The sequence below is a fragment of the Triticum dicoccoides genome, chromosome 4A (genome assembly GCF_002162155.2).
Source record: "Triticum dicoccoides isolate Atlit2015 ecotype Zavitan chromosome 4A, WEW_v2.0, whole genome shotgun sequence".
NCBI classification, from domain to species: Eukaryota; Viridiplantae; Streptophyta; class Magnoliopsida; order Poales; family Poaceae; genus Triticum; species Triticum dicoccoides.
Window position 1 is genome coordinate 120,229,189 of NC_041386.1, and position 71,250 is coordinate 120,300,438.

At 44.4% G+C, this 71,250-nt stretch overlaps 4 protein-coding genes across 10 annotated transcripts; 2 read left to right on the forward strand and 2 right to left on the reverse strand.

Annotated features, from left to right (window-relative positions):
• Window positions 1-7,283: 7,283 nt before the first annotated feature.
• On the forward strand, window positions 7,284-17,029 carry LOC119285346 (ecotropic viral integration site 5 protein homolog). Of its 4 annotated transcripts, none has more exons than XM_037564595.1 (18): window positions 7,284-7,622; window positions 8,316-8,385; window positions 8,474-9,493; window positions 9,580-9,759; window positions 9,857-9,970; window positions 10,822-10,880; window positions 10,998-11,064; window positions 11,147-11,198; window positions 11,409-11,501; window positions 11,761-11,844; window positions 11,959-12,368; window positions 13,896-13,957; window positions 14,566-14,635; window positions 15,272-15,352; window positions 15,459-15,560; window positions 15,681-15,811; window positions 16,119-16,227; window positions 16,447-17,029. In XM_037564595.1, exons 1-18 carry the CDS (start codon window positions 7,582-7,584, stop codon window positions 16,480-16,482), a joined length of 2,781 nt encoding a protein of 926 aa, XP_037420492.1. In that variant the 5' UTR covers window positions 7,284-7,581; the 3' UTR covers window positions 16,483-17,029. The 4 variants fall into 4 exon arrangements, 3 of the variants coding, with proteins under 3 accessions (XP_037420492.1, XP_037420493.1, XP_037420491.1); XM_037564596.1 differs by lacking the exon at window positions 7,284-7,622 and adding an exon at window positions 7,689-8,150; XM_037564594.1 differs by lacking the exon at window positions 7,284-7,622 and having other exon boundaries at window positions 8,254-8,385.
• A 244-nt stretch (window positions 17,030-17,273) lies between these two features.
• Window positions 17,274-21,459, reverse strand: LOC119288762 (serine/threonine-protein kinase PBL27-like). 2 transcript variants are annotated; one of them, XM_037568313.1, is made up of 6 exons: window positions 21,206-21,459; window positions 19,277-19,467; window positions 18,809-18,995; window positions 18,321-18,712; window positions 18,210-18,284; window positions 17,274-17,880 (listed from the first exon to the last, which is right to left on the reverse strand). In XM_037568313.1, the coding sequence occupies exons 1-6, from the start codon at window positions 21,330-21,332 to the stop codon at window positions 17,629-17,631; spliced, it is 1,224 nt and encodes a 407-aa protein (XP_037424210.1). In that variant the 5' UTR covers window positions 21,333-21,459; the 3' UTR covers window positions 17,274-17,628. The 2 variants fall into 2 exon arrangements, with proteins under 2 accessions (XP_037424210.1, XP_037424209.1); XM_037568312.1 differs by lacking the exon at window positions 18,210-18,284.
• Window positions 21,460-21,732: 273 nt separating this feature from the next.
• LOC119285347 (elongator complex protein 6-like) lies at window positions 21,733-23,939 on the forward strand. The gene is made up of 5 exons (XM_037564597.1): window positions 21,733-22,027; window positions 22,698-22,764; window positions 22,847-23,055; window positions 23,141-23,287; window positions 23,459-23,939. Exons 1-5 carry the CDS (start codon window positions 21,818-21,820, stop codon window positions 23,582-23,584), a joined length of 759 nt encoding a protein of 252 aa, XP_037420494.1. The 5' UTR covers window positions 21,733-21,817; the 3' UTR covers window positions 23,585-23,939.
• Window positions 23,940-24,218: 279 nt separating this feature from the next.
• LOC119285348 (two-component response regulator-like PRR73) lies at window positions 24,219-30,493 on the reverse strand. 3 transcript variants are annotated; one of them, XM_037564599.1, is made up of 10 exons: window positions 30,311-30,493; window positions 29,446-29,784; window positions 29,061-29,139; window positions 27,555-27,707; window positions 27,302-27,435; window positions 26,983-27,165; window positions 26,425-26,605; window positions 25,935-26,343; window positions 25,073-25,853; window positions 24,219-24,656 (listed from the first exon to the last, which is right to left on the reverse strand). In XM_037564599.1, the coding sequence occupies exons 2-10, from the start codon at window positions 29,680-29,682 to the stop codon at window positions 24,546-24,548; spliced, it is 2,268 nt and encodes a 755-aa protein (XP_037420496.1). In that variant the 5' UTR covers window positions 29,683-29,784; window positions 30,311-30,493; the 3' UTR covers window positions 24,219-24,545. The 3 variants fall into 3 exon arrangements, with proteins under 3 accessions (XP_037420496.1, XP_037420495.1, XP_037420497.1); XM_037564598.1 differs by having other exon boundaries at window positions 29,061-29,134; window positions 29,441-29,784; XM_037564600.1 differs by lacking the exon at window positions 30,311-30,493 and adding an exon at window positions 28,445-28,862 and having other exon boundaries at window positions 29,061-29,578.
• Window positions 30,494-71,250: the final 40,757 nt, after the last annotated feature.

Here is a 71,250-nt window from a genome sequence, read left to right on the forward strand (position 1 = left end):
TCAACACCTTGAACTTGTCGAAAACCTTTTTGCGACAATTCTAGCTTTGTAGATGGTAACACTACTATTAGCGTCCGTCTTCTCTTGAAGATCCATTTAATCTCAATGGCTCGCCTATCATTGGGCAAGTCAATCAAAGTCCATACTTTGTTCTCATACATGGATCCCATCTCAGATTTCATGGCCTCAAGCCATTTCGCGGAATCTGGGCTCATCATCGCTTCCTCATAATTCGTAGGTTCATCATGGTCAAGTAACATGACCTCCAGAACAGGATTACCGTACCACTCTGGTGCGGATCTCACTCTGGTTTACCTACGAGGTTCAGTAGTAACTTGATCTGAAGTTACATGATCATCATCATTAGCTTCCTCACTAATTGTTGTAGTAGTCATAGGAACATATTTCTGTGATGAACTACTTTTCAATAAGGGAGCAGGTATAGTTACCTCATCAAGTTCTACTTTCCTCCCACTCACTTCTTTCGAGAGAAACTCCTTCTCTAGAAAGGATCCATTCTCAGCAATGAATATCTTGCCTTCAGATATGTGATAGAAGGTGTACCCAACATTTTCTTTTGGGTATCCTATGAAGACACACTTCTCTGATTTGGGTTTGAGCTTATCAGGTTGAAAGTTTTTCACATAAGCATTGCAACCTCAAACTTTAAGAAATGACAACTTAGGTTTCTTGCCAAACCATAGTTCATACGGCATCGTCTCAATGGGTTTAGATGGTGCCCTATTTAACGTGAATGCAGCTGTCTCTAATGCATAACCCCAAAACGATAGTGGTAAATTTGTAAGAGACATCATAGATCGCACCATATCTAATAAAGTACGGTTACGACGTTCGGACACACCATTACACTGTGGTGTTCCAGGTGGCGTGAGTAGTGAAACTATTTCACGTTGTTTTAACTGAAGACCAAACTCGTAACTCAAATATTCTCCTCCACAATCAGATCATAGAAACTTTATTTTCTTGTTACGATGATTTCAACTTCACTCTGAAATTCTTTGAACTTTTCAAATGTTTCAGACTTATGCTTCATTAAGTAGATATACTCATATCTGCTAAAATCATCTGTGAAGATCAGAAAATAATGATACCTACCACGAGCCTCAATATTCATCGGACCACATACATCAGTATGTATGATTTTCAACAAATTTGTTGCTCGCTCCATTGTTTCGGAGAATGGAGTCTTAGTCATCTTGACCAAGAGGCATGGTTCGCAAGCATCAAGTGATTCGTAATCAAGTGATTCAAAAAGCCCATCGGCATGGAGTTTCATGCGCTTTACACCAATATGACCTAAACGGCAGTGCCATAAATAAGTTGCACTATCATTATTAACTTTGCATCTTTTGGCTTCAGTGTTGTGAATATGTGTATCACTACGATCAAGATCCAATGAACCATTTTCATTGGGTGTGTAACCATATAAGGTTTCATTCATGTAAACAAAACAACAATTATTCTCTAACTTAAATGAATAACCGTATTGCAATAAACATGATCAAATCATATTCATGCTCAACGCAAACACCAAATAACACTTATTTAGGTTCAACACTAATCCCGAAAGTATAGGGAGTGTGCGATGATGATCATATCAATCTTGGAACTGCTTCCAACACACATCGTCACATCGCCCTTTACTAGTTTATGATTATTCTGCAACTCCCGTTTTGAGTTACTACTCTTAGCAACTGAACCAGTATCAAATGCCGAGGGGTTGCTATGAACACTAGTAAAGTACACATCAATAACATGTATATCTAATATACCTTTGTTCACTTTGCCATCCTTCTTATCCGCCAAATACTTGGGGCAGTTCCGCTTCCAGTGACTAGTCCCTTTGCAGTAGAAGCACTTAGTTTCAGGCTTAGGACCAGACTTGGGCTTCTTCACTTGAGCAGCAACTTGCTTGCCGTTCTTCTTGAAGTTCCCCTTCTTCCCTTTGCCCTTTTTCTTGAAACTAGTGGTCTTGTCAACCATCAACACTTGATGTTTTTCTTGATTTCTACCTTCGTCGATTTTAGCATCACGAAGAGCTTGGGAATAGTTTCCGTTATCCCTTGCATATTATAGTTCATCACGAAGTTCTACTAACTTGGTGATGGTGACTAGAGAATTTAGTCAATCACTATTTTATCTGGAAGATTAACTCCCACTTGATTCAAGCGATTGTAGTACCCAGACAATATGAGCACATGCTCACTGCTTGAGCTATTCTCTTCCATCTTTTAGCAATAGAACTTGTTGCAGACTTCATATCTCTCAACTCGGGTATTTTCTTGAAATATTAACTTCAACTCCTAGAACATCTCATATGGTCCATGACGTTCAAAACGTCTTTGAAGTCCCGATTCTAAGCCGTTTAAGCATGGTGCACTAAACTATCAAGTAGTCATCATATTGAGCTAGCCAAACGTTCATAACATCTGCATCCGCTCCTGCAATAGGTTTGTCACCTAGCGGTGCATCAAGGACATAATTCTTCTGTGCAGCAATGAGGATAAACCTCAGATCACGGATCCAATCCGCATCATTGCTACTAACATCTTTCAACTTAGTTTTCTCTAGGAACATATCAAAAATAAAACAGGGGAGCTAAACGCGAGCTATTGATCTACAACATAGATATGCTAATACTACGAGGACTAAGTTCATGATAAATTTAAGTTCAATTAATCATATTACTTAAGAACTCACACTTAGATAGACATCCCTCTAATCATCTAAGTGATCACGTGATCCATATCAACTAAACCATAAACGATCATCACGTGAAATGGAGTAGTTTTCAATGGTGAACATCATTATGTTGATCATATCTACTATATGATTCACGCTCGACCTTTCGGTCTCCAGTGTTTCGAGGCCATATCTGCATATGCTAGGCTCGTCAAGTTTAACCTAAGTATTCTGCGTGTGCAAAACTGGCTTGCACTCGTTGTAGATGGACGTAGAGCTTCTCACACCCGATCATCACGTGGTGTCTGGGCACGACGAACTTTGGCAATGGTGCATACTCATGGAGAACACTTTTATCTTGAAATTTAGTGAGAGATCATCTTATAATGCTACCGTCAATCAAAGCAAGATAAGATGCATAAAGATAAACATCACATGCAATCAATATAAGTGATATGATATGGCCATCATCATCTTGTGCTTGTGATCTCCATCTTCGAAGCACCGTCATGATCACTATCGTCACCGGTGTGACACCTTGATCTCCATCGTAGCATCATTGTCGTCTCGCCAATCTTATGCTTCCACGACTATCGCTACCGCTTAGTGATAAAGTAAAGCATTACAGGGCGATTGCATTGCATACAATAAAGCGACAACCATATGGCTCCTGCCAGTTGCCGATAACTCGGTTACAAAACATGATCATCTCATACAATAAAATTTAGCATCATGTCTTGACCATATCACATCACAACATGCCCTGCAAAAACAAGTTAGACGTCCTCTACTTTGTTGTTGCAAGTTTTACGTGGCTGCTACGGGCTTAGCAAGAACCGTTCTTACCTACGCATCAAAACCACAACGATAGTTTGTCAAGTTGGTGTTGTTTTAACCTTCACAGGGACCGGGCGTAGAGCACCTTCGGAGACACCTGTAGAGCACCTTTATAATCACCCAGTTATGTTGTGACGTTTGGTAGCACACAAAGTGTTCCTCCGGTAAACGGGAGTTGCATAATCTCATAGTCATAGGAACATGTATAAGTCATGAAGAAAGCAATAGCAACAAACTAAACGATCAAGTGCTATGCTAACGGAATGGGACAAGGCAATCACATCATTCTATAATGACGTGACCCCGTTAATCAAATGACAACTCATGTCTATGGCTAGGAAACTTAACCATCTTTGATTCAACGAGCTAGTCAAGTAGAGGCATACTAGTGACATACTGTTTGTCTATGTATTCACACATGTATTATGTTTCCGGTTAATACAATTCTAGCATGAATAATAAACATTTATCATGATATAAGGAAATAAATTATATCTTTATTATTGCCTCTAGGGCATATTTCCTTCAGTCGTTGCGCGAAAGGAACAGTGGTAAGGATAGTCCACGGGATCCCAACTCATCTTTGCTCTTAAGAGCTTGTTTCGTCAACTCTTGGGATTGAGAGGTTGACGAGTATACGGGAGTACCTACACAAAACAAAGACAAAGGGAAAATTGTGTGTGAGTGGTAGATGTACACATCATCCATCATGATGCGCACGTGCTTGTGGTGGTTAGCACAAAATATCCAATGCTCGAATAAATGAGATGCGTGATATAGAAACATGTCATCCATCATGATAGATTTGTTGTTATGTATAGCATAATGGAGACTCAACTTGTGTAATGCATCACAAGAAATATGTAGAGCATTGTTATTCATGGAATGCATACGGTGCAAGCAATCATGGCAAACATGCAAAGTTTGGAATGCATCAAAATCTCCTAATATGTATGAGGAAACTATGGGGGTCTCCTCATGATCATTAGTAGAAACATCACATGGAGAATATTGACAACATCCAAAACAATGCATATTTGGAACATTGTGATCATGGCATGGCATAGTAGATGAATTGCGCAAATCATGTAAAGGAATCATAGCAATATCATCACATGAAAAACAAAAGCCAATGACCGTCATCTCGTCATCTATGGCATAAGTGCAAAAGGGATTTATTTTAATGGGGCAAGCATAGTTACTATGTTGAGATTGAAATGATGCAATATGGGAGATCTCACTCATAGCATATGACAAGTTTAATGGATTGTCAAACACGAAGTGACCAATAGAATTTTCACATGATATCCTATGGAGCATAGCATCACAACTAGGCAAATCAACATGCTCATCATCATATTTATCATAAATAGGTAAGTCATGACATGAAGAAGTCGCACTAGCATGAAGCATGGGAATAGGTGTGTCAACATCATGCAAGCAATCATTCATAAAATAGTCCACTAGTGGGACAAGAGAAGCACCATCACCTATGTTACCTTTAGAGCATCGCTCAAGTGTTGTAGGTGAGGTGTCGAATACCAAGTCGTGGTCATCTTCATCTTGATGGAACCATGTGGGGGGGTGCATCTTCTTCCACCATGACCATCATTGTCTCCATTGGAGGTATGGACTCGTCGAGGATAGGCATGTCGTCATGTCGTCCGGTGGGTCGGGGTCAACGCGAGATTAGAGATCCGGGGCGGAAAATGATGATTTTGGGGTCAAAATTGATGAGATTTCGTGGATAGAAAGTGGGGAAATGCTAGATCCACTCGAAACCAAGCAAATCCATGGATCAAAATCAACAAAACTTCCTCAAACCAACAAATCACAAAAAAAATTGGGGCTATTTTTGGTGGGGATTTTCGAGATTGGGGAAGAACACAACAAAATTAGGCTAGAAAACAACGAGGGGAGGCTCCGAAATCGTGATCAACGTGGCTCTAGATACCAAGATGATGTAGGGTAGGAACCCTATAGTCCGATCTTTCACGAAAGGAGCGGATCTCGCGATGAACACGAAGAACACGAGGAGGGAAACGAGGGGGAAACCACAAAGGGGAACACAAGAGAACACTCAAACCAACAAGTATGATCACACATGCGCTAGATCCATGAACAGAAAGGAAGATACAAGATCCAAAGTCAACAACAGACGATACAAGAGGTAACCGATCTTCTCCGTGAGGAGGTCTTGATGTTCTTCTCCGTGAGGAGGTCTTGAATCCAACATGGATCTTCTCCGTAGAGGGGCCGCGGTCTCTCTCGTGGAGTAGATCCGATGTGGATGAGCCATGCTCTATCTCTAATATGAGCTAAACCAATGCTAACCCTAACTAGGAGGTGGTGGAGGAGTATATATAGTTTAGAGACACGAAGGGGTAAGTGAGGGGTACATGGGCTTCGGCCTGCAACACTGGACACAGCCAGGGGCCGGTCGTCCGACAGGTACCAGACGTCCGGTGGCTCGCGAGGGTCCGGTCGTCCGGTACTTGTCGGACGTCCGACGTTTTGGCTCGGATGAGGTGGTGCCGGATTTCCGGGGCGGTCGGACGTTCGGACGCTGGAGTGTGTCGGACGTCCGGGACTTGTCGGACGTCCGCTCATTTTGGCTCGGGTGCGGGATCGCCGGTCGTCCGGTCCGGGCCGGTCGTCCGGTGGGTCTTCAGGCGTCGGACGTCTGGTCCCGACCAGTCGTCCGGTGGCTGGAGCTTCTTTCGCGGCCCTTCTTCTTGTTCCTCGTGCTTGGTGTCCTCGCCTTCTTGTCCATGGGCTTCCTCTTGGTTCCTGGTCATGCATAGCACACATGTTTGAGGTAGTAGCCATGTCTCACGTATGGAAAGTGAAAGTTCGGAGAGGAGCGAGTTCACCTTGTATCCAATGGTGTATAGTCGAGGTCTCATCTTATGTATCCTTGGGGCTTGGAGAGTAGTCGGAGTGTACATGGGGATGAACGTGGGATGCTCCGCATCACTTCTCCTCCTCCAACTCCAACTCCTCCTCCGGATCCACTGCATCTGAAGGTAGCCCTGCGGCGGTGCGGGCTTCGCGCCTTGCCCGGATATACTCAAGGAGTTGCAGCCGGCGCTCCGGCGTTAGAAATGGGTTGCTCCTCACCTGGCGGCATGGGGCATGGCTACTAGTGGTGGCAGACGAGAAGTGAAAAGTGGCGGCGGCGGCGGACGGGAGCAGGAAAATGTGGAGGGGAGGGTTTCGGTGCTGGCCGTCGGCTTAAATAGCCGAGCTAGGTAGTACACGGCCCACAGGAGCGGCGACATCGGTCCGATGGAGGAGACGAGCTTCGGACCGCCGGAGTTTAGACTGTTTTAAGGTGGGACCCAGCAACGGTCCGACATGGCGGATGTGTCCGGCCGCTCCATATTTGAGCTGAATATGAAAAGTGTCGGTTAGTTCAAGCATTTGAAACATGTTTGAGACGTTCGTCTAGATCAAAAATCATAATCGGTGAGTGACCGAACGTACCGCCCGGGCATTTTGAGGCCGGTTTGACAGGCTCAGTTGTACTCCTAGATGCTTTGAGATGATCCGATTCCCCTCGCTGCCTGCTGCCTGGGACCACGTCCGGTCCTCTCTTCACCGAACCGGCAAACGGACGAGGTCAAACTTGGCCTGCCATGGCACGAGGGGAGCACAGAGAGGGCGACACCACCACATAATTAAGTGCGCACTACGCGATCCTCCCCTTTTAATTTAGTTTCAATCAAAGATACATACACAGTCCAGTGCACAACACCAACCAATGAACCACGCACCCTGAATGATGGCGCGATTGATCAGCGGAGAAGCTTGTGTTGGACTACAGAAAAAGCCTCTCCTTTTCTCGTTCACGAAATCTCCATCATTCAAAATCCGGGTCAAACCCAGCCGGATTTAATCATCCTGATCCCCTCCTCGTCCTCCCTCGCGGCGCGGGAGCTGCTTAGTACGAGTCAAACTGAGACCACGACGACGGACAGCTGCGCCCCGACGACCGGCCACGGCCACGGCGCGCGCCGCCGCCGGGCCGCCCGCGCCACCATGGGCGCCACGCCCTTCGACTTCGATTTCGACCACAAGAGGTGAGTCAGTGCCGCCAGCAGCAAATCAACCAAGCAACGGAGCCATGCACCGTCCACCAACCAGAGGGAACCGATGGCGCTCGCCCGCCCGCCCGCTCCGCCGACATCGTCGTGCCGCGCGCCACGTGCTCCGGAGCTCCCGCCTCCACGCAAAACGAGTTTTTTTCCCCCTTCCATTCCCACGATCTGCGGTGAATCCATCTTCTTCTATTTTCCCCTCCCTCTCTGCCTCGCGTCCGGGCATCGGGGGGCGTGGAGGGGGTGCAATTAACGGGCGGGCTCGCGCGCGGCTCCCCTCCCATCTCACCGCGATCCCGCCGCCGTTCGTGATTCTTCGCCCCCCACCCCGCCCACGACCTCCTCACCTCAATTTGATTTTTTTCCCTCGCATTGCTTCCCATGTGCGCGGATCTCGGGGCGCGGCCGGCCTAGGGTTTATGGCTTTGGTCAATCCATGGCGTGCGCTGCCCAGGTCGCCCTGTCGCTTCTTCTTTAATGCGCGTTGATCCCCATGGACGCCGAGTACCGGTAAAGCCCATAAATGCCAGCCCTCATTTCCATTTCTTTGCCTCTTCCCTCTCCTCGTCGTCTTTTCTAGATTTGGTCCGGGTCAGGATTGGTGTTGGGGGTAATGCGGTGGCCGGGGTTGTCGTCTCTGGGCATTGTGGCTGATGTTGTTGAGGTTTGGCGCAGGGACGCTTATGGATTCGCGGTGCGGCCGCAGCATCTGCAGCGTTTCCGCGAGTATGCCAAGATTTACAAGGTAATTTGTCAGACTGCAAATGTTCTCTTCCTTTCTCTTGTTTATTTACTGATGGAAACTTCTCATCTTTCTGTGGGTTGGTCGCTAGGAAGAGGAAGATGAGAGAACACATCGATGGAAGGACTTCTTGGACAGATTGGCTGAATCTGCGGATTTGCCCAGCACACCCAGCATTCATGCCGCTGCTGCGGGGGATGCTGAAAGTGCAGAAAAGAGCGTCAAAGAAGAGCACCATGAAGCCGAAAATACAGATACTGACAAAAATTTGGAATATTTGAAGGAAGCTGACGGCAACGAGGAACTCAGAGAAGTAAATGGTGAGCCAGGAGATATTAAGGGTGTCACTAGCAACTTGGAAACCCCAAAAGAGGACAGCAGTAGCAGAGGGGCGGATTGTGATGATGAAGAAGAAGAAGGTGAAGCCGAAGAGAGGAACATCAAAATAGAATGCGTAGATGAAGTTGGTGAGAATGATGAATCCATAGAAGCTAAAGGCAAGCCAGAGGATTTCGAAGATGTCACCGGCAACTCAGAAAAACTGAAAGAGGAGAGTACTGCAGACTGTGTAACGCTGAACAAAGCCTCGGAAAAATTGAAGGAAATAAATGAAGGCTCTGAAGAAATAAAAGTTATAAATGGGGGCTCTCAAGAATTTAAAGATCAAAATGGAGGGTTGAAAGAACTGGGAGAAGTGAAAAATGACAACTTCAAAAGGTTTGAAGAGATCCCCTTTGATAAGGGGTTGTTGGATGAATTGGAGCCTATAAAAGTCGAGTCCTGGCGGCGGGTGAGGGCATCACTCAGCATCATTGAGAAAATGATGAGCTCTCGGGTCATCAAAAGAAATGATACTGCAAATGCCATATCTGGAAAGGTTGCAACACAGCTTGCGTCAATTGAAGAAGACAGGGCAGTAGAAGAAACTCATGAAGGGAATTCAGCAGAGGAGTCACATGATGCAGAGAAGGCAGATCGGTCACAGGACGGGGCACCTGGTGATCCAACGAGTGTTACATTGGAGGGAGACAATGGAGGGTCTTATTTTCCTTGGAGGGAGGAACTGGAGAGCTTGGTTCGTGGAGGTGTGCCAATCGCTCTTAGAGGAGAGGTGCAGCTGCAACCAGAATTGCACCTTGCTTTTCTGTCGTCTATGAGATATACCTTTACAATTACATTTGGTTTGTTTCCTTGCAGATGTGGCAAGCATTTGTGGGTGTTGGCGCTCGGAAAATCACTGGGTATTACAACAAATTGCTAGATGAAAGGACAGATGTATTGGATGAAAAGGACCTTAAGGACCAAGTGGTGAATGAACAGAAAAGTTCACCAAAAAAGGATTCCAAGCCTGAGAAGTGGAAAGGGCAGATAGAGAAGGTTGTTCACTAACAGTTCAAACTAAGTGGAAGTGTGCCCTTGGTTAACAAGTTCTAGTGTTTCTAAACACTTGATTTTTTTTCTGTTATCATTACAGGATTTGCCTCGAACATTTCCAGGACACCCTGCATTAGATGAGGACGGGAGAAATGCCTTGAGGCGGTTATTAACAGCATACGCAAGGCACAATCCATCTGTTGGATACTGCCAGGTGATTTGCTCATTGAAGATTTTTGGATTTTGACCTTCCTTTTTGTAACCTATAACTGTAAATATTTTTTGTAACCCTTTTTAAGTGAACTATGAAAGAACGCCATTTTTCAAAGGTTAGTTCTAGCTAAGAATTTGTTGCCATCTTATAGTCGATGACATTTCAAAAATAAAAATAAAAATAGAAGAGATTTATAATCTATCATCCACTGTCTACTTTGAAATTATGAACTTTACAATCAGTTCTGATGAACAAATTTTGATCTTCTCAACTGTAATAAGTAATATACATGGTTGAGATCAATGAGGCCTATCCTTAATTTCATATATGCAATTTCATCATTTTCTAGCTTTACGAGGTCAGGAAAGTTTTCACATGTTCAATTCACTACTTAGGCTACATTTATCTTGCTTTCCACATACCCTGCATCGGTTTTAGAAACATCTGTACTTTATATATTTAAGGGGAAAGTCTAATAGTATGAATCTAGCCCATTTGCAACCATCCATGAGTTTGTACGCCTAGACATCTTAAAAAATCTAAAAAACAATCATGGTAGTGTAGAAAAATACTATCATGTGTGTAGTGCAAGGAAACAAAAGATATGAACATCGCTTTGTTATATAACTTATTATCTCTTGCTTTGTTTGTACAGTATGCATAACATTATACTTTGTCATGATTTTTCTACATGTGCCTAAATTAGTGTTATGATTTTATTTATTTATTTGCATCGTGTGCAGACCTGTGAAGGGGTTTGTATGAGCCTATGTTCCTAAAATCTGCTTTGTACTTTTAATTTGAGATAACGATGGTAGTATTTTATCTTACATCTTTGTTTTTTCTTGTAGGCCATGAACTTTTTTGCCGGGCTATTTTTATTGTTCATGCCTGAAGAGAATGCATTCTGGTAGGACTGTGCCTTTTCTTTTGAAAGCTACATCTGATGAATGATAATTTTATGGTTCAAGATCGTAAGCTAGCTCCAGTTCTACAATTTCTTTTTCTTTTTTTTTTTGTATTTTAGGGCTCTGGTGGGGGTCGTTGATGAGTACTTTGAGGGTTACTACACTGAGGAAATGATTGAATCACAGGTACTTCTGATTTTTTGACGATTTATTCATGCATGTTTTGTATGCCGCGAACAGTTGTATAATGTTGCCGCTTCATTCACAGGTTGACCAACTTGTTCTTGAGGACGTTGTACGAGAAAGGTTCCCAAAATTGGGTCTGTATTCCAGTGATATTACTGATACCTATGTATTTTTACATTCACAGTATTACTAAAAAAATGACGCATGTGGATATGACTCACATTCAGTTGAAATCAGGAGCTGACATAGCTTAGATTTGTCTGAAGGCACAATGATTTATTTCCTTGAGAGCGTTTGATGGTGGTTATCACTTTGCACTCACATTGGTTGCAACTCTCTTTCAGCCAAACATACAGATATCTTGGGAGTTCAGGTGACATGGGTGACTGGACCATGGTTTCTTTCAATTTTCATCAACATGCTTCCATGGGAAAGTGGTCAGGTTTTATACAATATCTTTGTGCTTTCATGAAGATATGACAATATACAATTACGAACATTTTTCTCTAGCTTGCTCCTGTAATATTTGATTATTTAGAGCCCCTTAAATTACTTAGCATCTCAAGAAAATTTGTTAGGATATTGAAAAAAACCACACTAGTTTTTTTATGTGTTACATAATCCTTATATTTGTATATATGTTCGAACAGATTAATGATTTAACTATACCTGATTGGAACTTTTCCTGTCTTTTAGTTCTTCGTGTTTGGGATGTGATCCTTTTTGAAGGAAATCGTACAATGTTGTTCCGGACAACCCTTGCTTTGCTGGACTTATATGGTACTAGTTATCTGTTTTTGGATTAATCTGAAAATGTTACTATGTCCTATTGTTTGTTCATTTGACTAAACTTTGATGTCTACCCAACACTATATCTTTTATGTTAACTTTTAGGGCCTGCCTTGGTGACCACAAAGGATGCTGGAGATGCAATTACGTTACTGCAGTCTCTTGCTGGCTCTACCTTTGACAGCAGCCAACTTGTATTGACAGCTTGTATGGGTTTTCAGTCAGTCAAAGAAATGGGATTGCAAGAGCTAAGAGAAAAGCACAGGCCAGAGATTATAGCGGCTATGGAGGAAAGATCAAAAGACCGTAAATCCTGGAAAGATAAGAAGGGGTTAGCAACTAAATTATATAGCTTTAAACATGACCCCTCATCTGTGTGCCCACAAGTTGATTCCAAGGAAGGGGCAGATGGTTTGCAAGTGAATGGGGACTCTGGGTCAACAAACCTGGGGAGCTACCTTACTGGTTCAGCATTAGAAAATGAGTTGGATGAGGGCATTGATCTTCAAGATCAGGTAAAAAAGATCCTCTTCTACTGATTTCCATTTTTTCCTGTATGAGATGGTTGTTTCCCTAAAAGAATGTAATGAAGATGCGTGTATTATATGCATCCAAGTTTATTTGTCACTTTGATGGTTAAATTTTGGTGATTCGTAACAGTTCTCTGTGATGATCTTTTTGTATAATTTAATGGTTCTTTTTTCAACAACAACAACAAAGCCTTTAGTCCCAAACAAGTTGGGGTAGGTAGGTTAGAGCTGAAACCCATAAGGTCTAGAAACCAACTCATGGTTCTGGCACGTGGATAGCTAACTTGCACGCACCCCTGTCCATGGCTAGTTCTTTAGTGATATTCCAGTCCTTCAGATCTCTCTTTACGGACTCCTCCCATGTCAAGTTTGGTCTACCCCGACCTCTCTTGACATTATCAGCACGCTTTAGCCGTCCGCTATGCACTGGAGCTTCTGGAGGCTGCGCTGAATATGCCCAAACCATCTCAGACGATGTTGGACAAGTTTCTCTTCAATCGGGGCTACCCCAACTCTATCCCGTATATCATCATTTCAGACCTGATCCTTCCTTGTGTGGACACACATCCATCTCAACATGCACATCTCGGTTACACCTAACTGCTGAACATATCGTCTTTTAGCTGGCTAACACTCAGCGTCATACAACATTGTGGGTCGAATCGCCGGCCTATAGAACCTGCCTTTTAGCTTTTGTAGCACTCTCTTGTCAGTTGTCACAGTGAACGCCAAAAGCTTCGCGCCACTTATCCATCTGGTTTTGATTCGATGGCTCACATCTTCATCGATATCACCATCCTTCTGCAGCATTGACCCCAAATATTGAAAGGTATCCTTCTGAGGTACCACCTGCCCATCAAGGCTAACCTCCTCCTCGTGCTTAGTAGTACTGAAACCGCACCTCATGTACTCAGCTTTAGTTCTATTAAGCCTAAAACCTTTTGATTTCAAGGTTTGTCTCGATAGCTCTAACTTCCTATTAGCCCCCGTCCGACTATCATCGACTAGCACCACATCATCCGCAAAGAGCATACACCATGGTATATCTCCTTATATCCCTTGTGACCTCATCCATCACCAAAGCAAAAAGATAAGGGCTCAAAGCTGACCCTGCAGTCATATTTTAATCGGGAAGTAATCAGTGTCGCCATCACTTGTTCAAACATTTGTCACAACATTATCATACATGTCCTTGCTGAGGGTAATGTACTTTGTTGGGACTTTGTGTTTGTCCAAGGCCCACCACATGACATTCTGCGGTATCTTATCATAAACCTTCTCCAAGCCAATGGACACTATACGCAATTCTATCCTTTGCTCCCTGTATCTCTCCATAAGTTGTCGTACCAAGAAAATGGCTTCCTGGTCGACCTCCCAGGCATGAAACCAAACTGATTTTTGGCCACGCTTGATGGTTCTTTTTCTGTATAATTTAGCTTTCGTTGAGCTTAATAATCTGATTTCTTTTGCCAATCTGGAATTTTGAATACACGTTGCATTGCTTTCACACAGGTAACATGGCTAAAGGTTGAGCTGTGCAAACTGCTTGAGGAGAAAAGATCAGCTGAACTCAGGTTCATGTTACTTCTGTTCTGGTTCTGATTTCATTTGTTCCCTTAAGACTTGTAATATGTGCTCACTTTAAGGCAGCATCAGTATAAATTTCATTTTCCTGTTATGCTACGATGCTGGTATAAGTTCTTCAGTTAAATATAAGGAAAAATGCATGTCCTTTCAATGTTCTGAGTGATAGTTAAAACAAAAGTACCTTTTGGTATTCAACATATATTAAAAATAGCAAACAAAAAGAACTTTTTGGTTTGAATAACAAATTGTCTACTGGCTCTGTTCATACATCCGAGTTTAGCTACAGTATTCAGGGGAAAAGGTATTATTCAAAGGGACACTGTGCTCCCTATCTCCTTCACGTCTTCATGATAAGTCAGAAGATATTTACTTTGTGTGACCAAATTTCTTGAAACCTGTTCGTCGGTTTCACTATAAAAGTCTTATCTAAATCTGCATCTGGAATTGGTATTAATCCTTAAATTCGTGTATATTCTCATCTTGTTTGTGATTGTAAGTTGGGCCATATGGCTTAATTTTGTACTGTAACATTTTGCTTACTTGGCCTCTCAACACATGTCCATAAAGCTTGGCTTATATTTCTTGATAATCACAGGGCCGAGGAGTTAGAAACTGCTTTAATGGAGATGGTCACGCAAGACAATAGACGTACGCTGAGTGCTACGGTAATGATGTTATCTGACTAACTTCTTTCCATAGGACAGCACAAATTTATGGCAGTTCAAACTCCCCGTCCTTTTTTGGGTTAAAAAGATCCCTTGCATATTTATGTTAGGATTTTTTCCTAAACATGCATCAAAATTCATGTCTTCCGTATTAGAAGAGGCACTGAGATAGTGAGATGGTGTGGGTCTTACAGCCAAAGCAACAAAAAATGTGAAGAGCAATAAACTGAAAGGCTAAGGGCTAAAGCCAGAACAAAACAAGGCAAAAACACACCAAAAAGGGAAAGAGCTGTACAGCTGATCAAACGTCAGGCCGCCGTGTGTGCAGTGGCAGCTGACGCAGCTCTTTCCCTCCAGTGAGCATCTATAGCTTGGCTTCGACGATGATTTCCTCAACCAGCATGGCAACATTAGGATTAGTAGAGTCAAAGACACTGTCATTTTGCAATTCCTGAGTTGCCACATGGTCAGCAAAATCAGAGAGCACGCGCCTTGTACTTTATGTCTGTATTTGTTTCTAAATAAAGAGTCACTTTAAGATTATCACAGTAATGATGTACTTTAAGTCCTTTGGTCCCTTTTCCCTTCTTTCTTAAATTTTGATCTATATGTTCTTGACTTAGAGAAGATTCTCAGGTTGAGAACTTGGAGGCAGAGGTATCTGAATTCCGAAGAACTTTCGAAGATAAGCAAGAACAAGAAAAGGCAATGCTTGAGGTGCTGTTTTAGTGCCTTGGCTTTAGATTGCATAACACTCTCAACTTTGAAGTATTTTGTTCTGTCTTCTTGCTTAAAAAGTACACACATTTACTTGCCCATGCAGATTTTGTTAAGAATGGAGCAGGAGCAGAAAGTGACAGAAGATGCCCGCATAGCTGCTGAGCGAGATGCTGCTGAACAAAAATATGCTGCTCATTTGATCCAGGTTAACCTTGGAGCCGCTTTTTAAAGCTGTTTTCTGGAAGTGCTGTTTTTCCTTCTACTTGTACAACTTATACTGTCGGGGAAGGTGAGATGCATAAGGTTTCATACCTTGTATATGCAGGAGAAGTATGAAGCAGTTTTGATAGCGCTTTCACAAATGGAGAAGAGAGCTGTGATGGCAGAAACTATGTTGGAAGCTACAAAGCAGTACCAGGCCGGGCAGGTTAAAGCCATCCAAACGTTCGCCCCAAAGTATGTTTTGGTTACTTAGCTGAAATCTTTCACCCTCCTAGTATTACCTAGTATTATTGCTGTGCTCTTTTCGAAATACAGTTGTGAACTTTTACACTGGGCAACGAGCACGACTAATTTGCTTTTCAGCTCATTGTATGTATCTTAATAGCTTGTGCTTTAGTTGGTTTCTTTTGTTTTCTCATTGTCGCGTTCTCTGTCAGCAGATATTGTGGTTATTGCTGATATTTCTCACTGATTTTTAATATTTAATTCTGCAAGTCTATGTTCACATGGTAACATTTCATTTTACTGGATTCTTTTGTAGGTCACCGCATGCAGACCTTGGGAAGATAAATCAAGAACCAAATCAAGATACACCTAACAAGAAAGTGGGCTTACTTTCTAGGGGGCTTGGATGGCTAGAAAAGAGCAAGGTACGTCGTAAAATGTGCAGTGCCCTAGGATACAATAGTTTGTTTATCTATACAGAAGGACCAACCTCTCTATGTAATCCTTGGAGAAAAGGAGCAGTTAGAGCAATATATTCACATAGCATTTTGAAATCATGACAATCCCAATGGTTCTTCTAGCTAGAAAGATGATAAAAAACCAAGGTGCTGTTGGTTCATTAATTTTCGAATTACTTTTATCAGGGAAAGTCGAATCCCACTGAAACGAATGAAGGCTAAACTCCTGTGGAATCAGGTAGAAAATCGTCGGTGCCAGCAAGGATCTTGATATCCATGAGTGATTGGGTTGCCCGATCGCCAGAAGAATCCATAGAAACCAGCTATTTTTTGTTGGCAGGAAGAATCAACTTATGTTTCCCATGAAGTTTTGCTGAAATTGTACTTTGTATCATATTGGGTTCAATGGTCAGATGGAGTTATGTTGGTAGGTCTCACTTTGCAAGGCATCCATGTAAACTTTCTTCTCCGATTAGTTTCATTAAGATTGTCAATATTTAGTGTTACGGTTAGGAGAAAGAAAAAACACACACGAAACCCCCTGTGTTGTTAGGTTAGTTTGTGAGGATGTCATAGGGTTATACTGGGGAAGAGCATGTTTTGTTTCTCTTGTTGAAAGAGTTTTGCAAAAGCACTGTAAAGGAAATGATGTTCCAGTGTCTTATTTGTTCTTTCGATGCGCAACATATTCTTGTCATATGTTGCTTAGTGTAAAAGACAAAGTATCTGTTGATTATTGCCGGGAATGATCATTCACTATTTAGTAAAATATGGCATCTATATTTGTGTTCGTTTACATTTTGTGACCTGTCATGCCCATAGCATTCAGTCGCAGGACATGCAACTGCCTGGTACAAGAGTCAGGAACAGTTGGATAATAATCACCTGAAAAATGGCAGATAAAATAGGAGTAAACACTACATAGTGAAAAATATGCAATGACCTAGATTTTTGTGTTAGAAATGAAAAAAAGGAAGAGATTGAACCAAAATTTGTGGAGCACAACCTCAACAAAACCATCAACACTTTTAGGTACGGGCTGAAAACCATCAGCAACATGTCAACAAGAGGAGGAAGCGAAGATTAAGCGTCATGGAGGTATCTTCAACTACTATGAAGCTATGTTCCCAAAACCACATATGACAAACCTCAGGCCCTTAACAAGGGACACATGGATATTTGCACCTACTCTACTCTATCTATTTAGCTTCTACAAACAAAACTTCCCCCCTCCAGCAATTTGGCCATATCGGAATGGGGAGTAGAGCCTATTCTTGATCACGATATCATCATCATCATATCAAAGCCACAAACACTACATTGCTTTGCACTGGTGTCCCCATGACTATGATATACTACTAGTTCCTCTTATATATCTTCCCCGGGTTGGTGAACTTGAGCTGCTGACTGCTGGTGGGCTGGTCGCCGCGTTCTTCTGGACTTTGAGATGTGAGCGAGAGCGGCAGCTACGTCTGTAATCTGAGGTCTCTGGCTGGCTGTTGTATTCAGGCACATTCGAGCAACGGAAAGGACTTGGTACAATGATGTCATGCTGTACTGATTGCCAAGTGCTGGATCTGCCAACATTGCAAAATCCCTCCGGTTGATCAAAGGGGTGGCCTGAAATTATACACCAACAAGAGTCGCAACAATTAATCTTCATCGTAGAAAGGGAAACTCGTTTTACTTTTTAGACAAGGGTTCTTAAGATGTACATTAAAGGGGCAAACAAAAACTATATATGTTTCTGTCTAGTGTATGCCAAACTTATTGTGGCTTCCATATGAGGAATTATGGAGAAATGCCAAGAAGAATATTATCTCAGCAATGGCAAGACCAAATGTAATAAAAGAAGATAACAAATCTATAGTAATCAAATGGTTAAAAACTACTAATAAACTTATGATGCTTCTGCCAGTTTTCAGAAGCAAATAGAAATCAGAACTCACCAAAGATATACCAGGTAAACACAATATTGTCCTTGGTACAGCCATTATAGCATTGGGGGGAAGCAAGGAGTAGTTCTATAAAAGAAAAAAAACGCAGGAAATGATGCTTACCCATTCAGCAAGGCTACGCTCAGCTTTGATTCGACTCTGATCTAAAGCCTTTCTTCCTGTGATTACCTCCAGTATGACAACACCAAAGCTGTAGACATCTGACTTGATAGTCAACTGACCGCTCTCAAGATACTCCGGCGCACAATACCCAGGTGTACCCATCACTCTAGTTGAAACATGAGTATCGTCGCCAGTCGGACCTAGCTTTGCCAAGCCAAAGTCGGCCAGCTTTGGATGATATTCCTCACCAAGCAAAATATTCGCACACTTCACGTCACGGTTTATGATAGGAGGGTTGCAGTTAACATGCAAATGCTTCAGGCCTTGAGCTGCCCCAGCAAGTATATTTATCCTTGTATTCCAGTCAAGAGGCTTCTTATTAGGGGGAAGATCTGGGAAGATAAAAAACAAAACCGAATTCTGATTAAAAAAGCTTCTGATTGTTCTTCAAACAATATAAATATATATATAGTAGTTTAGTAACATACCAAAAATATGAGTTTCCAATGAACCCAGAGGCATGTATTCATAGACTAAAAGCCTCTGATCATCATCAGTGCAGAAGCCAACAAGCTTGACGAGATTCGGGTGATGCATCCTGCTCAACACCATAACTTCTGTGCAGAACTCTCTGTTCCCTTGCAATCCATTGGGGTTGAGAATCTTTATAGCAACCTGTTGCAGCAACATACAAGCGAATCATATAGTACACCATATCCTCTCACAAGCCTCACTTTTCATAACAAAACAACCTCAGTAAACCATAGCACAGAACGTCGACAACATTAAAAAATACGAAACAAAATGCTACCGCGATCCATTCTTGAACTCACATCAGTTTAACTTCTCATCACATTGTCGTTCATGTGATTAACAATTTAGCAAGAAAATATCTTTTGTGTTTAATACATCTGTAATTCCAATTATTGAACTGCCCATAGAACAGATGAACTCACCTCGTTGCCGTCCAGCACACCTTTATAAACCTTTCCGAACCCACCCTCTCCTAGAAAGTGATCTTGTGGGAAGCCCAATGTCGCCGCATTCAGCTCCTCGTAGGTGAAAGATAGGCGATTGGTATGCAGACCAGGGCTTGAGATCAACTTAGTGCGCACGGCCCCCTGACTGGCCTCTAATCTTGACATCTCTGCAGAAACAAAATAGATGCACCACCATTGTAGTTGTCAGCAATCACATGAAAAAGCCTAAACACTTCCATTATCCAAAACAACACCCGTTTATGTGGGAAATTATGAATCAGCAAAAAGGAACCGAACAATTCCAATTAGTATACAAGAACAAAAAGGTTTATTGTAAACAGAAAAGTCAAAATGACAGAAATAACACAATTCTTTACTCAACAATATCCATGTTGAAGCAATCATGTCATCTAATTATTTGTTTTTGAGTAAAGTATAGATGCATGGGGTTACCCAGTAATACACTAGGAACACATAGATGTATACAGTTGTACCTCATTAATAAGCACAATAAACAGGGGCAGCTATAAACAACATGTAACCTGTTTCATTTGGCATATCGTACTGCACATATTCAAAATTTTATTTTGGTGTCTCACTTAAGTTTTCATCTATATCACCGAAATACAGGTTTGGCCAACACACCAATCCAACCATAGCAAGAAAAAGGGACAGAAATTTGACCGGGAACATGTATTATGTATACATCACACATAGCATCGCGATCGGGACACAGTGGTCCCCCCTCGTAATAACATTAATTTACTTCCTAAATAAAAATTTCCAGAATCAGAGAACATTTACTCACTAGCTAGTAAAATAATGTGCAGTTTCAATACCCAGAACAACACTTTCTGTTCTAGGAGGTTAGTTGGACGTTTGCACTGTTTTGGTCGGCGCCACCGCCACCGCCACGGTGGTTGTGTAGGTTTTGGGCCACTTTGGTTATCTTCTTCTAAATATAGAAGAAGACTACCGATGTTCAAAAAAATATAGAAGACCTCAAGACTGTGCTCTGACGTGTATTTTATAGAAAGAAGAAGAACCCCTAGGACCACAAGTTCATGGCGAAATTAATTACTCAATCGGTTGAAAACATACTGTATACCGCCAGTATATCTTGTCCTGCACACAGACCAATGAGATACTAAATGACTAGTAGAATGCCCCTAATTATTATCCTGATTTATTAAAATTAACTATATTCGATGTACTACATATTTTTCATGGTACATTAGCGAACAAGATCTCTCCATTGCCCTGCAAACTTGAAAGTTGAAACAGTGGGAGTAGCCGATTGGTAAAAAAGTGAATTGAAGTGTCCAAAGATGCAGCAATTTCTTGATAGTATATCCAAAGATGTGCACATGCAAAGCAGAAAGAAAGGAACGCGTGAATCTTGTGCGGTTTCAGGGCCGAGAATCACACTTTCTTGGCGGAATCAATTACTTAATCGCGAAGAAATGGACTTGCACGAAATCCTAATTCCCAAGAATGCAACGACTCGAACGATTGCGCGTAGAATACCCAAAAATCACGAGGAAGCATTGCGGCATCCCAAATTCTGGGAACGAAGACGGGCACGGCCGCCCATGGCATGGCACTATTCCGCACACATTTCACGAACCAGACATCAAGGGAAGAAGCGCCAAAGAAACCACGGGATCAGCCGCGCAAGAACCCTCGCTCATAGACCACCGACGTCAGAAACGAACCAAGAATCCGATCAACCGCACGATGCCAAGAGACTACGTCGAGCGGCGGGGCCAAACTAGCAGGCCGCCGCGGCGAAGACACGGCCAAGAACCGGCGCCGCACCGGCGTCATGGGAGAAGAAGGAGGAGGAGAAGAATTCCCGCACCGCAAAGGAAGAGGAGGAAGAAGGAAGAAGCCGCGCGCACGTACCAGCTGATGGCGAGGGCGTGGGCGACGGCGAGGCGGCCGGCGCGATCTGGGACGGCTTCTCGGCGGGCTCCTTCCTCCTGTCCCCCGCCGCGGCGCCCTTCTTCTGCGACGAGGTGCAGCACCCCATGGCCGTCCGCCTCGTCGGAATGCAGTGGTGGAGGGAGGGAGGGAGTGAGGGATGGTGGAAGGGAAGTGCGCAGCGCAGGGTTTGAGAGCCGGAGGTTGGAACGGACGACAAGCGCAGGAAGAATGTGGGGGAGAAACGGACGAGACGAGACGACTCCGTCCTCCCTTTTGTCCACGACTCCGAGGAAGGACGGAAGGGATGCGCGCACTGTCCTCAGGTGCCGTCTGCTGCCTCCGCCACGCCACGCCACGCCACGCCCGCCCCGCGTGACCGTTTTGCTTCCGTGGACACGCACGCGCACTCTCCGCTACGGCGGGCGCGCCTTCGGACCTACGTTACGTACTTCCTCCAAGTACGCCTTCCTTTGGACTCTTCTTTTTTTCTCTTTGGTCTCTGTGAGTTCGCTCAGGCACGTCCTTCCTTGCGCCGCCGTCGCCGCCGCAGTCTGTTGGTCGCGGTTTCCGGGGGGGCTGGGCGAGGCGGAGATGGAGGAGTACGGCGGGGGGGACCTGCTGGGCGAGGCCATGTGCGCCGGCGCGCGGGTGGTGGTGGTGGAGGACTGCGTGGAGGCGCCCGCCGCCTTCGTCCTCCACCTCCTCCTCAAGCGCGCGCTCGCCGCGGGCGGTGGCGGTGGCGCGGCGCTCCTCGCCCTCGCGCACCCCTTCTCGCACTACGACCGCGTCCTCCGCAAGATGGTAAGCGCCCCGGCCGCTCACCCGCATTTCCCCGAGCACTTCCCGTGCTTGCTACCACCCTTACCATAACCTAACCACGGTCTCTGTCTCACACACACTTGTTACTTGGTGAGTACTGCAGAGCTGTACCATGTCTTAGTTGAGAAATTATGTAAGCATGCGCTTACTTGCATCGATTGATCGGCTCGATGGGGCCAAAATCAAAGTGTATTGAGCTGTAAATAAATGGGTGATAGCCCATCAGAAAATTTGACAAGGTGATCTGGGTATAGAATCTACTCGTAGATAAATTCCTTCTCTAATCTGAATGTGGAACGGAAGTTGCTGTCGTAAATCAAACTCCGTTGCCGAGCATCATCCATCATAGCAGTGAACCATTGGGTTTAAGCATAAAGCTTGATGTCAGAACTGTATAGTTGTGTTGCCAGGAAGCCAGTACTGAGTGAACTGGCAGCAATAGCTCGATGTCTGTGACACTTCGGTATTTCAACAACCAGCTCATCCAGAACCAGAAGGTTTAGCAAGTTTGCACAAGTTAAATCTAACTTTGATTGCTGCACTGGAGGCTGGACTGACCATTCAGCAAACGTGTATTTTTTGATTTCTACCAGTATTGTGGCCTAGTTTAAATGTTGGACGGCTTATGACTTCGTCTCCTGAAATTTTCCAGGGCTGTAACTTATCCATGCATAGGAAGAGTGAGAGGCTTCATTTCTTTGACTTGCAGGCGTTCCCAGGCAAGCAATCTTTGAGTACCTTGTTTCTCCAAATGCTGCATCATTGTTAACAAGTCGCTGATTTGCATGCTTCTTTACTCAGGTGGAACAAGGGGAGGTGCCATTGCTGATAGCTTAGCTCAGCTGTATAGTGCTGTTCAGAGAGTGGTGGAGACATACAGGGCTGGAGAAAATGCAGGTCGGCTCACGGTTATGATAGATGATGTTTCACTCTTGGAAGTTGCTGCCAATGGTTCTGCAGATGATGTCTTGGACTTCTTGCATTATTGTGTGACACTTACGTCTGAGATGGTAAAACTGAATCTGCCAATCACTGCCAGTACTCTTTCTTCAGAGCATATTCACATTTTTTTACACCTTGCTTGTGTCTTGGCAGAATTGCTTGCTTGTGGTTCTTATTCATGAGGATATTTATTCAAGCGAGGATGGTGTGGGACTTCTGGCACATCTGCGCTATATTGCGGATCTTGTGATTAAAGCAGCACCTCTGAGCACTGGTTTAGCCGCTGATGTTCATGGACAGGTCGGTTCTTGATCACCACTCTGCATACTTTCGGTTCTTGGTTTGATTTTTTGAGCCACTATATATAGCTGTGAATTTACTCCAGCGAACATTGGTCTTATTGTGAATGATGGCACTTGGCACCGTCCATTTTATTTACAGTTGACAAGCGTTTCATTCTTTTGTCAACAGCTGTCAGTGGTAAACAAAGGAATGCTCATCGAGCAGAGGCCGGCGAAAGGGCAGAAAGTTTGGAACTTCCATTTTAAGGTGAAGGAAAACGGCGCAGACTTCTTCTACCCAGGGAGCAGACATTAGAACTTTGGCCACAGTAAAACTGCACAGCAGATATCACTTCAGTGATGCCAGTTGATGCGTCGCTCGTTATGTTGAAGTTGCCCTGTTTTAAGGAATATCATGGAAAGGAAAGTAACATTGCCTGGTTCAGGACTCGCATCGTTGCATCTCTTTTTGCCTTTTTTTAGGAAGTTTGTGTTGCCTTTATTCATTGGAAAAGGGGGTGTACACAACATTGTAAGCCTGTGATATGGAGTATTCGAGCAGACGCTAGGGGAACTGCAATGCCAAAACATCAGTACTCCCTTTGTAAAGTTGTGATCTAAAAGGTCTCATATTACTCCCTCCGTAAAGAAATATATGATCGTTTAAATCATTATACTCCCTCCGTTTTCAAATAATTGTCTTTCTAACCATCTCAAATGGACTACAACATACGAATGTATATAGACATGTTTTAGAGTGTAGATTTACTCATTTTGCTCCGTATGTAGTCACTTGTTGAAATCTCTAGAAAGACAATTATTTAGGAACGGAGGGAGTATTAGTGATTTAAACAAGCTTATATTTCTCTACAGAGGGAGTAGAAGTGAAGTGCAACCTTTTGACTTTAGAACACCACCTTGTCAGTTATATCAGCTTGGTCAAGGTTGAATGATTTAACATGCATTATGTATATAGATAGATATGAGTGACAACTTGGCTACTGGCTTGCTCCTTCTTAAGACTCTTCTTGAGTAAGACTAAGCATATCTATCTCTCCAAGAGAACTGAAGATCGCAAACCATAACGAGGGGTAACATGCATGGTGCTTACTACGACGGACGGCCACATAGATTAGATATTACAATTTTTTATCTGGAGTCAGCCGGCCAGGGACAATAATCATACGGGTGGGTCTTTATTTGTTGAGCACTCTAATGTGAGAGTCAATAACCTATGTACGTATGTAGTAACATTCGCTACAGAAGGGAGGGTCGTGTCATCTGTCTGCTGCTTGGCCTGCGTCATCTTCTTGTCCAGACTGTCGGACGAATTGCCCACGGACACGTGGCTGCTGCTCGGCAAGTCTCTTCCTGCTTTGGTACCGCACCTGAAAATAGCCAAGCAGATGAGGCCGTCAATACAAACCATCAGAAACGTCCAATGCATCAGCAGATAAAATCGCACTCCCCAAGGCACTATCAATTACATTTCCTACGCCTATGCTGCTACGCTATTCCGTTTGCTGGCCTGCCATTACATTTTTGGAAGCAACATAAAAACTCATGTTTCTCTCTCGCTCTTTCTCTTTTTGTTTTGTTTTGACAAAATTAAGCGTTTCTCTCTTTCAGAAGTAAGAAGTTAATATTCATCATCGTCATGACATAAATAACCAAGTAGGTTCTAGTTTGCGTCCAACTACTTGGAAAACATTCCTGGTCATTCATACTATACTAAATCAAACTGGAAGGGGCCTAATTTTTTAAGTCCCTGCTTTAGAAAGCATGTAGCTGAAAATAGATTTACCTTTTTCCCGAAGTTCCTCTCTTTCCGCTTCTGCCTGAATTTGTTCACTGCAGCTTCTCGTTGGCTGAGCTGATTCTGACATACCATGTCATTGCCACTACCGCTCGGCCCGCTCCCACTACCGTTGCCACCGCCAGCCTCAGTTTTGTCCATGGTACCACTGTCCAGGTTTGGCCTTGCAATATTGGGAGCGGAGCTACTTCCGTTTTGCGTATTGCTTCCATTATTGCTGCCTGAGACGCTCCCGTTCACACCATAGTTGGCAGCATGACCTTCCAGGGGTAAATCAGACGCATTGGATGAACCACACCGGGCGTTTGATGCACGGTCAATTAATGTCTGTTGCTGTGCCATAACATGGCGGTAATAGTGTGCATGATGGTGATGCTGCACAGAGCTTTGCTGTGCCTCACTTGAGTGGCCCACTTTCACTGCATTGGCAATTTCTTCAGCAGCTTTGTCCTTGCGTGCTGCGTCAGCTGGTGACACTCGGTGCTGCATCGGATGGAATGCTGAAGTCTGCTGGTTTGATTTAACAAGTGATGGTGACATAACTCTCTCCCTGTCTGTACAAGGCTTTGCGATGGCATTCTTGGTACTGGAGCCCATGTCATTGTTGTTGCTACTGCCATTTGAGCCCTGCTTTATTTGAGCAGCATCTGAATTTGACTCCATCTTGCAGGTGGAGTTCGTTTTCACAGCCTCTGAGCTGTTATCTTGAGGTGAACAGCTTCCCCGAAATGCTGCCCCACCTTGATCGGAAGCCATGGGAGTATGGTACCTTGCAAAATAAAGGACAGTTAGTACGCAACTTATTACTGTGTTCATAACTTAGTAACTATAGTGATGTTATGCTTTGCACCTGGTGAATGCTGAGATATTTGATCTTTTCAGAATACTTCGTTCATCATGGATTTCAGTTCCACATCTAGTTGTTTCCGATATATTCAGACCCAGCTCTTGGGATGGCATGTTGATGGGAGAATCGTTTTTCATTTCATTCCCGTTTGGCATCTTGGAGGAGCAGTCAGGTGCATCAGTGATTCTAGCAGTCTGTTTCGATTCTGTGTTTCTGGCTATTGAACTAATCAAATCAGCAGTTTGACTAGTTGGTTTGTCGATGACTATTTTGTTTACTGACTTGTTTTGACATGTGAGATTCTCATGCTGTTTTTCTGTTGGATTAACAGACATCTCATTTGGAGAAGATTGATACCCAAGACTTGAATTTCTAGGAGCGCCTATTTCTAAGTATTTCCCCATGGAGTCATCTGCATAAGAAGTGGCAGTTGGTTGACAGACAGTAAAAGGTGTATTTACTTTGTACAAAGGATACTGTTAGCATAAGATACCATTATTTTCTTTTTGATTATTGATGTTCCTTTTATTTGCAGTCGGCAACCACCTATTGCTGCCTATCTCTGATCTGGGGTGAATTACTTGCGCACAAGTACTATCAGGTGAATCTGCTAGATGATCAGAAGACACAAGTTGTGGGCTATCAATCTCCACAGCACGCTTCGTCCATGAACTCTGCATTTTAATATAGATCGGTGGCATGAGAATAGATTTCCAGAAGAGATTTCTTAAAAAACATTAGCACAAACGCTATCATTTTGTTACTCAGTTCTAAGGGTGGACTCAGGGTGAGACGTTAGAAGGTCTAAAATGCCCACGGTGAATCGGTCTAGGATCTGATCTGGGGTGAATTACTAGGAAGTACAAAGTATGTGCACGAAAAACTTGTACTTAACACATAGCTTTTCAACCAGCAGAGGTATTAATCCTATTAATTTTGGAAGAGTCAAACATTTGTTCTGAGTAGTATTCAACTAATACCCTTTATATTACATCTATCGCAATCTTCTGATGAGTAAGAAGTACCTTCCAATTTTAAGTAACCGACGTACCTGAGTGCCACTGCCATTATCACTGCCATCCCTAGCATTGGGCCCAACACTAAAGTCGTCATCAGCATCATCATCGTCATCGTCATCATCATCATGACTGCCGCCACTGTTGTTCTCATATTCATCACCAGCCTTCGGCTTGGAACATTTTTGTGTATGGATGCCACTTTCACTTCCACTGGACTAGATTCAGAAAAAGGCAAATTCCAGAGTGATAATCAGAGAAGATAAATAGGTAGGTCAAAGAAACTATGCCCTCGTGACTTTTGGGCTTGGTTTTCCGACATGAAATAAGCTAGACCAACAACAAGCAACTTACACTGTGGCATCGCCTCCATATATGCTGCCAAAGGGTCTTAAGTTCATTCTTCCGTATCGGCTTCACTAAGAAGTCAACTGCTCCCTTTGATAGACACCTAAAGACTGTACTCATCGAGTCATTCTTAGACATCACTGCACGGAAACAACATAAGCTTTAGAAGCTAAGAATATTTAAACTAAAAAATTAACAAGGACCAAAATAAGCGTATTAATCTGTTGGAGCAATATGGTTGAGCAGGAAAGCTACTTACTGATCACAGGAATGCCCTTGCAAATACTGTGACTCGTGATCTTACTGAGTAGACATAGACAAGGCATGGCGACCTCAGTTAATACAAGGTCAATACGGTTTTGCACATCTTCAAGATATTGCCATGCATGCAATCCATTCTCAGCAGCGATAACTACAAAGGAAAGATATGCATTTTACAATCAATGGACTGATGTAATTGAAACAGTTTCAAAGAAAAGCAATATTGATTTAGCTTTCACCTTTGAATATAAAAGGAAAGGCATAATTCTAATAGGAGATAACATAATGTACTGAACAAATTAACAAACACATCAAACATACAATTTACATTAGGAAGATCCATGACACTTGAATAAAGTTTGTATTTACCCAATATGGGTGTGGCTAGGTCTCACTCGACTAAGACTTAACCAAGTTTCAGTCAAGTGACATACTCCCTCCGTTCCTAAATATAAGTCCTTTTAGAGATTCCAATACGGCTACATATGGAGCAAAATGGGTGAATCTACACTCTAAAATATGTCTACATAGGAAGAAAAAGACTTATATTTAGAAACGGAGGTAGTAGTATATAGGAAGAAAAAGGAATAAACTAAAAAGAAATTTTTTGCACAGATCTCCATGCAAGATCAAACAAATATAGCATCGACTGAGATATAACCAAGTCTCAGTCGACTGAGACCTAGCAAAACCGTTACCCAATTTAGTGCAAGAAACTACTCAAAGATAACTAGGCTCAAGTTTGCAAAGTTCCTAGCTTCAGCTAGCTCGTGAGAGTGGGGATAAGTAAGGCCTTGTAAAATCACTTCAGTTGCACTGATTTCAATTAGCAGCAAGACCAAATGTAAGTTGGCTATTTGATTTTTCTTTCTCGGTGTTGGTGCTCACCTTGGCATCTTTTTAACAAAGTTCCTGGCCATTTATACATTCATCCATGTTAACAGTTAACAAAACTATGCTGACTGATCAAGATTGACCATGCCCATCAACTGATGCACCAAGACAGGAGCATTCACCATCAGGCACCTTCTTCCACTGAAGTAAAACTAATAGCCAGATCAACTAATTGCTGACTGGGGAATTGAATGAAGATCTCATATTCTAAATACAGGTCGGCATCATGGCGTCTTTAGCTATGATCAATTAGGATGTGCCATCAAAATCATTGCTCTTATTTTAGCATGCGCGATGCACTCTTTTTCACAACAAGCAATTTCAGTTCCCCCTTTTCCACAGTAAGCAATTCCAGTATCCCCTTGTTCTTTTTTTTTTTGGAAAAGGAGGATAACCTCCAGCCTCAGTATCCCTGTATAAATGTTGTGATAGATGTATGGTCGCACTATCAGTTCAAAATCAACTCGAAGTGAAATCTAAAACCGAAAGAGAGAGAACAAAATACAACAACATGAACACTCTGGCCTCTAACAGACCTACAAACTACAAAAGATCAAAATCGAATTTAATAATTTACTTGAAACTAGAGTTTAAATTTGCAGGGCATTACCTTCATAGCCACACTTACGGAGCAGAGCACGGACAACATGTCGGGTACAGTCATCGTTCTCCACCAGCAAGACCCTTAGGGCTCCTTTGATTCAAAGGAATTGCACAGGATTTTTGAAGGATTTGAACCCTTAGGAATTTTTTCTGTGATGCTCGTTTGATTCGTAGGATTGACATCCTTAGGAATTTTTTCATAGGATCCATTTGTACTACATTTTGGAGGAAAATTTACATCCACTCAAACCTCTTTGTAGAATTCCTTTGTTTCTCCTGCGCTATCAAACATTCTTTCAAATTCTGTAGGATACTATGGGACATGCCATCCTATTCCCGAATTTTTCTTATTCCTTCATTTTGACAATCCTGCGAATCAAAGAGGCCCTTAGTGTCTCCACCGGCAGGAACTTCTCCCAGCGGATGACCCGGCCTTGCTGCTGCTTGTGCTCGTCCAAGCCTGGCGGCGCACTGTGCGTGCTGGGCCAGTCCTCTTCCTTGCTGCCGCCCCTCCATTCCTTGTCCTCGTTTGCCTTGAGGGCATGGCCATTCTCTAAGGCGCCGTTTCCCGTTCCCCTAATATCACTGGTGGAAGGTCCGTCCGCGCCAGCTTGACCGGCGCTCACCATCAGCTGGATCCGTGGCGTTTGCAACTAGAGACGGTTGACAAACGACGGAGCATGCCCTATGCTGGGTTCAGATATGGGCATGCTGCATCCAACTAGTGGAATCTGCAACAAGCACGCATGGATCAAGGTCGAATCTATCACGAGCATGAGAAATGCTTCGAATTATGGGCAGTTCGTCGGCAATTGACACGCACACCGTACGAAATTGGTAAGGGTCGGCGCGCGATGCCAATGTTTGGAGAACGGATTTATCGTACAAAATTGGTACTTACTAGTTACTATAGCAAAGATGAGCGCAATTTAGAGATTATAGGAGCTTAAAAGACTGAGGAAATAGTCTTGGTGATGAGATGAAATTAGACTGCATCAGCAGTACTCGAGCTTTCAACAGGACCAGACAGGTAAACCAAGCGTCAAACTCCCACCGCGACTCAACCCCGACGAGGCATCTCTGAAAAAGCGCCTCACGGCGCTCCACCTGTGCCGGATTCCGGCGGCGGGCGGCCGAGATCCACCGGATTCGGAGGTCGTGAAACCCCCGCCCCAAAATCAGCTAAAGCGAACCCCCAAAAAGGTGGGCAGAGACGAGCGCTCGCGTTGCCAGAGGGAAGGGCGAGAGGGCGCGCACCGTGGGGGGTCGAGGCGCGGGCGGTGGCGGCATGGGCGTGGGCGCGCGAGCTTTGACCCGCGCGTGGAAGTAGCCGTGGATGTTTCCCACGACGCGGCGGGGTGTTACGAGGACCACCGGCCGAGAGGTAAAACTGAGCCTGGGCTCTGTCTGGGGGGAGAGGAGAAGTGGTGGTGCTGAAGGAAGGAGGGGGAGAGGAGAGGGGGGAAATAGATAACGGGGTGACCCTGACGTGGAGCAAGTGGAGACGGGGAGGGCCGGAGGGAGCGGGTGGGCCCCGCGACCCGCCGGGATCCGACGAAATCTAAAGCCGCGCGCTCCATCGGCCCGTCAGATCCGCCCCGGGGAGCCCCGACACGTGGAGCGTGGCGTGGGGCTCCGCCGCGGCCGGGGCGCTGCCGGGTGGCCCGGGCGACGCACTTCGGTAGGTCGGGTTGGCGGCTACTGTAGTTGACAGTGGGCTCGCGAGGTGCGCCGCAGGAAAGATCGTCACGGCGTAGCTTTGTCACGTCTTCACGGCGTTTAGGCACGGCTGGTTTTGTTTTTTCTTTTTGTGGTAAGGAAAGGGATGGGATTGGAGGCTGGAGAGTGATCTGTGGACTAGAGTACGGTTTTACCTTTTCTGGCTTCGGTTTTTTTGGCTCAAAACAGGAACGCTTCGTCTCATCCACACGTTTTGAGACCTCATCCAATCGCCTTTTTTTTATACATAAAAAAGCATGTTTTCCTTGTTTCTAAAATAAGCTATTTCTTAATCAATCTGAGCCGCACACTTTTGAGCTTGTTTTTCTATTACCCGTCGGTTTTAAAATAAGTGTCGTGGTTTCAATTTAAATCTTTTGACTATAACCACTAGACTTGTTTTGGGACGGAGGCTTAGTTTACGGTTATTTAGTTGTGTTGTGCTAAGTTTCATTTATAGTAAATTGTTAATCTATAAGTAGTGATTCCCTCGTAGAAACAATCTATAAGTAGTGACCTCATATGCCTTTAACATATTTATATTTTTTATTGTTTCATTATATTATATTACCAATCTTGTATATTTTATATTATTTTATATTATTTTCGGGAATTAACCTATTAACCTAGTGCCTAGTGTGAGTTGTTGTTTTCTACTTGTTTTTAACTTTACAGAAAATCCATACCAAACGAAGTCCAAACACGACGAAACATTTGAGATATTTTTGGAACATAAGAGACCCTGGAAGTTTCGAGGGAGTCCAGAAGAGAAACATTGAGACGGCAAGACAACAGGGTGCACTGTTATCCTACGGGCTGCTCGTGGCTCCATATGACCTAATTCCAGTGTTATAAATTCCCAAATATTGGAAAACCCCTAGAAGCACCAACGAAACAACTTTTCCGCTGTCACAAATCTTTGTTTTTCCGCGATCCCATCTGGAGGTCTTTTCCGGTACTCTACTGGAGGGGAAATCGATCACGGAGGGCTTCTACATCAACTTTACTGCACCTCCGATGATGTGTGAGTAGTTCCCACAGGACCTATGGGTCCATAGTGATTATCTAGATCTCTCTCTCTCTATATATATATATATATCTCTCTCTGATCTTCAATGCAATGTTCTCCTCGGAGTTCTATTCGATGCAATCTTCTTTTGCGGTGCGTTTGTTGCAATTCGATGAATTGTGAGTTTATGATCAAATTATTCATTGAAAATAATTGGGTCTTTTTTTAACTTTATTATGTGTAATTGTTATAGCTTTGCATTTCTCTCCGATCCATCCGTTTGGTTTGGCCAACTAGATTGATTTATCTTCAGGGGGAGAGGTGCTTTCTAATAAGTTCAATCTTGCGGTGTCCTCACTCTATGACAGGAGGGGTAACAAGGCACGTATTTGTATTGTTGCTACTAAGGGGAAAACGACATGGTTTAATCATATTGCTTGGTTTTATTCTGTATACATTATGTCATCATACTTCATGCATTACTCTGTTTGTCATGAACTTAATATCTGGAGAGGCAAGCATAGAAGCGCTCTCGAAGTGGAGTAACAGTAGTAGATGCAGGCAGGAGTCGGTCTACTTGTGACAGGCGTATTGCCTATATACATGATCATGCCATGAATAACGTCATAACTATGCACTTTTCTATTAATTGCATGATAGTAATTTGTCCACCCATTGTATGCTATTTTTATGAGAGATGGCTCTAGTGAAAACTATGGCCCCGGGGTGTATTTTATTCATGTTACTAAAACTCTAAGTACATTGCTACAATTTATTTTATTTTATTTTACTTTGCAATTTATTTATCTACTACTATGAGATTTTATCCTTGCAATTAACAAGCATAAAGGGTTTGACAACCCTCTTGCCCGCGTTGGGTGCAAGTATTTTCTCTTGTGTGTGTAGGTACTGCTTAAGGTTGTTTGCATGGATCTATTATTCGTTCTATAACCTTGGTTCTTTGCTGAGGGAAATACTATCCGCTACTATATTGCTTCTCCCTTCCTCTTCGGGGAAAAACCAAGGCAACTCACAAGTAGCAGAAAGAATTTCTGGCACCGTTGCTGGGGATACTTCATCAAACAACTCAAGGTTCCTTCATACACATTATCATTTGCTTCTTCTACTTTTTATTTGCTTATTTGCCTTTATTAATCTTGTTAAAAAATTCAAAAACACAAAAAAATCATTTTCCTTGCTTGCTTGAATTGCCATTATGTCTCAAGAAAACACTAAGTTGTGTGACTTCTCGAATAATAATAACAATGATTTTATTAGTACTCCAATTGCTCCTCCCGCCACTAGTGTGGAGTCATATGATATTAATGTTGCATTGCTAAATCTTATTATGGAAGTAAATTTGATGGAAATCCTAATGAAGATGATGCATCCCATCTTAATACCTTCGTTGAATTATGTGATATGCAAAAGAAAAACGATGTGCATAATGATATTGTTAAGTTGAAATTATTTCCGTTCTCATTAAGGGACAAAGCTAAAACTTGGTTTTCATCCTTACCAAGCAATATCATTGATTCCTAGGATAAATATAAGGATGCTTTTATTGCTAAATATTTTCCTCCCGCTAACATAATATCTCTTAGAAATCAAATCATGAACTTTAAACAACATGAGCAAGAACATGTTGCACAATCTTGGAAGAGAATGGAATTAATGATTAAAAATTGTTGCACTCTTATGGATGATATACAATTTTTTTATGCGGGACTAAACTTTATTTCGAGAAAACTTTTAGACTCTGTTGCAGGTGGTACATTCATGGGAATGACATTAGGAGAAGCCACGAAGCTTACTAATAATATGACAGCAAATTATTCCCAATGGCACACCGAGCAAGCTCCAACTGGTAAGAAGGTAAACTTTGTTGAAGAAGTTTCTACTCTCAGTGATAAAATGGATGCTCTATGCTTACTAGAAAATATGCTCATGTTGATCCTAATGATATCCCATTATCCACTTTGATTGAGCAAAATAATGATGCTATTGATGTGAATTTTGTTATTAGAAATAATTTTAATAACAATGCTTATAGAGGGAATTTCAATCCTAGACCGTATCCCGGTAATCCCTCTAATAATTATGGTAATTCCTATGGTAATTCATATTATAATAATAGGGTACCTATTGAGCTTGAGAACAACATTAAATAATTTATTAGTTTTCAAAATATTTTTAATGCTATGGTAGAAGAAAAACTAAACAAAGTTGATGATATGTCTAGAAACATTGATATAATTGCTCATGATGTGGATACTCTTAAAATTAAATTTTGCCACATAAAAAGGACGAAATATCTGAATCTCTAAAGTCTATCCAAGTTAATATGGATGAAAGTAGAAAAGGAATTGAAAGGATGAGAGCTAGACACAAATTTTTAGAAAAAGCGCTCGCACCCGGTTTTTATCATAGCAATGATGAAGACATTAAAATGATCGGTGAGTCACATGTTGAATCTTTGTTTATTAATATAAAAAATGATGAAAAGGGGACTGAAGATGAGTCAACTTTAATTAGAAGGCGTCCCAATTGTTCGGAGGGTGATGATCTTAGTGATAAAAACAACAAAAGTGGGTTTGAAGAGGTCAAAACTTTAGATAGGATGCACCCACTATTTTGGATTACAAGGACTTTAATTATGATAATTGTTCTTTGATTGAATGTATTTCCTTGTTGCAATCCATGATTAATTCACCCAATGCTTACGAACAAAATAAAGCTTTTACTAAACGTATTGTAGAAGCCATTATTAAAGGTCATGAAGAAAAGTTAGAATTGGAAGTATCAATACCAAGGAAATTACAGGATGAATGGGAACCTACTATTAAAGTTAAAATTCAAGATTATTAATGTAATGCTTTGTATGATCTAGGTGGTAGCGTCTCTACTATACCAAAATCTTTATGTGACGTTCTATGTCTCACCAATATGGATGAATGTTCCCTCAATTTGCATTTACCGGATTCAAGTATTAAGAAAGAAATGGGTAGGATTAATGATGTTCTCGTAATTGCTAATAGAAGTTATATACCCGTGGATTTTATTTTGCTTGATATTGAATGCAATCTACCTTATCCTATAATACTTGGTAGGCCTTTCCTACGAACCATAGGTGCAGTTATTGACATGAAAGAAGGAAATATAAGGTTCCAATTTCCATTAAGGAAAGGGATTGAATACTTCCCAAGGAAGAGAATTAAACCACCATATGAATCTATTATGAGATCCACCTATGGATTTACTTTGAAAAATGATAACACTTGAAACTATACATTATGCCTAGCTGGAAGGCAACTTAATAGTTATCTTAAATTTTTGCTTTTACTTTCTGTTTTAGTGTGATGACATGATTTTTTATACTATAATGATTGTGTTTTTATCTTTTAATTAGTGTTTGTGCCAAGTAAATCCTTTGGGATGATTTGAATTATAGTTGAATTGATTCTGTGCAAAAACATAAACTTTTGCGCCTAGTGCGGGAATTTTCAATTTTCAATTTTTACTGGAATGTGATAAAATTCTGAAATTTTTACAAAGTAGTGAGACACAAAGTTTTTACGTGTCGTAATTTTTCAGAATTTTTGGAGTTATAGAAGTATGGTTTTAGTTCATAGCATTATAGACCATTCTGTTTTAGACAGATTCTATTTTTTATTGCATATTGTGCTTGTTTTAATGATGCTATGGATTATATCAGGGGGGGGTATAAGTCATGGAGAAGTTAGAATATAGTATATAATATGCAATAATAATTATGAATTGGTTTACAACAGTACCTAATTCTATGGTTTATCGATTATACTAATGGATCTCACGAGGTTTTGTTGAGTTTTGTGTGCTGAACCTTTCAAGTTCTAGGTGAGTTTACGATGGATAAAGGAATAAGGAGTGGCAAGACCCTAAGCTTGGGGATTCCCAAGGCACCCCAGGGTAATATTCAAGTAAGACTGAAGTGTCTAAGCTTGGGGATGCCCCGGATGGCATCCCCCCTTTCGTCCACCATTCATTTGTATGTTTACTCGGAGCTATATTTTTATTCATCACATGATATGAGTTTTACTTGGAGCGTCTTGCGCTATAGTTTTATTTTGTTTGTTAGTCTGCCACAATCATTGTTTACTGGACACACCTTTTGAGAGAGACACACATTCATCATGATTTTTTAGAATATTTTGTGTGCTTACTTATATCTTTTGAGCTAGGTAGTTTCTCATATGCTTCACTTATATCTTTAGAGCATGGTGGTGGTTATATTTTATAGAAATGATTTTCACTCTCATGCTTCACATATCTCTCTCTGAGAGTCTTAAATAGGAAGTGGTAATATGCACGGTTATGAGACTAGTCCAAGAATGATAGGTATATAAGAGTGATATAATAAAAAAATCATGTAGATCACTAAATATGGAATGTATGATTTAATTATATTGATGTAGTAATATAATGGTTCATGATCATTCGTTAGTAAAAATATCGATATTAAAGCTTGTTATGTATTACTCATTTAAGTGTTTGTCATGGCATGACAGGGATGTTAGAGCATTTTTATTCCTCATTGAAATACTTTGTGCTATATGAATCGGGGGTGCGCGATGGTTAACTCCTACCAACCTCCTCCCTAGGAGCATGTGAGTAGTACTTTGCTTTGAGGGCTAATAAAACTTCCATGAGAAGTATATGAGTTATTTATGTTTAAGGTGAGCTCATGGACTAATACGACACTCCCATCATCCTCATATTGCTAGCCTCTCCGGTACCTTGCATTGCCCTATCTCACTTCGAGAGTTGGTGCAAACTTCGTCGGTGCATACAAATCCTATGATATGATACACTCTATCACACATAAGCATCATTATATCTTTCCTCAAAACAACTACCATACCTACTTATCATGGCATTTCCATAGCCTGTCACATCCCAGATATTTCCCAAATCTAATGTGCTAAAAAATCACAGGGAATTAAAATTTTCCTAGGAAATACCAATCAATGCCTAGGGGTTGCTTGTGATTGATTTTGAATTGCTTGTTGTTGCTTGGTTGCCTAGAAGGGATAAAATCCCAATGCAACCAGTAGAAACCCTAGCAAGCCTTGGTAGAAACCAGACCATTTGAAATACCATTGGGCATAAGGTTAACCTTAATAAGTCCCAAGAATATCCAAGCCAAATAATTTTTTTCCTAAAAAAGATTTGAATTGGTTTTATTTTGTAATCAATTCAAATCAAGGGGAAATTATTTAAAATGGCTTTGCATTTATTTCGGCGGGGAATGATGAAGGAAATATGCCCTAGAGGCAATAATAAAGTTGTTATTTATATTTCCTTATATCACGATAAATGTTATTCATGCTAGAATTGTATTAACCGGAAACTTAGTACATGTGTGAATACATGGACAAACAGAGTGTCACTAGTATGCCTCTACTTGACTAGCTCGTTGAATCAATGATGGTTATGTTTCCTAACCATAGACATGAGTTGTCATTTGATGAACGAGATCACATCATTAGAGAACGATGTGATTGACTTGACCCATCCGTTAGCTTAGCACTTGATCATTTACGTAGACCCTACCGTTCAGGCATGTCATTAAACCCTACTTATCATGTCATTAAACCCTACTTAGCACTTGACATGCCATTAAACCATACGTAGTCATGTCATTAAACGTAGACATGACTGAACGGTAGACCCTACTTATCATGTCTACGTAGTTCTCGAACCCGTAGGGTTTGCACGCTTAACGTTCGGTGATGATCAGTATTATGAGTTTATGTGTTTTGATGTACCGAAGGTAGTTCGGAGTCCCGGGTGTGATCACGGACATGACGAGGAGTCTCAAAATGGTCGAGACATAAAGATTGATATATTGGAAGGCTATGTTTGGACATCGGAATGGTTCCGGGTGAGTTCGGGCATTTACCGGAGTACCGGGGGGTTACCTGAACCCCGCGGGCATCATAACGCTTCCACTTATGGTCTACGAAGGTACGCAGACAACATTCTATACCCTCTCGTTTCTATGCATCACCTAGATGGATCTTGCGTGTGCATAGGATTTTTTTTGAAATTACTGTGTTCCCCAACAGTGGCATCCGAGCCAGGTCTATGCGTAGATGTTATATGCACGAGTAGAACACAAAGGAGTTGTGGGCGTGGGTATATACATATTGCTTGCCGTCACTAGTTGATTCTTGATTCAGTGGTATTGTTGGATGAAGCGGTTCAGACCGACATTACGCGTACGCTTACGCGAGACTGGTTCTACCGACGTGCTTCGCACACAGGTGGCTAGTGGGTGTCTGTTTCTCCAACTTTAGTTGAATCGGATTCAATGAATAGGGTTCTTTCTGAAGATCAAAAAGCAATCACTATATCGCGTTGTGGTTTTTGATGCGTAGGTAAGAACGACTCTTGCTCAGCCCGTAGCAGCCACGTAAAACTTGCAACAACAAAGTAGAGGACGTCAAACTTGTTTTTGCAGGGCATGTTGTGATGTGATATGGTCAAGAAATGATGCTAAATTTTATTGTATGAGATGATCATGTTTTGTAATAGAGTTATCGGCGACTGGTAGGAGCCATATAGTTATCGCTTTATTGTATGAAATGCAATCGCCATGTAATTGCTTTACTTTATCACTAAGCGGTAGCGATAGTCATAGAAGCAATAGTTGGCGAGACGACAACAATGCTTCGATGGAGATCAAGGTGTCAAGCCGGTGACGATGGTGATCATGACGGTGCTTTGGAGATGAAGATCAAAGGCACAAGATGATGATGGCCATATCATATCACTTATATTTGATTGCATGTGATGTTTATCCTTTATGCATCTTATTTTGCTTAGTTCGGGGGTAGCACTATAAGATGATCTCTCACTAAATTTCAAGGTACAAGTGTTCTCCCTGAGTATGCACCGTTGCTACAGTTCGTCGTGCCGAGACACCACGTGATGATTGGGTGTGATAAGCTCTACGTTCACATACAACGGGTGCAAGCCAATTTTGCACACGTGGAATACTCGGGTTAAACTTGACAAGCCTAGCATATGCAGATATGGCCTCGGAACACTGAGACTGAAAGGTCGAGCATGAATCATATAGTAGATATGATCAACATAGTGATGTTCACCACTAAAAACTACTCCATCTCACGTGATGATCGGACATGGTTTAGTTGATATGGATCACGTGATCACTTAGATGATTAGAGGGATGTCTATCTAAGTGGGAGTTCTTAAGTAATATGATTAATTGAACTTTAATTTATCATGAACTTAGTACCTGATAGTATTTGGCATGTCTATGTTGTTGTAGATAGATGGCCCATGTTGTTGTTCCGTTGAATTTTAATGCGTTCCTAGAGAAAGCTAAGTTGAAAGATGATGGTAGAAATTACACGAACTGGGTCCGTAACTTGAGGATTATCCTCATTGCTGCATAGAAGAATTATGTCCTAGAAGCACCGCTAGGTGACAAACCCGATGCATGAGCAACACCAAATGTTATGAACGTCTGGCAGAGCAAAGTTGATGACTACTCGATAGTTCAATGTGCCATGCTTTACGGCTTAGAACCAGGACTTCATCGACGTTTTGAACGTCATGGAGCATATGAGATGTTCCAGGAGTTGAAGTTAATATTTCAAGCAAATGCCCGAATTGAGAGATATGATGTCTCCAATAAGTTCTACAGCTACAAAATGGAGGAGAATAGTTCTATTAGTGAACATATACTTAGAATGTCTGGGTACCACAACCACTTGACTCAGCTGGGAGTTAATCTTCCTGATGATAATGTCATTGACAGAGTTCTTCAATCACTGCCACCAAGCTACAAGAAAAAGGGTAAAGGGAAGAAGGGGAACTTCAAGAAGAACAGCAAGCAAGTTGCTGCTCAAGTGAAGAAGCCCAAGTCTGGACCTAAGCCTAAGACTGAGTGCGAGCTTCGTGATGAACTATAATATGCAAGGGATGGATAAGACAATTCCCGAGCTCTTAGCAATGCTAAAGGTTGCGGAGGTAGAAATCAAGAAGGAGCATCAAGTGTTGATGGTCAACAAGACCACCAATTTCAAGAAAAAGGGTAAAGGAAAGAAGGGGAACTTCAAGAAGAACAACAAGCAAGTTGTTGCTCAAGTGAAGAAGCCCAAGTCTGGACCTAAGCCTAAGACTGAGTGCTTCTACTGCAAAGGGACTGGTCACTAGAAGCGGAACTGCCCCAAGTATTTGGCGGAGAAGAGGGATGGTAAAGTGAAAGGTATATTTGATATACATGTTATTGATGTGTACCTTACTAATGCTCGCAGTAGCGCCTGGGTATTTAATATTGGTTCTGTTGCTAATATTTGCAACTCGAAACAAGGGCTATGGATTAAGCGAAGGTTGGGTAAGGACGAGGTGACGATGCACGTGGGAAATGGTTCCAAAGTCGATGTGATCGCTGTCGGCACGCTACCTCTACATCTACCTTCGGGATTAGTTTTAGACCTAAATAATTTTTATTTGGTGCTAGCGTTGAGCATGAACTTATATCTGGATCTTGTTTGATGTGAGACGGTTATTCATTTAAACCATAGAATAATGGTTGTTCTATTTATATGAGTATTATATTTTATGGTCATGCACCCTTGATGAGTGGTCTCTTTTTACTAAATCTTGATAGTAGTGATACACATGTTCATAGTATTGAAGCCAAAAGATAAAAGTTTAACAATGATAGTGCAACTTATTTGTGGCACTGTCGTTTAGGTCATATTGGTGTAAAGCGCATGAAGAAACTCCATGCTGATGGGATTTTGGAATCACTTGATGCTTGCGAACCATGCCTCATGGGCAAGATGACTAAGACTCCATTCTCCGGAACAATGGAGCGAGCAACAGACTTGTTGGAAATAATACATACTGATGTATGCGGTCCAATGATTGTTGATGCTCGCAGCGGGTATCATTATTTTCTTACCTTCACAGATGATTTGAGCAAATATGGGTATATCTACTTGATGAAACATAAGTTTGAAACATTTGAAAAGTTCAAAGAATTTCAGAGTGAAGTGGAAAATCATCGTAACAAGAAAATTAAGTTTCTACGATCTGATCGTGGAGGTGAATATTTGAGTTATGAGTTTGGTCTTCATTTGAAACAATGTGGAATAGTTTCGCAACTCACGCCACCTGGAACACCACAGTGTAATGGTGTGTCCGAACGTCGTAACCGCACTTTATTAGATATGGTGTGATCTATGATGTCTCTTACTGATTTACCGCTATCGTTTTGGGGTTATGCTTTAGAGACGACCGCATTCACGTTAAATAGGGCACCATCGAAATCTGTTGAGACGACACCTTATGAACTGTGGTTTGGCAAGAAACCCAAGTTGTCGTTTCTTAAAGTTTGGGGCTGCAATGCTTATGTGAAAAAGCTTCAACCTGATAAGCTCAAACCCAAATCGAAGAAATGTGTCTTCATAGGATACCCAAAGGAGACTGTTGGGTACACCTTCTATCACAGATCCGAAGGCAAGATATTCGTTGCTAAGAATGGATCCTTTCTAGAGAAGGAGTTTCTCTCGAAAGAAGTGAGTGGGAGGAAAGTAGAACTTGATGAGGTAACTGTACCTGCTCCCTTATAGGAAAGTAGTTGATCACAGAAATCAGTTCCAGTGATTCTTACACCAGTAAGTGAGGAAGCTAATGATGATGATCATGAAACTTCTGATCAAGTTACTACCGAACCTTGTAGGTCAACCAGAGTAAGATCCACACCAGAGTGGTATGGTAATTGAGGGAGTCCCGGATTAGGGGGTCTCCGGACAGCTGAACTGTATCCTTTGGCCGGGCTGTTAGACTATGAAGGTACAAGATTGAAGACTTCGTCTCGTGTCCGGATGGGACTCTACTTGGCGTGGAAGGCAAGCTAGGCAATACGGATATGTATATCTCCTCCTTTGTAATCGACCTTGTAACCCTAGCCCTTTCCGGTGTCTATATAAACCGGAGGGTTTTAGTCCATAGGACAATATACAATCATACCATAGGCTAGCTTCTAGGGTTTAGCCTCTCCGATCTCGTGGTAGATCAACTCTTGTAATACTCATATCATCAAGAATAAATCGAGCAGGACGTAGGGTTTTACCTCCATCAAGATGGCCCGAACCTGGGTAAAACATCGTGTCCCCTGCTTCCTGTTACTATCCGCCTTAGACGCACAGTTCGGGACCCCCTACCCGAGATCCGCCGGCTTTGACACCGACATTGGTGCTTTCATTGAGAGTTCCTCTGTGTCGTCGCCGTTAGGCTTGATGGCTTCTACGATCATCGATAGCGATGTGGTCCAGGGTGAGACTTTTCTCCCCGAACAGATCTTTGTGTTCGACGGCTTTGCACTGCGGGCCAACTCGCTTGGCCATCTGGAGCAGATCGAAAGTTACGCCCCTGGCCACCAGGTCAGGTTTGGAAGCTTAAACTACACGGCCGATATCCGCAATACTTGATCTTCGACGGATTCGAGCCCCTGCCTTGTGTGCCACATAGCCACGATGAGTACGATTTAGCTCTACCATCGGACCGTATTCAGGAGATCGCACCGGCAGTCGCTCCGACCCTCAATTCGGAGCCAGTTTCGCCATCCGTGGACGGGTGGATAGACCCCGTCACGGAGGCCGTACCCTCTGCGGCGATCGAGCCGAATATCAACCTTACCCTTCACGAGAGCCGTGTTGCCAAACTACCGGATCCTTCTCCGGCCACGGACTCCGAACCGCCTACGCTCGTTCCTATCGAATCCGATTAGGCGCCGATCATGGAGTTTACCTCCGCGGATATTTTCCAGCACTCGCCCTTCGGTGACATACTGAACTCATTAAGGTCTCTCTCCTTGTCAGGAGGATCCTGGCCGAACTACGTCCGGCAGGATCGGGATGCGGATGACGAAGAAATTCGCCGCCCACCCACCACCCACTTAGTAGCCACTGTCGATGACTTAACCGACACGCCCGACTCCGACTCCGAAGACATCGACGGTATGGACGACGATGCAGGAGTCGAAGAGGAACCACTACCCACAGGCCACTGGACGCCCACTTCATCACATGACGTATACATGGTGGACACACCCAAAGAAAATAACAACGAGGAATGGAAGGACGCAGCGATAGGTGGTTCCCTCGAACAGCAGTCAAAGCGGCAGCGTAAATGCCGCTCCAAATCCTGCCTCGGCAGAAATAACAATCACATAGACCCAGCGTTAGAGAAGGGTGAACCATTGCCCGACCACGACAACACGGAAAATCAAGCCGAACAACCCAACCCCGTCGAAGATAACAGTCCGGACGACATCACACTGGACAGGCGCCAGGAGCAACACAATGCCCACCAAAGGCTTGTTGCCATGGCGAGGAGTCTGAAAAATAGAAGCAAAGGCTCAAGGCTGCACAAGACACACTCAAAATCAAATGGAGTGAAGTACTCAACAAATCAGTGAAGTACGGCAGTAATCGCCACACCAAGAGCTATCCGAAGCGAAAGTTGCTACCTGAATTCGATGAGGAGGCCTTAGATCCTCCACAATTAAAAAATAAAACGGCCATCCGGTCGGATAGACGACCTCATAGCCAACATAAAGCGGCAATCGACGCCGCACATAAACCAGTACGCGATCCACTTAAGGGCTCACATCAAAAGGACGGTGCAACCAGATCCATCTATGGACCACGCAGGCTCGCTCCAACATACAATGCGGCACAACAAACATCCGAATACCACGGTACACCCAAATACAGGGGTGCCGCACACCCTCTGTGTTTCACCGATGAGGTGCTGGACCATGAATTTCCAGAGGGATTCAAACCCGTAAACATAGAGGCATACGACGGAACAACAGACCCTGGGGTCTGGATTGAGGACTATATCCTCCATATCCATATGGCTCGAGGAGATGATATCCACGCCATCAAGTACTTACCCCTCAAGCTCAAAGGCCCAGCTCGGCACTGGCTTAAAAGCCTCCCCGAAAGCTCCATTGGAAGCTTGGAAGAGCTCGAAAATGCCTTTCGAGCAAATTTTCAAGGGACATATGTCCGACCACCGGATGCAGACGATTTAAGTCATATAACTCAACAGCCCAGAGAGTCAGCCCGAAAGCTTTGGAACAGGTTTCTTACTAAAAAGAACCAAATAGTCGACTGTCCAGACGCCGAAGCCTTGGCAGCCTTTAAGCACAGCGTCCGAGACGAATGGCTTGCCAGGCACCTCGGCCAAGAAAAGTCGAGAACAATGGCAGCATTAACAAGCCTCATGACCCGCTTTTGCGCGGGCGAGGACAGCTGGCTAGCCCGATGCAGCACCAGCGACCCAAGTATGTCCGAAGTTAGAGATGGAAACGGGAAAGCACGACGCAGCAAAAATAATAAGCGCCAGAATAAAGAAGACAGCCCGAAGAGCACGACGATGAACGCCGGGTTCATAAGCTCTCGGCCAGGTCAGCAAAAGCCGCCCTCTAAAGGCGCCAGAGATGAACTGTCCAGCTTAAACAAAATTCTGGACCAAATATGTCAGATCCATAGCACCCCCGATAAACCTACAAATCATACCCACAGAGAATGTTGGGTCTTCAAGTAGTCCGGCAAGCTCAACGCCGAACATAAGGGGCAGGATACACCAAGCGAAGACGAGGATGAGCCTCGCAAGCAAAACATTGGGGAACAGAAGAAATTTCCACCAGAAGTCAAAACAGTAAACATGTTACACGTGATAAAGGGGAGAAGCAAAGCGGCACTCCCAGAAAAACATGCCCAAGGGCCTATCACCGCGGAGTTCTGCCACTGGCCATCTCAACCGACCACCTTCGACCATCAGGATTACTCACCAAGTATCCGGAGCGCAGGGTGGGCTGCCTTGGTATTAGATCCAATAATTGACGGATACCACTTCACACAAGTCCTGATGGACGGCGGCAACAGCTTAAACCTGATATATCAGGACACAATACGCAAAATGGGGATAGACCCAACGAAAATTTGCCACAACAATACTACCTTTAGAGGAGTAACGCCAGGCCCAGGGGCTCATTGCACGGGCTCCCTGCTACTAGAGGTTATATTCGGCTTCCCCGATAACTTCCATAGCGAAAATTTAACCTTCCACATTGCTCCGTTCCAAAGTGGCTATCAAGCACTACTTGGACGTGAAGCTTTCGCTTGCTTTAATGCAATACCGCATTATGCTTCCCTCACACTTAAGATGCTCGGTCCACGTGGCATCATTACAGTAAATGGAAATATTAAGCGATCCCTGCGCGCCGAAGAGAGTGCGGCTGCCTTGGCAGCCGCACACTAAAACGGCCTCACCAACTAAAGCATTCGATAGGTCGTCAAGACCACGAACACGGTTAGACGAGTCCGGCACAACTATATGTAATTCATACAGGTTTGATGGCCACACCCCTACTACAAATACAAGGGGCTCAATGCGCGCAGACAAGTGGCAATTTTTACTCATCTTGAACTGTAAATGGTTTCTTTAAACCCACCTTTTTGCACGACAACTTTTCACCTAAGTTCCTCTCTTTTACAGATGACAATCGTGCTACACCCGTCCAGGATACGGCACAACGGAGACACGGGTGCAGACGTGCAGCAGGGACCCGTTCCAAGGATTCTTTTTAGATTAAGACCCTACGTCAACCTTTTTTACTGTCTCTTGTTGATACACATCCCTCGGATTCTCAGTACAATTGAGAAGGATGCTGACGTCTTGGCATGTGGCCACGTCAGAACAATGCACGTACCTGGACACTAGGGGCTTCTTACAAAGGGCACTGTTTAGGCCCGGTTTACACCATAAAGACCGAATACCTTAGGGAGTGTTCGGCGTCGCGAGTTTGGCCTTATATGCATCAGCTCCGAATCATGTCTTGGGTCAAATGTTGGGTTTGCCCAGCTCCTGTGTTTTGCCGCCTTACGTTTTGCTCTATCGGCTAAGGCGGCACCAGGAAAACTACTATGATTGTGCCCTGGTTCATCCGAACGAGCACCTTAGTAGAGAAAGCCAAAAACTGACTGTCATGATATAGCGCGAGATTGATCCACCACTCGATGACCTATCGGAATCCTAGAATTCCTCCGCCTTAACGAAGGGCCGTTTCCCGGCCGAGCATGTACGCACCCCGAACTCGGGTGAGTGCGGAGCCACCAGGGGCTATATAGTAGCCTCACTGTCAAACTCTTATGGCTAAGTGAAAGTGTTAAAGCATTATAGTCCGGTTGCCTAGTTCGCTGCGCTATCACCTCCTTATTAGGACCAAGACGTTGGATTAAGTGTGATTACGCGTCTTCTCCGAACACCCCCGCATTATATGCATGGGGGCTGAAGCCGACGACTGCAATCTTTCAGGTTATATACATGTATACATAAAACGGCCGCACAGGAGGCATCACAATACTTTCAGGCAAAAGTATAAATACAACCTTGATAAAATTAATAAAACATTGTTTTTACAATGGGAATACATGTCACTCAAACATAATATTCTTCGAGCACTGGGCCTCTATCAAACAAGCACCCTCAAGAACTTCTTCAAAATAGTGCTCGACAGCCACTCGGCCTATGGCCGAACCCTGCGCCGCGACAGTGGTGGCATCCATCTCCGCCCAGTATGCTTTGACACGGGCAAAGCCATCCGCGAGCCTTCTATGCACGCTGACCTCTTCATCGCATTGATGCGCGGCACCACACCAAGGAACTGCTACACCAGGCTAAAATAATTGTTCGGCTTTGGTCTTTCCTGCCACAGTTGATCCATGACAGACCTCATGGCGAGTCCGGACAACCTATTGAGTTCGGCCCATTCGGCTAGCTGATCGGTCAATGGGAGCGGACGCTCTGGAACATTAAACTGCGACCAGAACAGCTTGTCCACTTCCCGATCTGTTTGATCTCAGAAGTATTCAGCCGCATCGACAGTGCTCGCCGCCAAGTCCAGATATGCGTCTGCCGAACTCCACAGCCGATCCAGAGGGGCATACCGCGGATCTCCAAACTTCCTCCGCAGCAAAAAGGGCTTCCCAGCCACAATGTCACAGGCTTCACGCAGCTCCTCCTTCTTCGCTCTCATGGCAGAACGGGTGTCTTTGGTCGCCATCGTGGCCTTTTTAAGGCCCGTCACCTTCACTCGGTTTTCTTCCTCAAGGAACTGGCAATGGCCGGCAGTGTCTTTTAACTTTACAGCCATCTTGGTCATTTTCTCTTTGCTCTTGCAATGCGCGGCCTTCTCGGCTCTTAACTCTTCGGCTGCCTTCAAAGCAGCCGCATTACTACTCCTTGCTTGTTCTTTGGCTCGGGCAAGTTCTGCCCGAAGGGTCTCCACGGTGGCAGCTCCATCTGCAGTCACAAAATATTAAAGATACTGGCATCACGCTGCTCTTACTACATGACATTCACCAGAAAATATCACTTACCCTGGGCCTCGTCAAGCCGCTTGTTAACAAGCTCGATGTCGGCATCTGCTGCATCCAGTTGCCGCTTTAGTTCGGCAAACTCATGAGTCCGGCTAGCCACCGGAGCTTCCACTACCCGCACATAAAGGTGGTATGGTTATTACCTGGGACTACGATCCTCTGTTTGCCGCCGTTCTCGGTGACAACCAGAGTCTCAGGGGCTACTATCTACAGAGGGCACACCTAAAAATGTGCGGTACTATCACAAAGGTATATCATTTTACGTACCTCAAAGCCCGTAATAGAACATCAAACCCCTTACGAAGGGATCCAGAGTGAGGCCTAGTCCTTGGAGGAAGTGAGAGATGAACACGACGTCTTCGTTGGGTTCGGGAGTAGGGACGACCTGCCCTCGGGCGGGCAGCCGATGCGAGACTTCGGCGGTCAAGTATCTCGCCTCCCTCCACCGGCCCTGGAGGCTGGATCCGGACATGATTGAAGGTCCGAAGCACCTGACCTGGGCTTTGGGTGTTAGAACTCGAGGCGGGGGAAGGATTCGATTGAGCACGGGAGGAAAAACGTAAAAACCTTGACCCTTTATAAAGAGGGTGAATATCAAGCGTCCTCCTCGTGGCCGTTTGGGACTTGCCTAAAATCTAGGAGTCCTAGGCGCGGTTGGGTTACCCACGACCGTATTAATGAGAATCCCGTAATAAGGGGGACACGATCTCTGCTTTGACAAGACGTGTCAAAAAAACTGCCTCGCGTTATGTGCGGGGCTAGTTAAAGGAAACGGTTCGAATAATCACCGGGCCATGGCATAATGTCATGTTGCCAAAACAAGTCAGCAGATTAGATTTGTGGAAATATTATTCTCTCTACGGTGGTATGTGGAACTTATTTTGCAGGGTCGGACACTATCCTTATATTCAAATTCTTTCGTGGTGTATTCGGAGGAGGAACCCGCCTTGCAATGCCGAAGACAATACTGCGCGCCGGACTCATCGTCATTGAAGCCTGGTTCACGGGCTACTGAGGGAGTCCTGGATTAGGGGGTCTCTGGACAGCCGGACTGTATCCTTTGGCCGGGCTGTTAGACTATGAAGATACAAGATTGAAGACTTCGTCTCGTGTCCGGATGGGACTCTACTTGGTGTGGAAGGCAAGCTAGGCAATACGGATATGTATATCTCCTCCTTTGTAACCGACCTTGTGTAACCCTAGACCTTTCCGGTGTCTATATAAACCGGAGGGTTTTAGTCCGTAGGGAAACATACAATCATACCATAGGCTAGCTTCTAGGGTTTACGTCTCCGATCTCGTGGTAGATCAACTCTTGTAATACTCATATCATCAAGAATAAATCGAGCAGGACGTAGGGTTTTACCTCCATCAAGAGGGCCTGAACCTGGGTAAAACATCGTGTCCCCTGCTTCCTATTACCATCCGCCTTAGACGCACAGTTCGGGACCCCCTACCCGAGATCCGCCGGTTTTCACACCGACAGTAATCCTGTTCTGGAGGTCATGTTACTTGACCATGACGAACCTACGAACTATGAGGAAGCGATGATGAGCCCAGATTCCGTAAAATGGCTTGAGGCCATGAAATCTGAGATGGGATCCATGTATGAGAACAAAGTGTGGACTTTGGTTGACTTGCCCGATGATCGGCAAGCCATAGAGAATAAATGTATGTTCAATAAGAAGACTGACGCTGACGGTAATGTTACTGTCTACAAAGCTCGACTTGTTACAAAAGGTTTTTGACAAGTTCAATGAGTTGACTACGATGAGACCTTCTCACCCATAGCAATGCTTAAGTCCGTTTGAATCATGTTAGCAATTGCTGCATTTTATGATTATGAAATTTGGCAAATGGATGTCAAAACTGCATTCCTAAATGGATATCTTAAAGAAGAGTTGTATATGATGCAACCAGAAGGTTTTGTCGATCCAAAAGGTGCTAACAAAGTGTGCAAGCTCCAGCGATCCATTTATGCACTGGTGCAAGCCTCTCGGAGTTGGAATATACACTTTGATAGTGTGATCAAAGCATATGGTTTTATACAGACTTTTGGAGAAGACTGTATTTACAAGAAAGTGAGTGGGAGCTCTGTAGCATTTCTGATATTATATGTATATGACATATTGTTGATCGGAAATGATACTGTATTTCTGAATAGCATAACATGATACTTGAATAAGAATTTTACAATGAAAGACCTCGGTGAAGCAGCTTATATATTGGGCATCAAGATCTATATAGATAGATCAAGACACTTAATTGGACTTTCACAAAGCACATACCTTGATAAAGTTTTGAAGAAGTTCAAAATGGATCAAGCAAAGAAAGGGTTCTTGCCTATGTTATAAGGTGTGAAGTTGAGTCAGACTCAATGCACGACCATTGTAGAAGATAGAGAGAAAATGAAAGTCATTCCCTATGCTTCAGCCATAGGTTCTATCATGTATGGAATGTTGTGTACCAGACATGATGTGTGCCTTGCTATTAGTTTAGCAGGGAGGTACCAAAGTAATCCAGGAGTGGATCACTGGACAATGGTCAAGAACATCCTGAAATACCTGAAAAGGACTAAGGATATGTTTCTCGCTTATGGAGGTGACAAAGAGCTCGTCGTAAACGGTTACGTCGATGCAAGCTTTGACACTGATCCAGATGACTCTAAGTCACAAACCGAATACATATTTTTATTGAATGGTGGAGCTGTCAGTTGGTGCAGTTCCAAGCAGAGTGTCGTGGCGGGATCTACGTGTGAAGAGGAATACATAGCTGCTTTGGAAGCAGCAAATAAAGGAGTCTGGATGAAGGAGTTCATATCCGATCTAGGTGTCATACCTAGTGCATCGGGTCCAATGAAAATCTTTTATGACAATACTGGTGCAATTGCCTTGGCAAAGGAATCTAGATTTCACAAGAGAACCAAGCACACCAAGAGATGCTCCAATTCCATCCACAATCAAGTCAAGGAGGGAGACATAGAGATTTGCAAGATACATACATATCTGAATGTTGCAAACCCGTTGACTAAGCCTCTCTCACGAGCAAAACATGATCAACACCAAGACCCCATGGGTGTTAGAATCATTACAATGTAATCTTGATTATTGACTCTAGTGCAAGTGGGAGACTGAAGGAAATATGCCCTAGAGGCAATAATAAAGTTGTTATTTATATTTCCTTATATCATGATAATTGTTTATTATTCATGCTAGAATTGTATTAACTGGAAACTTAGTACATGTGTGAATACATAGACAAACTAAGTGTCACTAGTATGCCTCTACTCGACTAGCTTGTTAATCAAAAGATGGTAAGTTTCCTAGCCATGGACAAAGAGTTGTGATTTGATGAACGGGACCACATCATTAGAGAATGATGTGATTGACCTGACCCATGCATTAGCTTAGCATGATGATCGTTTAGTTTACTGCTATTGCTTTCTCCATAACTTATACATGTTCCTATGACTATGAGATTATGCAACTCCCGAATACCGGAAGAACACTTAGTGTGCTATCAAACGTCACAACATAATTGGGTGACTATAAAGATGCTCCACAGGTGTCTCTGATGGTGTTTGTTGAGTTGGCATAGATCGAGATTAGGATTTGTCACTCCATGTATCAGAGAGGTATCTCTGGGCCCTCTCGGTAATGCACATCACTATAAGGCTTGCAAGCAATGTGACTAATGAGTTAGTTACGGGATGTTGCATTACGGAACGAGTAAAGAGACTTGCCGGTAACAAGATTGAACCAGGTATTGAGATACCTACGATCGAATCTCGGGCAAGTAACATACCGATGACAAAGGGAACAACGTATGTTGTTATGCGGTTTGACCGATAAAGATCTTCGTAGAATATGTAGGAACCAATATGAGCATCCAGGTTCCGCTATTGGTTATTGACCGGAGATGAGTCTCGGTCATGTCTACATAGTTCTCGAACCCGTAGGGTCCGCACGCTTAATGTTCGGTGACGATCAGTATTATGAGTTTATGTGTTTTGATGTACCGAAGGTAGTTCGGAGTCCCGGATGTGATCACGAACATGACGAGGAGTCTCGAAATGGTCGATACATAAAGATTGATATATTGGAAGGCTATGTTTGGACATCGGAATGGTTTCGGATGAGTTCGGGCATTTACCGGAGTACCGGGGGGTTACCGGAACCCCCCGGGGAGTCAATGGGCCTTATTGGGCCTTAGTGGGAGAGAAGAGAAGGCAGCCAAATGGAGGGTGTGCCCCCCAAGCCCAATCCTAATTGGGCGGGGGGGGGGGGTGGCCCCCCTTTCCTTTCTCCTTCTCCCTCTTCCTTCTTTTCCAAGTGGGACTAGGAAAGGGGGGAGTCCTACTCCTACTAGGAGGACTCCTCACCCCTTGGCGCGCCTATAGGGCCGGCCGGCCTCCCCCTCCCTCCTTTATATACGTGGGGAGGGGGCACCCTAGAACACATCAAAGTTGATCTTAGCCATGTGCGGTGCCCCCCTCCACAAATTTTCACCTCGGTCATATCATTGCAGTGCTTAGGCGAAGCCCTGCGCCGGTAGCTTCATCATCACCGTCACCACGCTGTCGTGTTGACGCAACTCTCCCTCGACCTCAGCTGGATCTAGAGTTCATGGGACGTCACCGAGATGAACGTTTGGAGATCGCGGAGGTGTCGTACTTTCGGTGCTAGGACCGGTCGGATCATGAAGATGTACGACCACGTCAACCACATTGTCATAACGCTTTCGCTTACGGTCTACGAGGGTACGTAGACAACACTCTATCCCCTCTCGTTGCTATGCATCACCTAGATGGATCTTGCGTGTGCGTAGGAATTTTTTTGAAATTACTGTGTTCCCCAACAAATGATATTTTATAAGTCCAAATAAATACCTTGACCCTCTACCTATTTTCTAAAATGAATTGAAACATATTTTGTTGTGAAACCAAACTCAAATTCAAAATATAAGTGCATAAGTTATATGCCCAAATTTCCCAACTAAAATGTACATACATTCACAACTATTCCATCCGGAATTTATGGCATGTTTGTTTTTGAAATAAAATTCAAATTCAAAATGAAATAGAAAATAACAGAAGAAACATGAAAGAAAAAGAGAACACGGAAAGAAATAGAAAAAAAACTAAACCTAACCTAACTACATGGCCCAGCTAAGCCAGGCCGGCCCAGCCGAACGAGCCCGAGCCAGCCCTGCCGCCCACACCCGCTCTCTCCCCCTGGGTTGCTAATGTGCAGGGCCCGCATGTCAGGGTCATCCCTGACCTTGAATCGCTGCACGCATGCACGCACGCACGCAACGATGACCCAAGCACGCCCGCGCCCATGTCACCCACGTTCGGACGCTCTCCGGCCGCGCCATCCCCTGCGACCCTACCCTCTAAGAAGGCCTCGTGCTCCTCTGTGTTTCACCCAACCTCACAACGCCGAATGTTGTCAGGCTACTCCGCAACTGACCCCTGTGTTCGCCTCTAAACTAGCTTGCCGACAGCTCAACCACCTTCGAGACCAACCCTTTGTTGGGGAACGTAGTATTTCAAAAAAATTCTTACGATCACACAAGATCTATCTAGGAGATGTATAGCAACAAGAGGGGAGAGTGTGTCTACATACCCTCGTAGGCCAAAAGCGGAAGCGTTAAGTAACGCGATTGATGTAGTTGAACGTCTTCGTGATCCAACCGATCAAGTACCGAACGCATGACACCTCCGCGATCTGCACACGTTCAGCTCGGTGACGTCCCTTGTACTCTTAATCCAGTTGAGGCCGAGGGTGAGTTGCATCAGCACGACGGTGTGTTGATGGTGATGATGAAGTTACCGACGCAGGGCTTCGCCTAAGCACTACGACAATATGACCAAGGTCGAAAACTGTGGAGGGGGGCACCGCACATGGCTAACGATCAACTTGTGTGTCTATGGGGTGCCCCCTCCCCGTATATAAAGGAGGGGAGGAGGAGGTCGGCCGTCCACAAGGGGCGCGCCAAGGGGGGAGGAATCCTACTCCTAGTAGGAGTAGGTTTCCCCCTTTCCTAGTCCAAGAAGGAGAAGAAGGGAAAGAGGAGAGAAGAGAAGGAAGGAGGGGGGGGCGCCCCCCTTCCCTTGTCCAATTCAGACTGGGCAAGGGGGGGCGCCACCTCTGGCCGGCCCTCTCTCTTCTCCACTAAGGCCCATTGTGGTCCATTAATCCCCCGGGGGTTCCGGTAACCTCCCGGTACTCCGAAAAATACCCGATACACTTTGGAACCATTCCGGTGTCCGAATATAACCTTCCAGTATATCAATATTTATGTCTCGACCATTTCGAGACTCCTCATCATGTCCGCGATCTCATCCGGGACTACGAACAACCTTCGGTACATCAAATCACATAACTCATAATACATATTGTCATCGAATGTTAAGCGTGCGGACCCTACGGGTTCGAGAACTATGTAGACATGACCGAGACACATCTTTGGTCAATAACCAATAGTGGAACCTGGATGCTCATATTGGTTCCTGCATATTCTACGAAGATCTTTATTGGTCAAACCGCACAACAACATACGTTATTCCCTTTGTCATCGGTATGTTACTTGCCCGAGATTCGATCATCGGTATCATCATACCTAGTTCAATCTCATTACCGGCAAGTCTCTTTACTCATTCCGTAATGCATCATCCCGCAACTAACTCATTAATCACATTGCTTGCAAGGCTCATTGTGATGTGCATTACCGAGAGGGCCCAGAGATACCTCTCCGATACACGGAGTGACAAATCCTAATCTTGATCTATGCCAACTCAACAAACACCATCGAAGACACCTGTAGAGCATCTTTATAATCACCCAGTTACGTTGTGATGTTTGATAGCACACAAGGTGTTCTCTAGTATTCGAGAGTTGCATAATCTCATAGTCATAGGAACATGTATAAGTCATGAAGAAAGCAATAGCAATAAACTAAATGATCATAATGCTAAGCTAATGGATGGGTCTAGTCCATCACATCATTCTCTAATGATGTGATCCTGTCCATCAAATGACAAGACATGCCTATGGTTAGGAAACTTAACCATCTTTGATTAACGAGCTAGTCTAGTAGATGCATACTAGGGACACTCTATTTGTCTATGTATTCACACATGTACTAAGTTTCTAGTTAATACAATTCTAGCATGAATAATAAACATTTATCATGATATAAGGAAATATAAATAACAACTTTATTATTGCCTCTAGGGCATATTTCCTTCAGTCTCCCACTTGCACTAGAGTCAATAATCTAGATTACATAGTAATGATTCTAATACCCATGAAGTCTTGGTGCTGATCATGTTTTGCTCGTGAGAGAGGCTTAGTCAACGTGTCTGCAACATTCAGATCTGTATGTATCTTGCAAATCTCTATGTCTCCCTCCTTGACTTGATCGCGGATGGAATTGAAGCGTCTCTTGATGTGCTTGGTTCTCTTGTGAAATCTGGATTCCTTTGCCAAGGCAATTGCACCAGTATTGTTGATAACCCACAAGTATAGGGGATCAATCTTAGCCTCTTTCGATAAGTAAGAGTGTCAAACCCAACGAGGAGCTAAAGGTAGAACAAATATTCCCTCAAGTTCTATCGACCACCGATACAACTCTACGCACGCTTAACGTTCGCTTTACCTAGAACAAGTATGAAACTAGAAGTACTTTGTAGGTGTTGTTGGATAGGTTTGCAAGATAATAAAGAGCGTGTAAACAAAAAGTAGGGGCTGTTTAGATGAAGACACAACTAAGTTAGTTTTAGTATAGAGCTTTTTTTCACGAGAAAGTTATTTGTCCCTAGGCAATCAATAACTAGATCGGTAATCATTATTGCAATTTTATTTGAGGGAGAGGCATAAGCTAACATACTTTCTCTTCTTGGATCATATGCACTTATGATTGGAACTCTAGCAAGCATGTGCAACTACTAAAGATCATTAAGGTAAAACCCAACCATAGCTTTATAGGGCATCAAGTCCTCTTTATTCCCATTCGTAAACAACCTACTTACTCGGGTATGTGTTTCTATCACTCACGCCACCCAACATAAGCAAATCATGAACATATTGCAAACCCTACAGCAGGGATCCCTCAACTTTGTGTGACACAAAGAGCACCATAGGATAGCACCAATAATAAAACATGCAACTCAAACCAATCACGATCATCAATTAACCCATAGGACAAAACAGATCTACTCAAACATCATAGCATAGCCATACATCATTGGGAAACAATATATAGCATTGAGAACCATGTTTAAGTAGAGATTACAGCGGGTAAAAGAGGGGTTACACCGCTGCATAGAGGGCGGGAAGAGTTGGTAATGATGGTGGTGAAGTTGTTGGTGTAGATTGCGGTGATGATGATGGCCCCGGCGGCGTTCCGGTGCCACCAGAAGAGAGGGGGAGAGGATCCCCCTTCTTCTTCTTCTTCTTCTTCTTCTTGTTCTTCTTCCTTGACCTTATCCCTAGATGGGAGAAGGGTTTCCCCTCTGGTCCATGGCCTCCATGGCATGGGAGGGGCGAGAGCCCCTCCGAGATTGGATCTGTCTCTCTGTCTCTCTCTGTTTCTGCGTTCCCTGATTGCGCCCTTTCACCGTTTCTTAAATTCCCGGAGATTCGTAACTCCGATTGGGCTGAAATTTTAACATGATCTCTATCCGGATATTAGTTTTCTTGCGGCGAAAGAAGGGCACCGACCGCCTTACGGGGTGGCAACGAGGGTCTGGGGCGCCCCCCTGCCTCGTGGGCCCCTCGAGCATCGTCTCGCGTTGATTTCACTTCCCAAAATTCACATATATTCCAAAAAAACTCCGACAATTTTTATCCCATTTGGACTCCGTTTGATATGGATTTTCTATGAAACAAAAAACATGCAACAAACAGGAACTGGCACTGGGCACTGGATCAATATGTTAATCCCCAAAATAGTATAAAAAGTTGCCAAAAGTATATAAAAATTGTAGAATATTGGCATGGAACAATCAAAAATTATAGATACGACGGAGACGTATCAGCATCCCCAAGCTTAATTCCTGCTCGTCCTCGAGTAGGTAAATGATAAAAAATAATAATTTTTGATGTGGAATGCTACCTAGCATAATCTTGATCATCTAATCTAATCATGGCATGAATATTAAGACGCGAGTGATTCAAAGCAATAGTCTATCATTTGACATTAAGACAATAATACTTCAAGCATACTAATAAAGCAATCATGTCTTTTCAAAATAACATGGCAAAAGAAAGTTATCCCTACAAAATCATATGGTCTGGCTATGCTCCATCTTCACCACACAAAGCATTCAAATCATGCACAACCCCGATGACAAGCCAAGCAATTGTTTCTTACTTTTGATGTTCTCAAACATTTTCAACTTTCACGCAATACATGAGCGTGAGCCATGGATATAACACTATAGGTGGAATAGAATATGATGATGGAGGTTGTGTGGAGAAGACAAAAAGGGAGAAAGTCTCACATCGACGTGGCTAATCAACGGGCTATGGAGATGCCCATCAATTGATGTCAATGCGAGGAGTAGGGATTGCCATGCAACGGATGCACTAGAGCTATAAGTGTATGAAAGTTCAAACTGAAACTAAGTGGGTGTGCATCCAACTTGCTTGCTCATGAAGACCTAGGGCATTTGAGGAAGCCCATCGTTGGAATATACAAGCCAAGTTCTATAATGAAAATTCCCACTAGTATATGAAAGTGATAACTCAAGAGACTCTCTATATGAAGAACATGGTGCTACTCTGAAGCACAAGTGTGGTAAAAGGATAGTAACATTGTCCCTTCTCTCTCTTTTCTCTTTTTTGTAGGCTTCTTTGGCCTCTATCTTTTCTTTGGGGGGGGGGGGCTTCTTTGGCCACTTTTATTTTGATCATGGGACAATGTTCTAATAATGATGATCATCACACTTTTATTTACTGACAACTTGATACTAGAACAAAGATATGACTCTATATGAATGCCTCCGGCGGTGTACCAGGATGTGCAATGATCTAGCGTAGCAATAACATCAAAAAATGGACAAGCCATGAAAACATCATGCTAGCTATCTTACGATCATGCAAAGCAATATGACAATAAATGCTCAAGTCATGTATATGATGATGATGGAAGTTGCATGGCAATATATCTCGGAATGGCTATGGAAATGCCATGATAGGTAGGTATGGTGGCTATTTTAAGGAAGATATAAGGAGGCTTATGTGTGATAGAGCATATCGTATCACAGGGTTTGGATGCACCGGAGAAGTTTGCACCAACTCTCGAGGTGAGAAAGGGCAATGCATGGTACCGAAGAGGCTAGCAATGATGGAAGGGTGAGAGTGCGTTGATCCATGGATTCAACATTAGTCATAAAGAACTCACATACTTATTGCAAAAATCTATTAGTCATTGAGGGAGTCCTGGATTAGGGGGTCTCCGGACAGCCGGACTATCTCTATTGGCCGGATTGTTGGACTATGAAGATACATGATTGAAGACTACGTCTCGTGTCCGGATGGGACTCTACTTGGCGTGAAAGGCAAGCTAGGCAATATGGATATGGATATCTCCTCCTTTGTAACCGACCTTGTGTAACCCTAACCCTCTCCGGTGTCTATATAAACCGAAGGGTTTTAGTCCGTAGGACAACAACCACAACATACAATCATACCATAGGCTAGCTTCTAGGGTTTAGCCTCTCCGATCTCGTGGTAGATCTACTCTTGTACTACCCATATCATCAATATTAATCAAGCATGACATAGGGTTTTTACCTCCATCAAGAGGGCCCGAACCTGGGTAAAACATCGTGTCCCCTGCCTCCTATTACCATCCGGCCTAGACGCACAGTTCGGGACCCCCTACCCGAGATCCGCCGGTTTTGACACCGACATTGGTGCTTTCAACGAGAGTTCCTCTGTGTTGTCGCCCTTAGGCTTGATGGCTCCTACTATCATCGATAGCGATGCGGTCCAGGGCGAGACTTTTCTCCCCGGACAGATCTTCGTATTCGGCGGCTTTGCACTGCGGGCTAATTCACTTGGCCATCTGGAGCAGATTGAAAGCTACGCCCCTGGCCATCAGGTCGGATTTGGAAGTTTGAACTACACGGCCGACATCCGCGGAGACTTGATCTTCGACGGATTCGATCCACAGCCGGGCGCGCCGCACTGTCACGATGGGTATGACCTAGCTCTGCCGCCGAACAATACCCCAGAGGCCGTGCCCGCATCAGCTCCGACCCTTAGCTCGGAGCCAACTGCGCCAATCGAGGACGGGTGGTTAGACACCGCCTCAGGGGCTGCAGTCTCAACGGCGATCGAGCCGAACACCAGCCTAACCCTCTGCGCAGCCCGTGACTCCAAGGTGCTAGACTCTTTTCTGGACTCTGAACCATCCGCGCCCCTGCCAATCGAATCCGATTGGGCGCTGATCATGGAATTCACCGCCACGGATATCTTTCAGCACTCGCCCTTCGGCGACATTCTGAATTCACTAAGGTCTCTCTCTTTGTCAGGAGAGCCCTGGCCGGACTATGGCCAACAGGATTGGGATGCGGACAACAAAATTCGACGCCCACCCACCACCCACTTCGTAGCCACTATCGATGATTTAATCAACATGCTCGACTTCGACTCCGAAGACATTGACAGTATGGACGATGATGTAGGAGACGAACATGAACCAGCGCCTATAGGGCACTGGAAAGCCACCTCGTCATATGACATATACATGGTGGATACACCCAAAGAAGGCAATGGCGACGAGATAGCAGAGGATGACCCCTCCAAGAAACAACCCAAGCGCTGACGTCAGCAGCGCCGCTCTAAGTCCCGCCAAAGCAAAACTGGTGATACCGGCACATGAGATAATAACACTCCGGATAGTGCCAAACACAACAACAATCCCCTCCAGCATGATTTAGAGCCGGAGGATGGAGGAGCCAGCTCTCCTGAGAGAGCGGCAGACGGAGAGGAGGAGGATGACAATTACATGCCCCCTCCGAAGACGAGGCAAGCCTCGGCGACAATGAATTCGCCGTACCAGAGGATCCCGTCGAACAAGAGCGCTTCAAGCACCGGCTTATGGCCACGACAAATAGCCTGAAGAAAAAGCAGCAACAACTTTAAGCTGATCAAGATCTGCTAGCTGACAGATGGAATGAAGTCCTCGCGGCCGAGGAATATAAACTCGAGCGCCCCTCCAAGAATTACCCAAAGTGCAGGTTACTACCCCGACTAGAGGAAGACGCGTATGATACGGCTGATCGGCCACCTCATGGCCACGATAGAGAGGCATTCCAGCCAAAAGCTCGGCCTCCACCCCGACGCCATTCAAATAAAAAGGCATGGGGAGATACGCCAGACCTGCGAGACATATTGGAGGACAAAGCAAAGCATGCAAGATCAATCTACGGATCACGATGGCGCACCACTCTGCGAGACAATAAACGTCACGCCGGATACAGTAAAAGCAAATCCGGCCAGGCCGAACACAGCGGGCAAGACCCATTCGAGCTGCATCGTGATATAGCCCAATACAGAGGTGCCGCACACCCCTTATGCTTCATAGACGAAGTAATGGAACATCAATTCCCAGAAGGTTTCAAACCTGTAAATATTGAATCATACGACGGCACAACAGATCCCGCAGTATGGATCGAGGATTTCCTCCTCCACATCCACATGGCCCGCGGTGATGACTTACACGCCATCAAATACCTCCCACTAAAGCTCAAAGGACCAGCACGACATTGGCTTAACAGCTTGCCAGCGGACTCCATTAGCTGTTGGGAAGATCTGGAAGCCGCATTCCTCGACAACTTTCAGGGCACTTATGTGCAACCACCAGACGCCGATGACTTGAGCCACATAATTCAGCAACCAGAAGAGTCGGCCAGGCAATTCTGGACTCGGTTCCTTACAAAGAAAAATCAGATCGTCGATTGTCCGGATGCATAGGCCTTAGTGGCTTTCAAACACAACATCCAAGATGAGTGGCTAGCCCGGCACCTTGGTCAGGAAAAGACGAAATCTATGGAAGCTCTCACGACGCTCATGACCCGCTTTTGTGCGGGAGAAGACAGCTGGCTGGCTCGCAGTAATAACATATTAAAGAACCATGGTACCCCGGATACCAAGGACGGCAATAGTAGGTCACGTCGCAACAAACATAAGCGCCACATTAACAGTGAAAATACCGAGGATATGGTAGTCAATGCCGGATTCAAAGGCTCTAAACCCGGTCAGTGGAAAAAGCCATTCAAACAAAGTATGCCGGGTCCGTCCAGCTTGGACCGTATACTCGATCGCTCGTGTCAAATACACGGAACCCCAGACAAACCAGCCAATCACACCAACAGGGATTGTTGGGTGTTCAAGCAGGCCGGCAAGTTAATTGCCGAAAACAAGGACAAGGGGCCGCATAGCAATGATGATGAGGAGCCCCGACAGCCGCACACTGGAGGACAGAAGAGGTTTCCCCCGCAAGTGCGGACGGTGAACATGATATACGCAACCCACGTTCCCAAGAGGGAGCAGAAGCGTGCGCTCAGGGACGTATATGCGTTGGAGCCAGTCGCCCCAAAGTTCAACCCTTGGTCCTCCTGTCCGCTCACCTTCGATCGCAGAGACCACCCCACTAGTATCCGTCATGGCGGATTCGCTGCACTGGTCCTAGACCCAATCATTGATGGATTTCACCTTACTCGAGTCCTCATGGATGGCGACAGCAGCCTGAACCTGCTTTATCAGGACACAGTGCGCAAAATGGGTATAGACCCCTCAAGGATCAAACCCACAAAAACGACCTTTAAATGCGTCATTCCAGGTGTAGAGGCCCATTGCACAGGCTCAATTACACTGGAAGTGGTCTTCGGATCCCCGGATAACTTCCGAAGCGAAGAGTTAATCTTCGATATAGTCCCGTTCCGCAGTGGTTATCACGCGCTGCTCGGGCGAACCGCATTTGCTAGATTCAATGCGGTACCGCATTATGCATACCTCAAGCTCAAGATGCCAGGACCTCACGGAGTTATTACAGTCAATGGAAGCACAGAGCGCTCTCTCCGAACAGAGGAGCACACCATGGCCCCTGCAGTAGAAGCACAAAGCAGCCTCTCAAGGCAATCAACCAGTTCGGCACTTCAAAGCCCAGACACCTTCAAGCGCGCTCGGGGCAATCGACAAATAGACCGCCTGGCGTGATCTGAGCTCGCGTAGCAATATGGCGGCCACCCCAATCCCAGCCCAACGGCGAAACTCGTGCCGCGCGTACATAATTACGCATTAAAAATACCATGGGCACAGGTGGGGAGGGGAGCACAACTGCGACACGCCCCAAGACGCGGCTTAAACTGCACTAGGGGCTTCCCGTTTGGTTATTTTTCTTTTTTTCAGGACCTTAATCTCTGGAAACACTGTTAGGCAGCACTATTGCCGAACACATGATGCATCAACCAAGGAGGCAGACAGCTACGTCATACCACGGAAATCCCAGGTTGATTACAGTAACGAGTGAAATATTCGATTTAATATCATTCCTCAGCTTGCCCTTGGAAGGGACATAGTCCTACTCTTTGCTTATCGCACTATCTGTATCATTCTGCTTTAACGCAATTTTTTGAATAAATAATGCATGACATTACGACTATTATTGCATTCTTGTTATATATATATATATATATATCTATGTGTTCATTAATGACGCCTTGCAACCGTACACTCTGGTACGACCAATACACCAGGGTCTTACGTACCCCACAATGCGGTGTGAAAAGTCCAAACACTTTCACAAGTGCGGCACCCCGAACTTATAGCATTATATGCATCAGCTCCGAATCATGTCTTTGGTCAAATGTTGGGTTTGCCCGGCTCCTATGTTTTGGTACCTTACGTTCCGCTCTATCCGCTAAGGTAGCGCTAGGAGAACTACTGTGATTGTGCCCCAGTTCTGCTGGGTTCAGCACCTCAGTAGAGAAAGCTAAAACTGACTGTCATGATAAGGCGAGAGACCGGTCGCTGTTCGGCGAGGTTTTCGAGTCCCTAAAGACTTATGCCGCTTAGAGCGAGGGGCCGGCCCTGTCCGGCTTAAAGGCGTGTATCGCGCCCCAAATTCGGCCTTCCGAATACCAGGGGCTTCGCCGAAATTTAAAATTATAGAATTCTATGGCTAAGTGAGAGTGATAAAGAATTATTAGTCCAGTTGTCTTGTTCGCTGTGCTGAGCACCTCCCTCGAAGGACCCAAACATGGGAACAAGAGTGCTCGGGTTTATCCCGAACACCCCAGCACTCGTGGCATGGGGGAAGAAGCCGAGGACTAGCCATCTCTCAGATTGGATAAACAGCCAAACAGAAGGTAATATTTTAAATTCAAACAAGCGTTTCATAGCGCATATGAAATAAGTTTTCATAAATACAGGATAAAACGAGCAAGTCTCATTCAAATATTACATCTTTTGAACACTCGTCCGCAATAAGACGGGCACCCGACAGAACACCCTCGTAGTACATCTCGGGGTGGCGGTGCTCCTTGCCCTCCGGCGGCCCCTCCTTGATCAGCTTCACAGCGTCTAGCTTGATCCACTGCAATTTCACACGGGCGAAAGCCCGGCGTGCACCTTCAATGCAGACAGATCGCTTGACGACCTCCAGCCGTGGGCAGGCATCCACAAGCCGCCTCACCAGGCTGAAGAAGCTGTTCGGAAGGGCGTCGCCAGGCCACAGCCGGACTATAAAGCTCCTCATGGCCAGATCGGCCGCCTTATGTAGCTCGACCATCTGCTTCAGCTGGTCGCTCATTGGCACCGGGTGTTCGGCCTCAGCATACTAAGACCAGAACAGCTTCTCCGTTGAGCTTCCATCCTCGGCCTGGTAAAATTGTGCGGCATCGGACACGCTGCGGGGCAAATCTTCGAATGCTCCTAGAGAGCTCTGGATTCGGGTAAGTAATCGGTAATTTACTTTTACATGCTTGCTTTGCATATAGAAAGCCTTACCCGCCGCTATCTTCTTCATTGCGTCGATCTCCTGGAGGGCTTTTTGGGCTTCGGCCTTGGCACTTCTTGCGCTCTCGAGGGCCGCGGCAAGCTCAGACTCCCGTGTCTTTGAGTCAAGCTCCAACGCCTCGTGCTTCGCCACGAGAGCCTGGAGCTCTTCCTGCACCTCGCCCACCCGAGCCTCGTGCTTCTCTCGCTCGGTGCGCTCCTTGGCCGCGTTATTTTCGGCCTTGGTTAGCGCTTGCTTCAGGGTCACCACCACGGTCGTGGCCCCTGGCAAATACACGTTGATCCTGTCATTTTGCAATCGCGTCTTCTTTTATATATACATATCTATAGACAGGGTATTACTTACCCTTGTTCTCCTCGAGCTGCCTCTTGGCAAGGCCGAGCTCTTTCCTGGACCCCTCGAGGTCCTGCTTCAGTACGGCGACCTTCGCAGACAGTGCGGCGGATGCCAACAGCGAAGCCTGCATATGCATATTGACATACTTATATTAGACTCCTACGATATTATTTGATCCACCGTTCGGCTTTTCTTTGTGAACACCGAACAAAGCATCAGGGGCTACTGTCTATGCGGTAATATTTCTACTACATTTTAAAACACTTACCCCAAAGCCTGTTAGAAGGCTGGCACATGCTTCAGTCAATCCGCTCTTGGCGGAGTGAACCTTCTGGATCACCGCACTCATGATAGTGCGGTGCTCCTCGTCGATGGAAGCGCTGCGAAGCGCTTCCAGCAGATTGTCCAGCGCCTCTGGATGGACAGAGGTCACCGGCACAGGCGTCTTGCCCCTCTTAGAAGGAGGCCGCCTGCCCGAGCCCGGAACCGCTGGAGGGTCCGGCGCGGTATTCGGCTAAGGGCCAAACTCGGAGCTCTCAGGGGCCCCGTCCCCTCGGCTCCCGGAGTTCGGAAGGTCGCCTTGAGGCGCCTCCAGGACTGTCTCCCCTCGATCCGGTGCCTCTTAAGACAGCACCTCGGCGTCGTCAGCAGGATGAGGGGAGGTGGCGGTCGGGACTAGATCGCTATCCATGTCCGACGAGCCCAGGGAGCCGTCCGATGATACATCGATGCTGGTTCGCGACGGCCTGCATAATCATGTTCGGCGTTAGGGAAAGCAGTGCGACAAAGGAATGCTACGAGTTACTCTGGTATCCGAATACTTACGATCTCCCCAGGGGCTTGGCCCTGGGCAACCACTCGTCTTCGTCTTCATCGGCGGCGGTGGAGCTGTCCGGGAGGAGAGTCCTTCCCTTCTTGGACCCTTCGCCCCCCAGTTAGGGCGGCCTTCCTTTTCTTATCTCCTCCTATAGGAGGGGGAGCATCTTCTTTTTCTTCCTCATCTTCGGGGGAGGAGTGCGTCGCAGAGTCATCGGACGGTGAGTCCGACGACGCCTAGCGTCGGGAACTCTTTCGGGTTCCCTTGGCCTTCTTGGTCTTCTGCGGCACCGTATAAGGAGCCGGAGTCAGCATCTTCGCCAGAAGAGCGTCTGCTGGGCCTTCTGGCAAAGGAGCCGGACAATCGATCTGTCCGGCCGTCTCCTACCAGTCCTGTCAAAGGTACGGGAGTTTAGATCCCGCATGGAGTCAACCTATAAAAAATAAGTGTCCTGCGAGAGGTAAAGCAGCTTACCGCTTTGGCTTGGCGCTTCGCACTGAATCCACGATCCTCAGTAATGGGAGGGGGGACCTCGGCGCTTTTGAACAGCACCCTCCAGGCATCTTCGTGAGTTGTGTCAAGCCTGTTCAGAGTTCGGTGCCGCGCCGGGTCGAACTCCCACAAGTTGAACTCCCGTTGTTGGCACGGGGGAATCCGACAGTGGAGCATGACCCGGACCACGTTGACAAGTTTGAGCTTCTTGTTCACCATGTTTTGAATACATGTTTGGAGTCCGGTCAGCTCTTCCGAACTACCCCAGGACAGGCCCTTCTCTTTCCAAGAGGTGAGCCGCGTGGGGATGCCAGATCAGAACTCGGGGGCCGCTGCCCATACAGGGTCGCGCGACTCGGTGATGTTGAACCACCCCGATTGCCACCCCTTTATGGTTTCCAGAAAGGAGCCCTCGAGCCATGTTACGTTGGGCATCTTGCCCACCGTGGCGCCTCCGCACTCCGCCTGGCGGCCGCTCACCACCTTTGGCTTGACATTGAAGGTCTTCAACCATAAGCCGAAGTGGGGCTTGATACGGAGGAAGGCCTCGCACACGACGATAAACGCCGATATTTGAGGATGAAGTTTGGGGCCAGATCATGGAAATCCAGGCCGTAATAGAACATGAGCCCCCGGACGAATGGATGGAGAGGGAATCCCCAGTCTGTAGAGGAAATGGGTGAGGAATACTACCCTCTCGTGGGGCCTGGGGGTGGGGATGAGCTGCCCCTCATCTAGGAGCCGGTGCGCGATGTCGTCGGGCAGGTATCCAGCTCTCCTTAGTTTCTTGATGTCCCCCTCCGTGACGGAGGATACCATCCACCTGCCTCCCGCTCCGGACATGGTTGGAGAAGGTTGAGGTGGGAAGTGTGGACTTGGGCGCTAGAGCTCGAGTGTGCGAAAACGGATGAGCAAAGGAGGAAGAAGGCGTGGATAGGAAGGTGAATCCTTATCCCTTTATATGGGCGGACGAAACTAAGCATTCCCACTTGCCTGGTAAAACTCGCTTATCCACCAAGCGCCGTAATTGATGGCGCGGTTGGGTTACCCACGCCCGTATTGATGAGAATCTCGTAATAAGGGGACATGATCTCTGCTTTGACAAGACGTGTCGAAAAACTGCCTCGCGTTATGTGCGGGGCTGGTTAAAGGAACGGTTCGAATAATCACCGGGCCATGACATAACGTCATACTGTCAAGACAAGTCATCAAATTAGAATTGCAAAAATATTACTCTCTCTGCGGTGGTATGTGGAACTTATTTTGCAGGGTCGGACACTATCCTCGTTTTCAAGTTCTTCTGTGATGTATTCAAAGAAGGAACCCGCCTTGCAATGCCGAAGACAATACCGCGCGCTGGACTCATCGTCATTGAAGCCTGGTTCAGGAGCTACCGAGGGAGTCCTGGATTAGGGGGTCTCCGGACAGCCAGACTATCTCTATTGGCCGGACTGTTGTACTATGAAGATACAAGATTGAAGACTTCGTCTCGTGTCCGGATGGGACTCTACTTGGCATGGAAGGAAAGCTAGGCAATACGGATATGGATATCTCCTCCTTTGTTACCGACCTTGTGTAACCCTAACCCTCTCCGGTATCTATATAAACCGAAGGGTTTTAGTCCGTAGGACAACAACCACAACATACAATCATACCATAGGCTAGCTTCTAGGGTTTAGCCTCTCCGATCTCGTGGTAGATCTACTCTTGTACTACCCATATCATCAATATTAATCAAGCTTGACGTAGGGTTTTTACCTCCATCAAGAGGGCCCGAACCTGGGTAAAACATCGTGTCCCCTGCCTCCTGTTACCATCCGGCCTAGACGCACAATTCGGGACCCCCTACCCGAGATCCGCCGGTTTTGACACCGACATTGGTGCTTTCATTGAGAGTTCCTCTGTGTCATCGCCGTTAGGCTTGATGGCTCCTACTATCATCGATAGCGATGCGGTCCAGGGCGAGACTTTTCTCCCCGGACAGATCTTCATATTCGGTGGCTTTGCACTGCGGGCTAATTTGCTTGGCCATCTGGAGCAGATTGAAAGCTACGGCCCTGGCTGTCAGGTCAGATTTGGAAGTTTGAACTACACGGTCAACATCCACGGAGACTTGATCTTCGACGGATTCGAGCCACAGTCGGGCGCGCCGCACTGTCACGACGGGTATGACCTAGCTCTGCCGCTGAACAGTACCCCAGAGGCCGCGCCCGCATCAGCTCCGACCCTTAGCTCGGAGCCAGCTGCGCTAATCGAGGACGGGTGGCTAGACACCGCCTCAGGGGCTACAGTCTCAACGGTGATCGAGCCGAACACCGGCCTAATCCTCTGCGAAGCCCGTGACCAAGGTGTCGGACTCTTTTCTGGACTCCGAACCGTCCGCGCCCCTGCCAATCGAATCCGATTGGGCGCCGGTCATGGAATTCACCACCGCGGATATCTTTCAGCACTCGCCCTTCGGAAGGGTGAGAGTGTGTATAATCCATGGACTCAACATTAGTCATAAAGAACTCACATACTTATTGCAAAAATCTATTAATCATCGAAACAAAGTACTACGCACATGATCCTAGGGGGATAGGTTGGTAGGAGAAGACCATCGCTCGTCCCTGACCGCCACTCATAAGGAAGACAATCAATAAATACCTCATGCTCCAACTTCGTTACATAACGGTTCACCATACGTGCATGCTACGGGAATCACAAACTTCAACACAAGTATTTCTACAATCCACAACTACCCACTAGCATGACTCTAATATCACCATATTTTTATCGCAAAACTGTTGCAAGGAATCAAACATATCATATTCAGTGATCTACAAGTTTTATGTAGGATTTTATGACTAACCATGTGAAGGACCAATTCTTGTCCTCTCTCTAAATAGATATAAGTGAAGCAAGAGAGTTTTAATTCTTTATACAAAAGATATGCCCACGCTCTAACAAATATAAGTGAAGCAAAAGAGCATTCTACAAATGACGGTGTTCTATGTGAAGAGAAACAGGCAATCCAAACTTCAAATGATATAAGTGAAGCACATGAAGCATTCTATAAAGCCATACTCAAAAGATATAAGTGAAGTGCAAAGAGCATTATATAAATCAACCATGGACTATCTCATACCATCATGTTACATCAAAGAAAAGTGAAAACTAAATGCAAAAGACGCTCCAAGATTTACGCATATCATGTGACGAATAAAAATATAGCTCCAAGTAAAATTACCGATGATTGTTAGAAGAAAGAGGGGATGCCTTCCAGGGCATCCCCAAGCTTGGTTGCTTGGGAGTCCTTGAATATTTCCTTGGGTGCCTCGGCCATCCCCAAGATTAGGCTCTTGCCACTCCTTATTCCTTCATCCATCGTGATCTCTCCCAAAACTTGAAAACTTCAATCACACAAAACTTAACAAAAAGTTCAGTAAGATCTGTTAGTATAATAAAGCAAATCACTACTCTAAGTACTGTTGCAAACCAATTCATATTTTGTTTTTGCATTTTAGCTACTGTAATATAAAATTTCCATGGCTTAATCCACTGATGGGAATCGATAGTTTCATCAAAACAAGCAAACTATGCATCAAAAACAGAATCTGTCTTAAACAGGACAGTCTGTAGTAATCTGAACATTCACCATACCTCTGGTACTCCAAACATTCTTCCAAAATTAGGAAAAATAAATAATTTGTATAGAAAGACAGTGCAAAAAGTTTCAGAGCCGTTTGATGTTCCAGTAAAAAATGTAAAATCGCGCACTACAGCCAAAGTTTCTGTTCTGCACCCCACAAACCAACAAGCAATGTAAACATCCTAAAGGCAAATCTTGTGACATTATTTTTATAATACAATTGAATTGTACAAGGGGATAATTATTTTTGTTGAGAAGTTTCTGTAATCAAGATTCACAAAGTTTCCGTGAGCATGAATAAAGTTCAAGGAGCTCCCCCACTTCAACAATGCTTGCCTCTCTCACTTTCACTTTCCTTTTTGAAAAGTTTTGGGTTCCCCTCTTTATTTTTTTGTTTTTAAACTATATAAAAGCACTCAACAGAAATAAATGACTCTCTAAAACTTCCGGGTTGTCTCCCAGGCAGCGCTTTCTTTAAAGCCATTAAGCTAGGCATATGGTGCTCAAGTAATGGATCCACCCGGATCCCAAGGTATATCAAAGCTAATTTTAATTAACAATGATTTTTGATTTAGTAGAGAGCACAAAGTAACATATATCATGTAATGACGAAGTCCAACTCTCTTCCTATGCATCGGCATGTCATAAAAGAACAATTCATGCACACATAGTAAATGCCAATGCATAGTATAAACAGTTTCTTGCAATTTTATCATATTGGAAACATGGAGAGGCGGAGATGTAGTTCCTCTCTCATAATAATTGCAAGTAGGAGCAGCAAGCACATGCATATTATATATATCAAAATCATCATGTGTAGTAGTGAAACGCAACCCATCAATATAATCCTTAATAAGGGCAAACTTCTCAGATATAGTGTAGTCGGGAAAATTCAAATAGATAATAGGACTATCATGCGTGGGTGCAATAGCAACAATTTCATGTTTAACATAAGGAACTATAGCAAGTTCATCTCCATAAGCATAATTCATATTGGCATCTTGTCCACAAGCATAGCAAGCATCATCAAAAAGGGATATTTCAAAAGAATCAACGGGATCATAACAATCATCATAGGAATCATCCTTCGGTAAGCAGGAAGGGAATTAAACAATGTATGAGTTGAAGAGTTACTCTCATTAGAAGGTGGGCACGTGTAGCTAATCCACTCTTCCTCCTTTTGTTCTTCGCTCTCCTCATCATCTTTTTCATCCAATGAGCCCACAGTTTCATCAATTTCTTCTTCCATAGACTCCTGCAAAATATTAATCTCTTCTTGGACAGCAGAGACTCTCTCAATAAAATCATCAATATTGGAATTGAATTCATAATTTTCATAGCAATATTTAAGTATAGCAAAAATTTTAGGTCTGTAAACAGCATCATCAAGATTTTCACACTCTTTAAACAAAGATTCAATTTCATAAGCACCCATAAAAGCAACGAATTCTTCTATTCATTCCACATCATAGTAATCATATATACCATTAGCATAAGAAGCTAAGGTTTCATTATCATTAAATTCGCATGAAAAGGGAAGGTGTGGAGCCTTCATCCTAAAGCAACAAGTATAATCATATCTCAAGCATAGTTGCCGAGCATACCAATGCAACATATAAATTTGATCCCATAATAGTTTCCCTTTTTGAGTCAAGCGATAATCCCTAAAGTATTCACGTTGATCCAATGTGTCTCCCATTCATAATTGAATGGGGTTTTCTCAGGATTATCAAAGTACTACATAATATCTTTCACATAATGAGCATCGAGGGTTTTAGGAGGTTCCCCATCTCCATGAGTAGCAAGTAAACCTATTTTTTTGGTATTTCGTGTTCCATATTCATAACTAAAGATAGAGAACAACTTAGAACATTGAATAAAATTACTTAGTGATAAAGCAAACAAGCACACACGAGAATATTCACCCCACGCTATAACTCCCCGGCAACGGCGCCAGAAAAAGGTCTTGATAAGCCACAAGTATAGGGGATCAATTGTAGCCTCTTTATATAAGTAAGAGCGTCGAACCCAACGATGAGCTAAAGGTAGAACAAATATTCCCTCAAGTTCTATCGGCCACCGATACAACTCTACGCACGCTTAACGTTCGCTTTACCTAGAACAAGTATGAAACTAGAAGTACTTTGTAGGTGTTGTTGGATAGGTTTGCAAGATAATAAAGAGCACGTAAACAAAAAATAGGGGCTGTTTAGATGAAGACACAACTAAGTTAGTTTTAGTATAGAGCTTTTTGTCACGAGTAAGTTATTTGTCCCTAGGCAATCGATAACTAGACCGGTAATCATTATTGCAATTTTATTTGAGGGAGAGGCATAAGCTAACGTACTTTCTCTTCTTGGATCATATGCACTGATTGGAACTCTAGCAAGCATCTGCAACTACTAAAGATCATTAAGGTAAAACCCAACCATAGCTTTACAGGGCATCAAGTCCTCTTTATTCCCATACGTAAACAACCTACTTACTCGGGTATGTGTTTCTATCACTCACGCCACCCAACATAATCAAATCATGAACATATTGCAAACCCTACAGCAGGGATCCCTCACACTTGCATGACACGGAGAGCACCATATGACAACACCAATAATAAAACATGCAACTCAAACAATCATGATCATCAATTAACCCATAGGACAAAACGGATCCACTCAAACATCATAG

Coding starts and splice junctions, on each gene's coding strand:
- LOC119285346 (XM_037564594.1), top strand. CDS start 8,254: ATGCGGTGGCCGGGGTTGTCGTCTCTGGGCATTGTGGCTGATGTTGTT. Junction 13,958..14,565: donor AAAAGATCAGCTGAACTCAG/GTTCATGTTACT, acceptor TGATAATCACAG/GGCCGAGGAGTTAGAAACTG. Junction 15,561..15,680: donor ATGCTGCTCATTTGATCCAG/GTTAACCTTGGA, acceptor TTGTATATGCAG/GAGAAGTATGAAGCAGTTTT.
- LOC119288762 (XM_037568313.1), bottom strand. CDS start 21,332: ATGGGGTGCTGCACCTCGTCGCAGAAGAAGGGCGCCGCGGCGGGGGAC. Junction 18,713..18,808: donor ATTGGAAACTCATATTTTTG/GTATGTTACTAA, acceptor TTATCTTCCCAG/ATCTTCCCCCTAATAAGAAG. Junction 18,285..18,320: donor AGCGTAGCCTTGCTGAATGG/GTAAGCATCATT, acceptor TTTCTTTTATAG/AACTACTCCTTGCTTCCCCC.
- LOC119285347 (XM_037564597.1), top strand. CDS start 21,818: ATGGAGGAGTACGGCGGGGGGGACCTGCTGGGCGAGGCCATGTGCGCC. Junction 22,765..22,846: donor TGACTTGCAGGCGTTCCCAG/GCAAGCAATCTT, acceptor TTCTTTACTCAG/GTGGAACAAGGGGAGGTGCC. Junction 23,056..23,140: donor TGACACTTACGTCTGAGATG/GTAAAACTGAAT, acceptor GTGTCTTGGCAG/AATTGCTTGCTTGTGGTTCT.
- LOC119285348 (XM_037564599.1), bottom strand. CDS start 29,682: ATGGTGAGCGCCGGTCAAGCTGGCGCGGACGGACCTTCCACCAGTGAT. Junction 27,708..29,060: donor CCGTAAGTGTGGCTATGAAG/GTAATGCCCTGC, acceptor TTTCCTTTGTAG/TTATCGCTGCTGAGAATGGA. Junction 25,854..25,934: donor AATATCTCAGCATTCACCAG/GTGCAAAGCATA, acceptor TTATTTTGCAAG/GTACCATACTCCCATGGCTT.